We start from the raw sequence: 72089 nt of genomic DNA, 5'->3' as shown, positions 1-72089 counted from the left end.
TTCTGTCTGGATGATCTGTCCATTGATGTGAGTGGTGTATTAAATAAAGCCCCCCACTATTATTGTGTTACTATCATTTCCCCTTTAATATTTGTTAACATTTGCCTTACATTCCTAGGTTCTCCTATGTTGGGTACATATATGTTTATGATAGCTATACCTTCTTCTTGACTGATGTCTGGATTGTTTTGTGTGTTTTTTTTTTCTTTTGTCTCTTATAATGGTGTTTATTTTAAAGTCTATTTTATCTGATGAATATTGATGCTCCAACTTCCTCCACTCCACTCCACTTGCATGAAATAACTTTTGCTAGCCACTTATTTTCAGTCTGTAGTTGTCCCTAAGTTTGAGGTAGGTTGCTTGTAGACAGCATATATATAGAAACTTAGTTTTTGTATTCATTCATCCAGTTTTTGTCTTACAGTTGGAGTGTTTAACCATTTGTATTTAAAGTAATTATTGATATGTATAATCCCGTTACCATTTATTATTTTGGATTATTTTTATAAAACTTTTCCGTATTTCCTATCTAGAGAATATCCTTTAGCATTTGTTGAAGAGCTGCTTTGGTAGTTCTGAATTCCCTTAGGTTTTGCTTGTCTATAAAGCTTTTGGTTTCTGCTTTGAATCTGAATTAGATCCTTGCTGGGTAGAGTAATCTTGGTTGTCGGTTTTTCCCTTTCTTCATTTTTAGTGTATCCTGCCGTTCCCTTTTGGCCTTCAGGGTCTCTGTTGAAAGATCAGCTGTTTTCCCTATGGGGATCCCCATGTATGCTATTTGTTACTATTCCTTTGCTGATTTTAATATATGTTCTTTGTGTTTAATTTTTTGCTATTTTGATTAATATGTGTTTTGGCATGTTTCTCCTTGGATTTATCCTGTATGGGACTCTCTGGGCTTCTTGGAGTTAGGTGGCTGTTTCTGTCCCCATTTTCAGGAAATTTTTGACTATTATCTTCTCAAATATATTCCTATGCTGTTTCCTTTGGCCTTCTTTTTCTGGAATGCCTACGATTCAAATAATGGGGTGCTTAACATTGTCCCAGAGGTCTCTAAGGCTGTCCTCTTTTATTTTTATTCTTTTCTCTGCTCTGCTTCATTTATTTCCACCATTTTATCTTCCAGCTCACTTATCCTTTCTTCTGCCTCAGTTCTTCTACTGTTGATTCCCTTAAGTGTGTTTTTAATCTGTTATTGCATTGTTCATTATTGATTGACTATTCTTTATTTCTTCTGGATCCTTGTTAAGCATTTCTTGCATCTTCTCAGTCCATGTTTCTGGTTCATTTATCTTTATCTCCTTTTGTTTTCAAGATTTTAGATCATGTTTAGTATCATTGTTCTGAATACTGTTTTCAGGTAGACTCCCTATTTCCTCCTCTTTGGTTTGGTGGGTTTTTATCATATTCCTTCACCTGCCGGATATCTCTCTACTTTTTCATTTTGTTTAGTTTGTTGTGCTTAGTGTCCCCTTTCTGCAGGCTAGAAGGTTGTAGTTCCTCTTAGTCATAGAGTCTGCTCCCTGTGGTTAGGGTTGGACCAGTGGCTTCTTAAGGGGAACTTGTTTCTGTGTTCTGGTGGGTGGAGCTGGATCTCCTCTCTTTGCAGGGCAGTGTGGAGTCCAGTAGAGAGTTTTGGAGTGTCTTCAGATTTGCTATGGCTTTGGGCATCCTTTCTTTTAATGTCCAGGGTTGTGTTTCTGTTTTACTGGAGGATTAGCATAGGATGTCTTGCACTGGAGCTTGCTGGCTCTTGGGTGGAGTTTGGTCTTAGTGTAGGCATGGACGATTTTGGATTTTGGATTGTCTCTTGTATATGTTAATATTCCCTGGGTCAGAAGTTCTGTAATGATACAAAGTTCTGGAGTTGAGCCTCCTGTCTCTGGGTTTCAGTCCCAACCACTTACAGTCGCATCAAGACTTGTCCACCCACACAATACAGAATTCCCTAGGTTAATGGTGAAACAACTCTTCATAGCCAGGAACACCTAAAAAGATTCATACAGTTATATAGAGAAGAGAAGAAGGAGGAAGGTGATAGAGGTGACCAGGAGGAGAAAAGGGAGAGTCAAAAGTGAAGACAGTAATCAAGCCAGTAATCAAATCCCTAAGTAAAAAAAAAAAAAAAAGATACTAAAAATTAGACACTTAAAGATACAAAATTAATAACAGAAGATAAAAAACAAAAATTAAGAACGTACAGTGAAAATTAGACTCTCAGAAGTACAATATAAAAGAAATTGGATGCAAAAATAAATAAATAAATATATGGAATTTATTTTAAAATAGCTGATTTTTAAGAAAGATAAAAGTAGGCTATAAAAATAAAAGTTAAAGGAATAATAGAAAACCATATTAGAACAGTATGAGGGTGAAAAAGAAAAAGTGGAGGTGAAAAAAGGGTAAAAAGCAAAGAGAAAGAATGGAATAAAAATTAAGGAAATTAAAAACTATAACATTAAAAAAATAATGATAATGAAATATATATATCTCAGAAAATCTTTGGAGCTGTTGTGGGCAGTGCGGGGTCAGTTCAGTGTCAGATATGTCCTTGTTCTGGCTTGTACTTGCTCTCAGTGTCTGCAGGTGCTCCTCAAATGCACCGTCTCAGCTTAACTGCAGGATTTTAATCCGTTGCACCTGCAGCTTCTGGGGCCATCCCCCCTCCTTCTCTTTGCTTGAGTTGTCTCCAGTTTCTGATCTCTGCCCTGACACCAAGGGAGGAAAATGATCACTTATTTGGGTTCACTTGCTCAGCTGTGCTATGGGGAGGGAGAGAAACTGCAAACAAAAGCCACTGGCATGTGTAGGGAGTGTTTGAAGTGCATGGACCACACACGGATGGCCATAGCACAAGGCAGCATGCACCTCCCGGGTCCAAGCCGCTCAGGCTCCCGGGTATGCTAAAAGGGCACAGTCCCAAGTGGGCTGTGCATCTCCTCAAGGGGTCTGGTCTCAGTCTGTGACACTCCCAGTAGATATGAACTGTCAAAAATCCCAAGAAGATGTGGTTAGCAACTGGCAGCTTGCTCACAGTTTGGTCGGACATGCAGTCTCTAAGGCTGAGTTTGCAGCAGCTCCTTGCCTTCCACCTCTGGCTGTTGCACGCCTGCCTCTCTACCTCCAGGGAGGGCCATGAATGGCAGCTGACTCACTCTCCTTTGGTAATTGCTAAGACATCACCCTTTGTTCTATAAGTGCGCCAGGGTTTGGAAGGCTGTGTGAGAACCTTCCCAGGGGAAAGGTCCTTTGTTTCTGTTTCTCTAGCATTCCCATAGCTTTGGTTTCCCCCATTCTGTCTGTGCTATGTCATATTAGTACCCTCAGAGTGTCCTTATGGCATTTAACCCAGTCCTCTCCATAAGGACCACCAATGCAGCCAGCACCTGGACACTCAACCGCCACTTGCTGTGGGTGACACGAGCGTGTGAGCTGCTACTCACAATGGCCACTTGGCTTGATTTCTGTGGTTTTTTTTTTTTTTTTTTTTTTTTTTGGTCCTTGTCCTATTCCTCCACCATCTTGGGACTGCCCCCCAAGGAAGTATTTTTTGTTTTTTTGCTTGTTTGCTTTTTGCAAGACGCCCCTTGCAAAAGCAACAAATATAAAATACTTTAAGAAAAATTTAAACAGATAGTTGCAAAGTATATGTGAAAAAAATTTTTTTAATAGTGAGTTATATAAAAGAAGTTTTAACTAGAATGAGGTATATATCACTATCACTGATAAGACTAATAAGTGTAAAAACTTTAATTTTCTACACAAATTAATCTATAAACTCAACAGAATACCAAAGAAATCCTAACACAGTATTTTCTTGAAATCAAGAGATTGTTTACACTGTATATTTGGAAGGTAAGGATAAGAATAGAAATGAGGGTCATGAACAAAATTCATGCTTTGAAGGTAAAACCAACGGATTGGTGAGAATTTTAAGAAAGAAAAACAAAAGAATTAAGTGTTCTACTCCGAATAATTGGAGCAGTGAAATTGGCTTGAACAACCGCAAGAGTAAAATGGAAAACACTCTCAGAGGAGGTAGGTGGGGAGTAAGGGTTGAAATGTCAAGATTGAGATATCTACCCTCCTACACTGTTGATGGGGATGTAACTTGGTACAGCTAATATGGAGAACAGTGTGGAGATTCTTGAAAAAACTGAAAAAGGGAGTTACCATTGTTGTTGTTATTGTTTGGTTGCAGTATAGTGTCTGACTCTTTGTGAACCCATGAACTGCATCACGCCAGGCTTCCCTGTCCTGCATCATCTTCTGGAACTTGCTCAAGTTCATACCCATTGACTTAGTGATGCCATCTCTCCATTTTATCCAATGTCATCCCCTTCTCCTGCCTTCAGTCTTTCTGAGCATCAGGGTCTTTTCTGTTGAGAGCTACCATATGACCCTGAAAACCCACTGCTGGGCATATACCCAGAGAAAAACATGATCCAAAGGGATGCATGCACCCCAATTTTCACTGCAGCACTATTTATAGTAGCCAAGACACAGAAGCAACCTAAATGTCCTTCAATACAGTTATGGATAAAGAAGATGTGGTACACATATACAATGGACTATTATTCAGCTATTAAAAAGAATGAAATAATGCTATTTGTATTTACACGGATGGACCCAGAGGTTGTCATCCTGAATGAAGTAAGTAAGACAGAGAAGGAGAAATATCTTATGACATCCCTTACAAGTGGAATCTAAAAAATAATGATGCAAATGAATTTGTCTGCAAAACAAACAGACTCACAGACACAGAGGAAAAAAAAAAATATGGTTGCCATGAGGGAAAAATGGGGAGAAGAGATAGGGAATTTGGGATAAACAAGTACACACTGCCATATTTAAAATAGATAATTAACAGGATCCTACTGAATAGCACAAGGAACTCTGTTCAATGTTATTTGGTAGCCTGGTTGGGAGGGTAGTTTCGGAGAGAATGGATACATATATATGTATGGTGGAGGCCCTTTGTTGTCCACCTGAAACTATTGCAATGTTGTTAATTAGCTATGAGTGAGTGAGTGAAGTTGCTTAGTCGTGTCCGACTCTTTGTGATCCCATGGACTGTAGCCCACCAGACTCTTCCATCCATGGAATTTTCTAGGCAAGAGTACTGGAGTGGGTTGCCATTTCCTTCTCCAGGGAATTTTCCCAATCCAGGGATCGAACCCAGGTCTCCCGCATTGTGGGCAGATGCTTTACTGTCTGAGACACCAGGGAATCCTGTATCCCAATATAAAATAAAAAGTTTAAAAACAAAAGATTTAGATATTCACCCAACATTCAAATAGATAACTGTTGATACTGGCTTTGTGAATATGATACTCAGGGAACAAGCATAGGCTGAACATTAAAATTTCTAGAGCTTTCCTATGTAAAACAGTAATGAAAACCAAGGCACTAGAGGAGGCTGCTAAATTAGTAAGGAAAAACAGAGCAAATACTAAAGATATTAATTAACTTGGCAAGGGTTACTAGGAAAAGTAACCACCCTGTGAAGTAACAGGAGAATCAAGATAGGGTTGCTATTTGAAAGATAAATAAATGAAGAGTTTCAAGAAAAGCTTCAAATGTTACTCTGAAATGCTTCGATAGGTCAAAAAAGCTACTGGGGATTAAACATTTAATTTGACAAGTCACTGGTTAAATTAACAGGAATTGTTTGGTAGGGAGCTAAAGACAAAAGGGTGACTGGAGTTGGTTCAAAATAGAATAAAGTACATTTGGAGATCTCAAGGACAGGCAATGGTTTTAGAGGAGTTATACACAATTAGGATCAAGAGAGGATTCCTTTTAATATAGGGTATTATAATGCATTTTTATAGTTATAGTAATGATGATTGGGCTTCCCAGGCAGTGCTAATGATAAAGAATCTTCCTGCTAAGGCAGAAGTGCAAGACATGAGGGTTCAATCCTTGGGTTAGGAAGATTCCCTGGAGGACGGTATGGAATCCCACTCCATTATTCTTGCCTGGAAAATTCCATAGCCAGAGGAGCCTGGCAGACTTTAGTCCATGGGGCCACAAAGAGTCAGACATGACTGAGAAATTCAGCACACACAAGTAATGATACGATTAAGTGGGGGGAATCAAGGATATAAGAGAGAAATGGCACTATTGTTAAACAATGTTCTTCAGTAGGTAAGAGTGAGAAAATAGAAAGAAAAAAAAGTGATGGCTTGGTAGTAGATAGAATTATAGGAGTAAAGGCCAAGTATAGAATACTAGGTAATTGCAAGTCAGTAGATATTGAGTCAATATTCTTTGGGATGAAATTATTTGGGAGATTGGGCCCAAAGAGAAGGAAAGGTTGTTCCAGCATACCACTTTTCCAGATAGATTGCAATATGTATATAGCCAAAAATAGTGCAAATGTTTTTCATTGGTTCTTTAACATTGTTATTAATATTATATGGACAAAGCTGAGAAGATTTGGTTGTGGATGTTGAATAAAATGAAAATATTAAGAAGTTGATAATATTAAATAAAAATTTGAGTTAAAAATATTGGTATGACTGGAGGTGAGAAAAGATGTAGGAAATTGTATGAGAGCAACTATCTTCAATTTACATAGAAGAGAACTAAGCAGTACAGATGGAAGAGGAAATGAGAGTTCAATATATCATTTAATATAAAAATGAATTAAAAACACGAAATTACGATATCAAATATTCAGTAGAATAGACAATAAATGAGGCAGTGTGAATGAACTGCATCTCAGTTTTCATGAGGTAATCTATGGCATTGTTTGTATTTGATTTATAAAAAAATAGATGATAAAACAGATAAATAGAAGTTCTCATGTTACTGAGAATTCTGAAGATTATCACTGGGAAATAACAACATGCATAATTTAAGAAAGTGACATATAGGATGCAGATATAAGATGGGGAGAGATCCACTGGAGAATATAGTTTTTATTAAACCCTGTACTACTGAGATAGTTGCCTTAGGTATGCATTAAGTTGATAAAACATTTTAAAATGATAATTTATCCATTCTTAAATACTGTATAGCCATAAAAAATGAGATAGTTCTTAATGAGTTGACTTTTTTAAGGTTTTTCATATATCATCAAATTTTGAAAAACCAATTATTAATAATATGGAAAATAAGTCATGGGTAAATATATGTTTGTCAGTTATCTATTGCTGAGTAACAAACTACCCCAAAACTCAGTGGCTTAAAAAAATAAGCACTGATTATCATTCAAAAATTGACCAGTTAACTCGGTGTTTCCTGTCTCTAGGATTATTCACGTGTCTGAAATCATTTGCACATAGGACAAGTATGTCTACTGACACTGGTGGCACAGCTTATATTTTTGGAAAGTATCTGGTTTTGGGAAGTTTAAAGTTGGTCTAACATAAACTTGGCTAGACAAGAGTGTCCTCCATCACATCATGTCTCTTATTCTCTAGCAATCTAGGCCATATTTATTCAAATGGAGGTTCAGGTATCCAAGATGGAGGAGTACACGATGCTTCTGAAGACCTGGGCTCAGAATTGCACCATGTCCTTCTACTACATCGTGCTGGCCAAAGCCAAGTTACAAGGCCAGTCTGTAAGGCAGAGCAAAGGGCATGGATGCAAAGAAACCGATAACTGCAGCTATCAATAAAATCGGTATTGTATTATATGTTTTTTTTTAAAATTACAGAAAAAATTCACAAAGATGCAAACTGAACATATTATTGTGCTGTATGTTTATAGTGTTATATATTTGTAGTATGAAATTAAGAAAGTTGCATCTACTGCATTTCACATTTTCTATTGTTTAATTTTCATACAAACATCTATCAATTATTCTAAGAAATTTTAAAGAGTCCTTTGTGTATTTAATAAATAAAAATATACACATGAATCTCACAGATAAATAATAACCAGAACTGACGAATAGCAGATGAGGAGAGAAGTAAAAAGATTCATCTGAGTTTTTAAAACTGCTTAGCAGTTCTGTCAGTTTCTTGCCCCCCTGCCGCCACCAAGTCTTCCAAGTTCACATTTCACTTCTGGGATTGAGCAGGCATCAGTAAAGTGAGGCATCCCTACCTTTAGTGGCAAAGAGGTGGCATAGTGACGAATAAGGGTTGCTTTGACTTATTGTGTTAAAAGTAGACTGGAAGCAAGAACATAGAAACTTAAGTTTACACGTGTGTGTGTGTGTGTGTGTGTGTGCTTATGTCTGCTTGTAAGTATGCATGCATGTGTTTCATTCTGGTAACTTTGTTACAGTAAGGAGAAAAATAAATGCACTTTCAGTTTTCTAAAGGAGAGACACTACATATCAGAGGAAAAATTGTATTCTCTTCAAGCAAAGAGCAAGAGAATTCGAGCAGTTAAGTTTACTGCTAAGTTAATATCAGCATACTAGTCCACTGAGTCTAAAGAAAGCAAACTGCTTTCATTTTCACTGCCCAGGAAGTTGAAGCAGCAATGGCTGCTGAGTTGTTCCAGATTTTCTGTCGTTTATGACTGAGCTTTGGGAGAGTAACAGCTCAGGAGGAAGGTGTAGCAGAGAGGAGGAGCCATGAAAGAAGCACGCATCAGACACGACTAATTTACGCAGATCGTAAAGGATGGCAGCTTGGAGCACAGTAACGACTATGTCAACAAAGTGGATTCGGAGAAGGAAATGGCAACCCATTCCAGTGTTCTTGCCTGGAGAATCCCAGGGACAGAGGAGCCTGGTGGGATGCCGTCTGTGGGGTTGCAGAGAGTCGGACACGAGTGAAGCGACTTAGCGCCAGCAGCAGCAACAAAATGCTTTGGATGATATATTACAACTTCTTGGAGAATGGGAATAAGTAGAAAATCTGGACATATGTTCTTAAGTTTCTTGGTGATTTTAGATTTTTCTTTGGATTTATAGTGACACAGAAGCAGAAGATATTAAGAAGAGGTGGCAAGAATACACAGAAGAACCACACAAAAAAGATCTTCATGACCCAGATAATCACGATGGTGTCATCACTCACCTAGGGCCAGACATCCTGGAATGCGAAGTCAAGCTGGCCTTAGGAAGCATCAATAAAAACAAAGCTAGTGGACATAAAGGAATTCCAGTTGAGCTATTTCAAATCCTAAAAAATGATACTGTGAAAGTGCTGCACTCAATACGCCAGCAAATTTGGAAAACTCAACAGTGGCCACAGAACTGGCAACGGTCAGTTTTCATTCCAATCCCAAAGAAAGACAATGCCAAAAAATGCTCAAACTACAGCACAATTGCACTCATCTCACATGCTAACAAAGTAATGCTCAAAGTTCTCCAAGTCAGATTTCAAAAAGTAAGTGAACGATGAACTTCCAGATATTCAAGCTGAGTTTAATAAAGGCAATGGAACCAGACATCAAATTGCCAACATCTGTTGGATCATCAGAAAAGCAAGAGAGTTCCAGAAAAACATCTACTATCTACTTCTGTTTTATTGACTTATCCAAAGCCTTTGACTGTGTGGACCACAGCAAACTGTGGAAAATTCTTCAAGAGAGATGGGAATATCAGACCACCTTACCTGCCTCCTGAGAAATCTGTATGCAGGTCAAAAAGCAACAGTTAAAATTGGACATGGAACAACAGACTGGTTCCAAATCAGGAAAGGAGTACATCAAGGCTATATATTGTCACCCTACTTATTTAACTTATATGCACAGTACATTATGTGAAATTCTGAGCTGAATGAAGCACAAGCTGGAATCAAGATCACAGACAGATATATAAATAACCTCTGATATGCAGATGACACCACCCTTATGGCAGAAAGTGAAGAGGAACTGAAGAGCATCTTGATGAAAGTGAAAGAGGAGAGTGAAAAAGCTGGCTTAAAACTCAGCATTCAACAAACTAAGATCATGGCATCCAGTTCCATCACTTCATGGCAAATAGATGGAGAAGCGGCGGAAAAAGTGGCAGACTATTTTTTGAGGGGTGGGGGTGGGGGGTCCAAAATCACTGCAGATGGTGATTGCAGCCATGAAATTAAAAGACTCTTGCTCCTTGGAAGAAAAGTTATGACCAAACTAGACAGCATATTAAAAAGCAGAGACATTACTTTGCCAACAAAGGTCCATCTATTTAAGGCTATGGTTTTTCCAGTAATCATGTATGGACATGAGAGTTGGACTATAAAGAAAGCTGAGTGCCAAAGAATTGACGCTTTTGAACTGTGGTGTTGGAGAAGATTTTTGAGAGGCCCTTGGACTGCAAGGAAATCCAACCAGTCCATCCTAAAGGAAGTCAGTCCTGAATATTGATTGGAAGGACTGATGTTGAAGCTGAAACTCCAAATCTTTGGCCACCTGATGGAAAGAACTGACTCATTTGAAAAGACCCTGCTTCTGGAAAAGATTGAAGTTGGGAGTAGAAGGGGACAACAGAGGATAAGATCGCATCACTGACTCGATGGACATGAGGTTGAACAATCCCCGGGAGTTGGTGATGGACCGGAAGGCCTGGCGTGCTGCAGTCCATTTGGTCGCAAAGAGTCAGACATGACTGAGTGACTGAACTGAACTGAACTGATACATTGTATATTCATATACTAAATGAAAATCTACAAAGTAGATTTATAGCAGTAAGCAAAGTAAATTTTCTGCTTTCATACAGTGTAGTCGGTACAGATATACAATAAACATGCAAAAGTAAACAGTATAATTTTAGGGAATGTACACAAGAAAGAGGATTAGACCATAGAAACAGATACTGTTGTGGGGGGAAATGGTACACATGAGAGTGAACAGTTATGAGAACTACTTGGAGTGATATTTCACCTGAACAACAGAGAGGGAATTGTGCCACGTTTTAAGGTAAAAACATTCCGTGGAAAGAGAAAGCAAGAACAAAGGCTGTGAGTCAATAATGGTCTTGTCACATAGAGGGGGAGTAAGAAAAGCTGGTCTTTCTGGAGAGTAGGAAATAAGGGAGACCTGGGTGGAGGATCTGTTAAAAAGTCAGAGTAAGACTACCATACTATTTAGGGCCTCTTAGAGAATGGGAAAGGATTTGGATTTTATTTGTGAAAGAAAGCCATTAGAATTATTTAAGCAAAGGAATTTATTAATTTAAATAAATAAAATTATTTATGCATCGAATCAGAAAATCTACTTCTAAGCTATTTAAATATTTCAGTTAAGAGATAATAGCTTTTAGGTTGGGGTTGTAGTAATAAAGGTGATAGCAAGTTTGGGAGCGATATTGGAGAGAAGAGTTAACAGAAACTATAGATGGATTGGATGTGGGCTAATGAAGAGATGAATGAATCAAGAACAATTCTAGGTTTTTGATGTAGCAACTGGGTGAAATGTATCAATTACTGAGGCAGAGAAAACTTGTGGTGAGAGAAACCTTAGGAGAAACAGATTTATAGAAGATGATATCAGGAGAAACAGATTTATAGGAGATCATATCAGAAATCCTTTGTATCCTTAATTTAGAAAATGGTACATCCAAGAGAAAATGTTGAATAATCAAATGGTATACAACTAGTTAAATCACAGAGGAATAAGGGATGGGACGAAATCTTGGAATTCATCAGCATGTAGGTAGTATTTAAGATGATGTTACCACCTAAAAGAGGCCACCTAAGGAGAGGTATTGATAAAGAAAAACAGAGGTTCTAATATAAGTAATCTCAGTTTTAGATGTCTGACAGCAGAGGAAAAGCCAGCAATGTAGACAGATTTAGAAAGAATGGTTTGAAAATGCAGCATCACAGAAGTCTAGAGGGCATTTTTCTAGAAAGATGTGTCCCACCACATTAAATGCTAAGAAAGCAAAAAGTAGTCACTAGTAACCTTTGTAGTATTTTTATTTAACTGGTGAGGATAATGGTCATTTTTTTTTTTTTTTGCATAAAATAAAAAAAAGAAAAAAACAGAGTTGAGAAAATGAAAATAGTGACAACGGACAATGCCTTTAAGGACTGTGCTAAGAAGTGGAGCAGAGTAATGGAAAATAATTGGAGGGAAAACATAGTCAAGGGAAAGTGTTTTTAAGGGATAACATTAACACTAAAGCATGTTGATATATCACTGGGAATGACACAGAAGGGAACGAGGGAGAAATTGACACTGTAGAAAGCATGGTGGAACAAATGCTTGAGTAAAATTTCTGTGTGTGAGAGGGAACGGGACTCAGAGCATAAGCAGTGGTATCATCCTCAGATCAGAGGAAGAATATACTTTTCTTTTTAGTAGGTGGGGACAAACAAGTAGGTGGGTAGAGACGTAGACAACTTGATAAACTTGTTGATTAAAAAATGAAATCATTCTTTTTTTATGTGATCATATTATTTATTTATTATATATACATGTATCTATTCATTCAATTTCTTCCCCCATTTTCTTTGCTACACAATGTTGAGTGGAGCTCCCTCTCCCTGTTGGTTACCCACTTACAATGTACCAGCGTGTGCATGCCAGTCACAATCTCCCACCACCCTCCCCCCAACTCCTGTTAATCAAAGTTCATTCTCTAATGTTTACTGTTTATTTGTAACTTTGTGGAGTATAGCTGATTTGCAGTGTTTTGTTGGTTTCATTGTACAGCAAAGTGAGTCAGTTATGCATACACATATATCCACACTTTTTTAGATTCTATTCCCATATAGGTCATTACAGAATATTGAGTAGAGTTCCCTGTGCTATATGCAGTATTATAGTTATTGTATTAGTTATCTCTTCCATACATAGTACTGTGTATATGTCAATCCCAATCTCCCAAGTTATCACTCCCTACCTTTCCCTTCTGGGAATCACAAGCTTTTTATATACATCTGTGATCCAGTGACTGTTTTGTAAATAGGTTCATTTGTACCATGTCTTTAGATTGTACATATAAGTGATATCATATATGTGTCTATCTCTGTCTGACTTACTTCACTCAATATGGCAGTTTCTAGATCCATCCATGTCATTCAAAATGGAATTCATTCTTTTTTATGGCTGAGTAATATTCCATTCTATATATGTATCACATCTTCCTTATCCATACTCTATCCACAGACATTTTGGTTGCTTCCATGTTCTGGCCATCGAAAATAGTGTTGCACTGAACAGTTCTGAATTATTGCTTTCTCTAAATATATCCTCAGAATTGGGATTACTGGATCATATGACAGTTCTATTTTTAGTTTTTGAAGAAATCACAATACTGTTCCCCATAGTGGCTCTGCCAATTTACATTCCCACCAACAGTGTAGGAGGATTCCCTTATCTCCATACCCTCTCCAAAATGTATTGTTTGTAGATTCTTTAATGATAGTCATTTCAACTGGTGTAAGGTTGGCTGGATGGCATCATTGACTCGATGGGCATGAGTTTGAGTAAACTTGGAATTGGTGATGGACAGGGAGGCCTGGCGTGCTGCGATTCATGGGGTCACAAAGAGTCGGGCATGACTGAGTGACTGAACTGAACTGAACTGAAGGTGATATCTCATTGCAGTTTTGATTTGCCTTTCTCTAATACTTAGTGATATTGAGCATCTTTTCATGTGTCTCTTGGCCATCTGTATGTCTTCTTTGCAGAAGTTTCCATTAAGGTGTTCTGCCCACTTTCTGTTTTTTTTTTTTTTTTTTTTTTTTAACTGAGCTTCATCTGCTGTTTTTATAATTTGCAGATTAATCACTCAGTTGCTTCCTTTTCAAATATTTTCTCTCATAATCTCTGGGTTTTCATTTTTTTCCCTTTGTTGATGGTTTTGTTTACTGTACAAAAGTTGAGTTTAGTTGGATCTCACTTGTTTATTTTTGTTATTTTCAATCTCAGAGGGAATAAAAACAAATCTCATGATTCATGTCCAAGAGTGTTCTGCCTATGTTTTCCTCTATGAGTTTTATGGTATCTGGTCTTGCATTTAGGTCTTTAATCCATTTTGAACGTATTTTTGTGAATGGTGTTGAACAATATTCTAATTGTATTCCTTTACATGTAACTATCCATTTTCTCAGCACCACTTATTGAAGAGACTGTCATTTTCCTGTTGTATGTTCTTGCCTCCTTGCCATAGACTAGGTGACCATATGTGCATAGGTTTATTTCTGAAATTTCTATCCTATTCTGTTGATCTATATTTCTATTTTTATGCCAGTATTATACTACTTTGATTATTAGAGATCTGAGTATAGTCTGAAGTCAAGGACTTTATTTGTCCAGCTCTGCTTTTTTTGCTTTTGTTTTTCCTCAAGATTGCCTTGACCATATCTTTTTTGTTTCCATATAAGTTGCAGTTTTTGTTGTTCTAATGCTCTGAAAAATGCTGTTGGTAATTTGATAGGGATTATATTGAATCTAGGGATTACTTTGGGTAATGGAATCATTTTGACAATATTGATTCTTCTGATCCAAGAACATGGTCTGTCTCTCCATCTGTTTGTGTTGTCTTTGATTTATTTCATTAGTGTCTATGTTTTTCTAAGTATAAGTATTTTGCCTCGTTAGATAGGCTTATTCCTAGATATTTTGCTCTTCTTGATTTGTAAGTAAATGAATCATTTTCTTAATTTATCTTTCTTATCTTTTGTAGTTAGTGTATAGAAATACAAGGGTTTTTTGTGTATAAATTTTATATTCTGAACTTTTACCAAATCCATTGATGATATCTAGTACCTTTCTTGGAACATGTTTAGGATTTTCTCTATATAGTACCATGTCATCTGCAAACAATGACAGTTTTGCTTCTTTTCTAATTTGGATTTTTTAAATTTATTTTTATTTTCTGATTGCTATGGCTAGGAACACCAAAACTATGTTAAATACAAGTGGAGACAGTGTATATCCATGCCTTGTTCCTGATCTTAAAGGAAATGCTTTCAGTTTTTCACAACTGAGAATGATATTTTCCATGAGTTTGTCATATATGAATTTTATTTTGTTGAGGTAGGCTCCCTCTATGTCCATTTTCTGGAGAGTTTTTAATCCCTAGTGGGTTTGGAATTTCTCAAAAGATTTTCCTAAATCTATTGAGATGATTGTTTTTTATTCTTCAGCTTATTAATATAGTGCTGCACATTCATTGATTTATGTATGTTGAAGAATCATTCCATCCCAGGGATGCATCTGAATTGGCCCCAGTGTATGATCATTTTAATGTGCTACTGGATTTGGTTTCCTAGTACTTTTTTGGAATTTTTTGGGTCCATGTTCATCAGTGATATTGGCCTGTAATTTTTTTCTGTGTATGTGATATCTTTTTCTGGTTTTGAGTTCAAGGGATGGTAGCCTTGTTGAATAAGTTTGGGAGTGTTCTTTCTTCTGCAATTTTTGAAATAGTTTGAAGAAGATAGGCATTAATTCTTCTCTAAATGTTTGATAGAATTCACCCATGAAGCCATCTGGTCCTGGATGTTAGTTACTGGAAGTTTTTAATCACAGTTTCAGTTTCAGTACTTGTGATTTGTCTGATCCTATTTTCTATTTCTTCCTTGTTGTCTTGAAAGACTGTAACTTTCTAAGAATCTCTCCATTTCTTCAAGGCTGTCCATTAGCATATATTTGCTTATAGTAGACACTTGTGGTCCTTTGTATTTCTGTGGTGATGTAACTTCTCTTTCTGTCATTTCTCATTTTATTGATTTGAGTCATTAGCATTTATTTTTCTTGATGAGTCGGGCTAAAGTTGTAGCTGTTTTTTTTTTTTTTTTAAATCTTCTCAATGAACTTGCGTTTAGTCTCATTGATCTTTGCTATTACTTCCTTCATCTCTATTTCATTTACACCTGCCCTGATTCTTATGGTGTCTTTATTTCTACTAACTTCCCTGGGGTTTCTATTACTAGTGCCCTTGCCCTCACAGTGAGTGAGAGTCAACCTCTGCCTCCCCAGAAGACACTCAGCAAAGCCTAGGTTGGTGTGGCCCCAGGTTTCTATGTACATATTGCTTTGAGTTGTATCCCAGTGTGCATGAAACCATGTGTGCACACTTGAAGAGTGGAGTCTCTGTTTCCCAGCCCTGTGGAGCTCTTGCTCTGAATCCCTGCTAGCCTTCAAGAGTAGATGCTCTGGGGTTTCTTCTGTTCAGGGCCAGACCCTTAGACTGTGATGACGGGCTATTTTATGTGGGTGTATACCTGTGTAGCTTGTGTCAGTTTAGTATTTTTTAATGTGAGTGTTTTTTTTTTTTTTTTAGTATACATGTCTGCCATCACTTTCCTTATTATATGCTGGCCATGTTTCCTTTTCTAGGAGGTGTGGCTGGTATTGTAATGTCCAGAGCCTGCCCTGGATATTGAATGGGGCCTCCTCTTTGTGTTGTGGTTGTCACTGCCCTGTCAGCAGTGGGGTCTGCTCCCTTGTTGTTGGAGTAGAGGACCCCATATCTTTTTTAAACTGTGTTTCTGTTCTGTGGTCCAAGCTAGGTGGGATTGGAGGATAGTCACTGGGAAGGAAACCACTGAGTATTCCTTCTCTGGAGTTGTTCCCCTGTGGGTGTGTCCTGTTGTGTCACCTTTAACCCATTATAAGGGCTCACAAATTATACTGTTGTTGGCACTGCTCTCAACTTCACCTTAACTGTGGGTATGCCAGCAGTTGGCACTGTTATCTCCCAGATCCTATCACTTCATAGCAGATAGATGGGGAAAAATTAAAACAGTGACAGACTTTATTTTCTTTAAGACTTTTTAAAAATTTTCTTTAAGACTTTATTTTCTTTGATTATTTTCCAAAATCACTGTGGATGGTGATTGCAGCCATGAAATTAAAATACACTTGCTCCTCAGAAGAAAAGCTATGTCAAACCTAAACAGTATATTAAAGAGCAGAGACATCACTTTGCTGACAAGATCTACATAGGCAAAACTACATTGTTTTTTTGTTTGTTTGTTTGTTTGTTTTCCAGTAGTCATGTATGGGTGTGAGAGTTGGGACATATAGAAGGCTGAGTGCTGAAGAATTTATGTTCTCCTATTGTGATGCTGAAGAAGACTCTTAAGAGTCCCTTGGACTGCAAGGAGACCAAACCAGACAATCCTAAAGGATTGAATATTCATTGGAAGGACTGACATTGAAGCTGAAACTTAAATAATTTGGCTACCTGATGTGAGCAGCTGACTCATTAAAAAAGACTCTGATGTTGGGAAAGATTAATGGCAGAAAGAGAAGCAGGCCACAGAGGACGAGATGGATAGCATCATTTACTCAATGACCATGAGTCTGAACAAACTCCAGGAGACAGTAAAGGACAGGGAAGACTGGTGTGCTGCAGTCCATGGGGTCCCAAAGAGTCAGACATGACTGAGTGGTTAAACAACATCTCTTGGATGTCTTTTTCACCAAGACACCAGTGTAGATCCACTGAAATCAAGTCCCAGGATTGCAAGTGACATATATGGACCTGTTGTGGGTGCTATGGGGGCAGGTCTGATTTTAGCCTGGCCCAACTCCCACGTATATGTGTAACAAAGTCTAAAGCTGTTAAAGTTAAGCCTGTCTTGGCTGTGAAAGCAATTGTTGTATATTCAAACATCCCATAGGTGCTGAGATTACAAGGCTGGCCATAGGGGTGTCAGTTCATGGTTTGCGCTTAGTTCCGTGTCTCCTGGGACACCATTGTGGTTTTAGCCCCACCTCTGCATGTGGGCCACTCACAAAGGTCTGCTCCTGAGGCCAACACAGGAGTCTGCCTTGTTTGGGATAGTACTTGGAAACAGCATAACAACTCATGTCTTAGGAGCCCTGGTGGTGACAGACACCTGAGGAGCCAGTGGTCATGGACATGCAAGAGTCAGCTCTGGTGTGGGCACTTCTTAATGCCTGAGAAGTCACGGGCCAATGTGTGGAGAGACAGGATGCAATGACAGTTATCTTCCTTATGTGTCACTCAGTAATGGAATTTTGCTTCTATGATTGTCTGGATTTTCTCCAGGAGCATTCCTGGTTGTAGATTTCCTCAGTTCTATCAACTCAGACTGTATTCTTCCAGTCGACAGCAATTCCTTTCCTGGGTTTAATCTCTAAACCACACATTCTAACACCCAATCCTTATGTGCACAGGTAGACACCTATCTTAAAGGCTGGGGTGTGCAGGACTGCAGTGCAGACCATCTGTGTAGGTATAACTCTCTCCTGCCTCCCAGTCTAAGTTTTTGTACTCTCTTCTGGTAACCCTCAAAACTCCCCTTTTGTCCCAACTGATCCAGTTGGGGTTAAGGGCTTCTTCTGATGCAGGAAGCTCTCCTCACCTTCTGCTACCCTCCCTCTGCAGGGGTGCCATTTTGATCCTCTTTTTTCTTCCTCTTCCTTCTTTCATCCTACTTGGTTACACTGGGATTTTTTTTTTTTTTTCATCTTAGGCGTCCAAGGTCCTCTGCTAGTGTTCAGCTGGTCCTCTGTGAGAATTGTTCAATTAGTAGATATATCCTTGTTGTATTTGTGGGCAGAAATGAGCTCCATGCCCATGTCTTTCGACTCTTCCACCAGTCTTGACCTCCAATGATGAAATTCTTATGCAAAAATATTAGGAAGAATAGAAGGTTACTTGCCTAAGGGAAAATGTAAAACCAGAAAATAGTTGGTAGCTATTTTCAAGTATGTGAAATATTAATTAATGAGTAGTTATGTATTTTAAATCTGTGCTAGGTATCACTCTAAATATTGGGAATACAGAGATTAAAAACATCTTCCTGTCTTAGTTATAATTCAATGTGCATGTGTGTGTGCTCAGTAGTGTCCTGTCTCTTTGTGCCCCACTGGACTGTAGCTCACCAGGCTCCTCTATCCATAGGATTTTCTCAGTAAAAATATTGAGGTGGGTTGTCATTTCCTCCTCCAGGGCATCTTCCTGACCCAGGGAGTGAATCCATGTCTTCTATGTCTCCTGCATTGGCAGGAAGATTCTGCACCAGGTGGTAAGCTTTTGAGCAGGAAGATTCTTCATCACTGAGCCACCTGGAAAGCTTGGTGGCTCAGTGCTGAAGAATCTGCATGCAGTGAAGATTCACAAGAATATGAGTTCAATTCATAGGTCAGGAAGATCCCCTGGAGGAGGAAACAGCAACTCATTCCAGTATTCTTGCCTGGAGAAATCCATGGACAGAAGAGCTGGTGGGCTACAAAGAGCCCACAAAGAGATGGGATACTACTGAGCAAGAACTCCAAAATTACAAATCACTGCTGAGCAACTGTCAACAGGAGAATGTTGGATCTCACTAAAAAAGATACCCCATGTCCAAAGGCAAAGGAGAAGCCCCAGCAAGATGGTAGAAATGATGGACTTGCATTTAGAATGAAACCCCATCCATGCCAGAGACGCTTGGAGGGCTCAAACAAACCTTGTGTGCACCAGGATCCAAAGACCCCACAGAGACTGAGCAAGAACTGTGTTTGAGTGTCTCCTGTGTAGAGATGGGTCAGTAGTGGGCTGCTGCCAGGTCAAGGGCTCTGGGTTCAGTAGCCCTGGGTATGGCATAAGCCCTCTTGGAGGAGGTCACCATTAGCCCCACCATGGAGCCACTAACACAGGACTGGGGAAACAGACTCTTGGAGCGCACAAACGAAACCGTGTGTACACCAGGACCAAAGAGAAAGGAACAGTGACCCCCAAAAGAGAGTGACCCAGACTTGCCCGTGAGTGTCCAGGAGTCTCCAGCAGAGGCGTGGGTCAGCGGTGGCTTGCTGCAGGTTTAGGGGCAGTGAGTGCAGCAGTGCATGCATGGGGCATTTTGAGGGAGGTCACCATAAAAAAGAGCAAAATAACACCATATGTCACAGCAGGGAGGGACTTTAGAGATTTTCATACTGAGTGACATTCAGACAAGAAAGACAATTACCATATGATGTCAGTTAGATGTGAAATCTGAAAACAGGCACATATTAATTAATTTATAAAACAGAAGGAGAATTCTGGATGCAGAAAACAAACTTATGGTTACTGGAAGATAAGTATGGCGGAGGGGTAAACTGGGAGGCTGGGACGAACACACGCACGCTACTGTATATAAGTGAAAGTGGAAGTGAAGTCGCTCAGTCGTGTCCAACTCTGCAACCCACGGGACTGTAGCCTTCCAGACTCCTCCGTCCTTGAGATTTTCCAGGCAAGAGTACCAGAGTGGGTTGCTAATTCCTTCTCCAACTGTATATAAAACACATAACTAATAAAAGTCTGCTCTATAGCACTGGGAATTCTATTCAATACTCTGCAGTGGGCTATGTGGGAGAAGAATCTAAAATAAACGAACAAACAAAAACATCATTGTAAAATGAACAGTATTCATTAGAGAAGTCAGGAAATTCTGTTAAGGATTTTGTATTTCAGACTAAGATTACTCAGGTTATTATTTGAATAAAGAAAAGTTAGAAAGAAGGATGGCAGTAAGGAGCATGCAAAAAAGAGACAGGGTATCTAACATGAGCTTAATATAGCAGGTCTTTTTAATTGCATCATTTTTAATCTTATGAATATATTACATATTGCTTAATGAAGAAAAATCAGGAAAATTGTTCTCCTGGTTTCTAATGCTCAGGGGCCATCTCTCTATATAGTTTTTTTTAGATAGGTAAGAAGGTTGTTACTCTACTTTTCCAGTTCTAAAGTTTTTAGAAATCAGAGTGATTCTTCCTGAGACTTATTATGTCAGACCAAAGATACATTCAAATCCAATAGAAGATTGAATGTTTCTGACATGAAAGGGCTATGGAAACATACCAAAACAAGACATAGTGAGAGATGAGAGAGGTGTTCTTCCTCCTCTGTATGTGTATACGTGCACACTAGTTTAGGGAAACTACGTGTGTTCTATGCAAGTATCACATATAATTTCTTTTTATCTTCAAAATTTGGATTTTTTTTTTTTTTCAGTGGGTTTTGTCATACATTGATATGAATCAGCCATAGAGTTACACGTATGGGCTTCTTTAAAAGGTCTTTAGATCTTCTTTAATAAGAACATTTACTCCTACTTGCCGTCCTTAAACTCTCAAAAGATCCCAAATTCCCTTTTCCTTTCTGGATCTTCCAAATTCTGGTGCCTCAGACTGATTTGTTAATGGAGGCTTCTTCAGCCGAAGGTTGGTTACTCTGATAAAAGCCAGGGGCTCCATTCACTTCAAATAGGAAATCTTTTTATTCTCTCCACCAGTAAAACTTGAAGATAAATGCTCAGATTAATCAAGGGTAAACACATGAGTTTTAAGTGTATTAAATTTCCTCTAAAAAATATATGGGCTGTTTGTTTTTCTGGTATTGAGCTACATGAGCTGCTTGTATATTTTGGAGATTAATCATTTGTCAGTTTTTCATTTCTCATTATTTTCTGTCATTCTGAGGATTATCTTTTCACCTTGTTTATCATTTCCTTTGTTGTGCCAAAGCTTTTAAGTGTAATTAGGTCCCACTTGTTTATTTTTGTTTTTATTTCTGTTACTCTAGAAGATGGATCATAGAGGATCTTGCTGTGATTTATGTTAAGGAATGTTCTGCCTGTTTTCCTCTAAGAGTTTTATAGTTTCTGGTCTTACATTTAAAAACACATTTGAGTCAGTTCTAAAGAAGTAGATGAACCTAGAACCTATTTTACAGAGTGAAGTAAGTCAGAAAGAGAAAAAACAAATTTTGTATATTAATGCATATATATGGAATCTAGAAAGATGTTACTAATGAACTTATTTTCAAGACAGCAATGGGGATGCAGACATAGACAACAGACATGTGGACACAGTAGGGGAAGGAAAGGGTGGAATGAATTGAGAGAGTAGCATGGAAATTCATATATTACCATTTGCAAAATAGATAGCTGGGCTCAAACCAGTGCTATGTGACAGCCTAGAGGATGGGTTAGGATGTGGGAGATAGGTTCAAGCAAGAGGGGATGTATGTATACCTATGACTGGTTTATGTTGATGTATGGCAGAAACCAAAACAGTACTGTAAGGCAGTTGTCCTCTAATTAAGAATAAATAAACTTAAAAGGAAGGGGGAAAAAAAAAAAGAATACACGTGTTAGACTAACTAAAGAATGTGAATTTATCCATTTACTTTGATTTTGACCTGACTTGAAAATAATAACCTTGACATTATTCTGCTCAGAAGCAATTTTCTTCTTCTCTTCTTCTTTTGAGACAAAAGCCCACACCATTAGCTGAGAATTATTATTTGGGAAATTATGTTTATGAAGTGATAGTTTTCAATATACTAACTGAGATTCTATCCCAGAAGATGAAATGGAAAGACTTTCAGACTAAATAAAACTGAAAACATGGCTTATCAAGTCAAATAAAACACTAAGCAAGAAGGAAGAACATTGAAATTTGTAAGTTAACACCTTAAACAGGTGTAAGCATGGTTAAGAGTCATTCTTTTTTACCCAGCCATTCTGGGTCTTGCTGTTTATAATATTAATAAATCCAGCTTCTCTCTTGATATATCAACCTTTAAAGCCAAAGTTTTGGTGATGAAGATCAGAATTGAGTTCAGATCAAGGAAGGGTGACAAAGGGAGTTGTCTAGAGCCAATGACACATGCCTGCTTTATCAGAATTGCAGGGGAACTGTATTTGACACAATGATGGTGTTAAGATGCTCAGTCATGTATGACTCTTTGGGACCTCATGGACTGTAGCCCATCAGACTCCTCTGTTCATGGGATTTCCCAGTCAAGAATACTGGAGTGGGTTGCCATTTCCTCCTCCAGGGGTACCTAACACAATTGTAGCTACCAGTTAGCTATTTAACAGCCTTTGAATTGCAAGTATTTCAGTATAGCTATGATTCAAAACAGAAGAGAAAAAATTGAAACAAGTAAGGACATAATAGAGTTTGTGAATTATGAGAATATGTTTGTATTTTGCTTTGAAATGAGTGGGGAACTAATGAATGATGAATGGCATGTGAAAACATGTTGGAAGAGTACCCAGGAGCTGGTAGAAAATTAACAAAGAAAATTTCCCTGAGGAACTGAACCTTCAATAAGAAAATATTTTTAAAATGTTTCCTAGTATAAATAAAATATTTAAAATGAATATGTTCTCATGTTTACTCACATTGCCACTATTTTTGTTGCTACTTCTGTTGTTATTACTGAAAATAATATCATGAGAAAAGATCAGAGATTAATAGATAAAGGTCTAGGTTTGGAGAATGTAGTTGTTCCAGAGAAGCAAGGCATGCAGAGGCACATAGAGTATGGGACGGAGACTTGCAAGTATGTAGTATATATATATATAGTATATATATAGTATATAGCTGGGATTCAAAATAGAAGAGGAAATGAAGGTAAGGACACAATAGAGTTACCAAGTTATGACAATGTTTGTATTTTGCTCTGAAAGGAATGGGAAACTGATGAATTGATGAATGACATTTATTTTAGAGCAATCTCTCTAGTGATAGTCTAATATATTAGAGAAAGACAAATATGAATTTATGTTGGCCAGTATGAGTCCACGTGGTATTTCAAGTGAAAAATAAAAAGAGTTTGACATGAACTAGTGAGAGTGAGTACAGGAAGACAAAGCAAATTTGCAAACTACACAGTAAATTTGACAGATTTGTTGATTTATTTTATGTCAAAAGGGGAAATAGAAAGAACTAACTTACAAAGCTAGGATTCTGGCAAGGGGAAGTGTGCTGATGGAAATGATTTATAGTTCAGTTTAGAACATGGTATGCATTTTAATATTTGGGCTGCTGTAACAGAATACCACAGACTGGATGACCTACAAATAAATGAGCTTAAATTACATAAGTTCTGGAGGTTCCAAGTCTGAGATCAGGGTAACAGCAGGGTCAGGTGTAATCCCTACTCTGGTGACAGATTTCCCCTCATATCATTATATGGGGAAAGGGTCTCTCTGAAATCACTTTTATAAGGGCACTAATCTCATTTATGAGAGTGCCAGCTTATTAAGCTGAGAATCTCCTAAAGCCTCAATTTCTAATATCATAACATTGAGCATTAGGATTTCAACATATGAAATTTGGGGGATACATTCATTTGACAGCAACGTGTTTTAGATCTTTATGCTAAATAAGCATTTACCTTTCACTTCTCTTCTTTTCTCAGCTATTTGTAAAGGCTCCTCAGACAACCATTTTGCCTTTTTGTATTTCTTTTTCTTGGGGATGGTTTTGATCAGAGCCTCCTGTACAATGTTAGGGACCTCCATCCGTAGTTCTTCAGGCACTCTGTCTATCACATCTAATCCCTTGAATCTATTTTTTACTTCCACTGTATAATTGCAAGGGATTTTATTTAGGTCATACCTTAATGATCTAATGGTTTTCCGTATTCTCTTCAGTTTAAGTCTGAATTTTGCAATAAGTAGTTCATGATATGAGCCACAGTTGTCTCCTGGTCTTGTTTTAGATTGTATCCTTCATAACTCAGTTGGTAAAGAATCTGCCTGCAATGCTGGAGACCCCAGTTTGATTCCTAGGTTGGGAAGATCTGCTGGAGAAGTAATAGGCTACCCAGTCCCATATTCTTGGGCTTCTCTTGTGGCTCAGCAGGTAAATAATCCGCCCACAGTGTGGAAGACCTGTGATCGATCCTGGGGTTGAGAAGATCCCATGGAGAAAGGAAAGGCTACCCACTCCAGTATTCCGACTTGGACAATTTCATGGACATAGTCCCTGGGGTCGCAAAGAGTCATACAGGACTGACCTACTTTCACTTTCACTCTTATGTAGCAAACATATCTATCTTTTTCATTGTTGTATCCCCAATGGCCGCTATTGAATTAGGCAGGGAACAAACACAAAAACAATGTTTATATAATGAAAAATGTTTGTAAAAAAAAGCATGAATTTCTAGGATAGTAGTATATATTCTTAAGAGGAATCTATAAAAATTGGAAGAGGTTTGATAAAGTGACTTTCAAAAAATCCTCAACTAAAGTAAAACCTGTTTTTTATTGAGAAAACAAGTTGGTATTGTAAAGCTATTATCAAAATGTACTACATAGTCTAGCTCTTTAGCTCTCTATTATTTTATAGATTTATTCATTCACCTAATTATAAATTGCATATCTTTTCTCTGCCAGAGACTGGCAAATTTGGCTTTGGAGTGAAAAATGAAGCAGGGCAAAAGCTAATAGAGTGTTTCTAAGAGAACACACTGGTCATAGCAACACCCTCTTCCAACAACACAAGAGAAGACTCTGCACATGGACATCACCAGATGGTCAACACCAAAATCAGATTGATTATATTCTTTGCAGCCAAAGATGGAGAAGCTCTACACAGTTAGCAAAAACAAGACTGGGAGATGACTGTGCCTCAGATCATGAACTCCTTTGGCTCATGGGGAGTGAATATTTGGATGATTTTTTTAAATTATACCTTACATAGAAAATTTAAATTTTAATGCTTTGACTCTATCAATTTAGTTCTGAGAACATGTGCCAAAAATATTATCAGAGAGAAATTAGATGTATATTTACAAGGAAATTTTTATTTTTAAATTACTGAAGATATTAAATTTGGAAATCACCTAAACTAGTAAAATACATTCAAACATATCCATTAGATGGAATATTAGGTAGCCATTAAATATGAACACAATGTATGATAGAGATATTGTTCAGACCTGATAGGTTTTCATTTTCCTTTTCTAGTAGCAACTCCTTTTATGTTTGTCTGTTTGTTTTTGATTAGGCATATGGCAACCTGCAATAAACATTCAATTTCTCAGCTTCCACTGGAGCTGAGTTGCTTTTTTAATACATTGTTATTAATGGCTTACCAGAAGAAAAGCCTCTCTGAAACGGATTGGAAATGTACTTTTTCATCTCTTCCTCTTTCATGTCAAAGAAGATTTCGTCTCAGTGATATAATCATTGCTTGATAATGGAACACCTGTTAATATATTGTATCAGTAGTGCAAATAGAAAGATCATATTTTGTGTCTATTTCCTCTAGTTCACATAAGGGCCCAAATAACATTCATCTCTTATGGGAAGACAAATCATATTAAAATCAGTATAAAAATACAATTATAAAAAATTCTTGCTTAAATCAACAAAAAGCTAGACTTAATGATAAAACACTGGAGATGTTTCCACTAAAAAAATTAAGAATGCCCACTACCACTATTGTAATATTTATTTTACATAGAGATATATGATCAACATAAAAGTTTATCGATTTGAAATGAAAGCTGTGAATACTGACAAGGAAAAGACATATCTATGATTTGCAGGTAATAAAATTTTATATGTAAAATTTTGAAATTAAAAACAGAGTTTCTACACCAATGAATGTTCAATATGGCTGCTGAGTTAAATTTATATATATGTATATATATATGCATATATATATATATATATATATATATATTTAAGAATCTATATTGCCTGTCATTTTCTTAACAGTCACAGAAATAATCAATTGAAAGTTATGGAGAAAAATAATTTCATTCAAAACTGTAAGAAAATGCAATTTGTCCAGGAAGAACTTTGTCCAAAAATTTGAGCAGGTTGTACAAAGGAAAATATAAACTTTTGCTTAAAGATAAAATTAGAATATGTAGCTTAATAATTATATAAAGCATGGTCCTAGAAATGTGCATATTTAAATCCTATTAAACCCCCCTTTTAGTTGTCAGAAAACTTATAATATCTCTCCAAAATTCATCTGGAAGTATTACAATACAAGAATAAGAAGATTGTGAATAGGGAAAAACTAATAAAGATTATAAAACAACAGTAATTAGGAATGTGATTTGACACAGCCTGAAAGATAAATCAGTGCATGTAAGAGTGATGATTTCTGCCACAAAAACTGCCCTCTGTGACAGATGGTGTAACAACGAGGTGCTTCACATGCGTAAATTGTACCTGCTCTATATGGGTCAGGTTTTGATGTATCCACTTCATACTTGGAAACTTGAGTCAGAGAAGTTAACTAATTTATTTAAAATGCTAACAATTAACATTTTATAGATGTAAGATTTAAAAGAAAGACTCATTCTGCATCTGAAGGACTAATCAGAGAGAATGATTTCCTGATTTTCAATTTTCTAGACCAGATTTCCAGAGACATAGCTTTTATTTTTCCCCCCATGTGTAGGAATATCAGAATACCTGTTAGATGCTTACATTAAAACTGTTACTTATGTGTTTATTTATTTTTAATTGAAGCATAATTGCTTTACAACATTGGTTTGATTTCTGCTATACATAAACATGAATCAGACATAGGTGTAGATATGTCCCATCCTTCTTGAACCTCCCTCCTACCAGTCACCCTTTCCCACCACTCTAAGCTGTTACAGAGCCCTGATTTGAGTTCTCTGAGTCACATGGCAAATTTCCATTGGCTACCTATTTTACATATGGTAGTGTATATGCTTCCATACTACTCTCTCCATTTGTCACCCTGTCCTTCCTACTCCTGACTAATGCCCATAAGTCTTTTCTCTATGTCTGCATCTCCATTGCTGCCCTGCAAATAGATTCATCAGTATCATCTTTCTAGATTCCATATATATGCATTAATGCACAAGATTTATTTTTTTCTCTTTCTGATGTACTTTACTGGGTATAATAGGCTCTAGGTTCATCCACCTCATTAGAACGGATTCAAAATGTGTTCCTTTCTGTGGCCAAGTAGTATTCCATTGCATATATGTACAACAGCTTCTTTATCCATTCATCTCTCAATGGAAATCTAGATTGTTTCCATGTCCTTTCATAAATAGTGCTGCAATGAATATTGGGGTATAGGTGTGTCTTTTTCAATTTTGGTTCCTCAGCGTATATGCCTAGAAGTGGTGGTATTGCTTGGTCATATAGTAGTTTTATTGTTAGTTTTTTGTTGCTTTTTGTTTTTTTTAAGGAATTGCCTTACTGTCTTCCTTAGCAGCTATATCAGTTTACATTCCTATCAGCAGTGCAAAAGTGTTCACTTTTCTTCATATCTTCTCCAATACTTGTTTGTGGATTTTTTGATGATGGCCATTCTGACCAGTGTGAGGTGATATTTCATTGTAGTTTTGATGTGCATTTCTCTAATAATGATCAATATTGAGCATCTTTTCATGTATTTATTAACCATCTGTATGTCTTATTTGGAGAAATGCTTGTTTAGGTCTTTTTCCACTTGTTGATTGGTTTGTTTGATTTTATGGTATCGAGTTGTGTGAACTGCCTATACATTTTGGAAATTAATCCTTTGTCAGTTGTTTAATTTGCTATTATTTTCTCCCATTCTGAGGGTTATCTTTTAAAGCTTTAAGTTTAATTAATACTGGCACAAAAACAGAAATATAGACCAATAAAACAAGATAGAAAGTCCAGAGATTAACCCTTGCACCTTTTACAATGGGAGGAGTCAAGAATATACAATGGGGGAAAGATAGTCTCTTCAACAAGTGGTGCTAGGAGAACTGCACAATTACAAGTAAAAGAATGAAATTTAGAGCACTTCCTAACACCATACACACAGATAAACTCAAAATGGATTAAAGACCTAAATGTAAGACCAGAAACTTATAAAACTATTAGCAGAAAACATATGCAGAACACTGTATAACCTAAATCATAGCAAGATCCTCTGTGACCCACATCCAGAATAATGGAAATAAAAACAAAAATAAACAAGTGGGGCCTATTTAAACTTAAAAGACTACTTTTTTTTTTAAAGCTAATTTGAGAGGATTCCAATCCCTTGTAGTAAAAGATTCCCTAATCTAAATATCAAAATCTAATATCTTTATTATATAGTCTCCAAAAATGAATAGCTCAGAGCACCTTCTAATTAATATTAAAGAAATTAGTAAGAAAAGGAAGGATGAATCAGCTAGTATTTCCCTTGCAATTTGTAATTCATTGAAATGTATCAATAATATCCTTAGCTATGCTGCTGCTGCTGAGTCACTTTAGTCATGTCCAGCTCTGTGCGACCCCGTAGACGGCACCCCACCAGGCTCCCCTGTCCCTGAGATTCTCCAGGCAATGACACTGGAGTGGGTTGTCATTTCCTTCTCCAATGCATGAAAGTGAAAAGTGAAAGTGAAGTCTCTCAGTCGTCTCTGACTCTTAGCGACCCCATGGGCTGCAGCCTACCAGCTCCTCCATCCATGGAATTTTCCAGGCAAGAGTACTGGAATGGGGTGTCATTGCCCTCTCCAATCCTTAGCTATAGTATGTAACAATTCATAGCAAATAACATATAATTTAATGAAAGAAAAAAATCTTAAAGCAATTCTAAACATTATTAATGAAGCAGTACAACATTTAATTTAAAAATAGACACAAACACAGAAAACATATAAATGGATTTAATTACTGAAAATTCCAATGTCACATAATATAATACACAAAATACGATACCAAACAACTAAGAAATATCTTCTCACATAGGACCATGGTCTAATAAGTTATTATACAGCAATGATTTACACAAGTTGATAAAAAAAAAAAAAAAAAGCAAACAAAATTTGAAACAAAATTGAAAAATAATATGAATTAATAATTCATATAAAGACTGAACTAATTAAGGTGTTAAAATTATAACAAAAACGTGCCAAAGAAATTGACTACCTTTATCTATTAAATTGGTGGCAATATCAAAATGAACATTTATCTTCATTCCTCTGTCAGTCATCAGTATTGCTTCATGTATGCATGTAATAGACTTTGATAATAAAAAATTGCAAAAGTGTTTAGACTTGCAACTAATAATACTAAAATGGTTAACAAGTATTATCTGTTTATTTAAATTGCTGTTTTTCTACACTTCAAATTTATTTTGTAATGAGCACGCCTTATTTTTATGATAAAATGAAAAAACAAACATTATTCAAGAATTTATGAAGCATTAAATCAGTAACAATATGCAAGAGTGATTTCGCCCTGGTGTTCTTGGAGAGTGGGCATTTGGGAAGTTTATTCAAAAATATTCTTGATCAAAAGTTGACCTTTTTAAATAATAAATTCATAGAAACTATAATACCTCTGTTTTTCTGGGAAAAAACAAAAAAGAGAGAAAACATGAGTAATTGGGCTCTTGGAGATAAGACATAAGTAGAACTTATCTCTACTGTGAGGTGTATCTTCACAAAAGGGCTATGGACATACCATTCCCAACCAGGAAGACCTACACTAGGGCCTCTTTGCCTCAGCATAGAACCAGCAGTAACATTTGATACGATGATCCAGGCCACCCTCATCACAAACAGAGAAGGGATGTGACTCAGCAAAACTGACTTCTTACTGAGAAAGCCAAACACCTGCTCTACAGAGCAGGTCCAATTATTTGGTTAGGTGCCTGGATCAGAACTATGTATTTTATTCTCACTGAGTACATCCTTGAGAGAAATGAGAACTGCATTGTTTTCTAGCGGGCTACCATTGGACTTTTCATTTCATGTGCAGTCATTATACTATGGCCAAAGTAACCTAAAACCACAGTTTCACAACCAGAGGCCAGTAAGGAAAGGCAGATAAGGTGAGTCTCAGTGACTACTGGGCCGCACCACTCTGTCGTTGTTCTCCATTCTATCCAGACTTTTTGTATAGACTCTGATCAGGGTGCACCCAAATCCACTTTTTTGATACATTTACCTGAGACAATTTGCATGTTTTTTTTTTAACTCCCAGAGAAAAGGTAGAAATATCATGTCATGGATCCTTTTTCAATCACAGGCATCTGGATCGGTACATTTGGAGTATCAAATGAATGTTGAATCTTAAATAGTAAAGAAATCTTTTGGAAAATTTCTAAAAGGAAAATCCAGACTTTTTTTCAGGAGTGAATGAGTATACAGTTCTTATTAAGGCTGTGGTCAGATAGTATAAATTGAAGAAATTTTTAGCTTCTTTTTGGAGATAGTACAGACATAAATAAAATGATACTTTCAGAAACACTCCTTGAATAAACAAGGTTATTAGAAACAGAGAAGCTCACTCTTGTTCAATGTAGTGTGCTTCAAAAACTTTCTCTTATATAAACTTGGAGTATAGGAAGGAGCACTAAGATGACTTAAGAGTTTCAGGGTTCAGAGAAAAAGGTTTGCAAACAGTTCTGCAAAGTTTTATAAAGCATAAAATTGAAAAAAGACAAGAAGATCCCTACCTTTCAAAAAATTTCTTTCAGATGATGACACCAAGAATATTCTTTGAATTAATAGATAGGTTGGCAAATAAAGAGAGGAACATTCGTGTCACATCTCCAAGAAACATTATCTGAAAACAAAGGTTTTAAAATAATGGGTGATTCAGCTACCATATAAATGTACAAGACTCTTAAGAGTCATAGCTTTTGAACAAAGTTTGATTTTGGTGCATTACAGAAAGGAGGGAGGTCAAATCTGGATAGTGTTGAGATGTTTCAATAACAGGCCCAAAGAAATCATCATTGATCCTCAATTATAATTTTCCTTAACTTTCTTACTAGGCAGGATCAACATTATGGGCTCTAGGATTGCAGGTAGTAGAAAAGAACATAAACCACTTAAGAACTTATGATATAATAGAAAAAAAGAAAACAGATCTTGATAGTCCTTGATTCTGAGCTTCCTCTTCATCCATACTATTTTTACACTATAATTTTTTGCACTTACTGTTTTACTGAGTGAATTATTTTGAATTGCTACCTCTCTTTATGATTGCAATGTGGTCAATTTTCTATCACAAAAAAGCTAATATTGTCATTATTATCACTATATCTACAACTACTTTCCTATTTCTCCTTTTTTTGTAGTTAAATTTCTCCAATTTGCCTCTAGTTAACATTATTTCCTCCTACTCTGCTCACTCCTATCTGCCTTCTCTTTCCCACACCAATTTTACCAAATGACTTTCCCTAAGGTTATCCATGACCTCCAGTTAATGAAGTCTAATGGCCTCAGGCCTCACCTTTTACCTGGTTTCCCATTTACATCAGAAAATAATGATAACTCCAACAAATTATTTCTTTGTAACTCTGACAACATATGCCCATAGTTTTTTTATTCCCTGACCATACTTTCTGAATGTAATTTGCTGACTAATATTTCTGTCTCAGATATTGAACTCTAGAGGCGTTTTTTTTTTTTTTTTTTCAAACTTTAGCTTTAGACTTTATTCTCATTATATTCTCTGTTACTAGATAAGCTTGTCCATTTTTTAAAATATTAAGTATCATATTTAGGCTAGCATTTCCCAAAATTCTAGCGTAGTTCTCTCCTCTGAAATATATAGTTGTGTAACTCTCTACTCTTCATTTCATCTTGAAATATGCCAAAGACATCTCAAAATTTCTTTCAGGATTCTCACTTAAATGAATATACCAGAATTGTCCACTTGCAAACTTGAGTCACTTCAATCATCACTTCATTTGCAGCAGACATACTAAACTAATAGGCCATATTCATTTTATATGCTAATTATTTCCTGGATCCAACCACTTACATCATCCCAAGATTATGTTTATCAACTATGGCTTGTAGTACTGCAATAGTACTTTAATTATCTCCCTACACATACACTTATTGTACCGTAATTCATTCTTCACAAAATTCGCAGAGTGATCATTTTAAAAGAGACATACAGATGCCCAGAAGGCACATGAGAAGATGCTCAGCATAGCTAATTATTAGAGAAATGCAAATCAAAACTGCAATTAGATAGCACCTCAACCAGTCAGAATGGTAAGCACCAAGTCTACAAATAATAAATGCTGGAGATGGTGTGGAAGAAATGACAACTCTCCTACACTATTGGTGGGGATATAAATTGGTTTAGTCACCATGGAAAACAGTATGGAAGTCCTTTAAAATCTAAAAAGAGTTTCCATATGATCCTGCAATATTGCTTCTAGGCATAGATCAAAGAAAACATAATCTAACAAGATACATCTGCCCCAATGTTCATGGCAGAACTATTTACAATAGCCAAGGCATGGAAGCTATGCAAGTATATATTGACAGATAAATGGATAAAGAACATCCACTGTGTGTGTGTATACAGAATGAAATACTATTCAGCCATTAAAAACAATGAGATAATGCCATTTGGAGCAACATAAATGGACCTAGAGATAATCATACTAAGTGAAGTAAGTCAAAGACAAATATGATTTTGATATGTGGACCCTAAAAAAAGAATATAAGTGAACTTATTTACAAAATAGAAATAGACTTATAGACATAGAAAACAAACCTATGGTTAAATGGGGAAGAAGGAATACCCTAAACTTAGGGATTAAAATAAATACTACTATATATGAGTAGATAACCAACAAAGATCTGCTATATAGAAGAGGAAACTATGACCAAATTCTTGAAATAACCTACAATGAAACAAAATATAAAGAAAGAATCACTTTGCTCTTCATTTGAAACTAACATAACATTGTAAATCAACTATATTTTAGCAAAACTTTTAAAAAGAAAAAGAAAAAAAGAAACTCTATTAAAAAGCCACAGTCATCAAGACAGTATGGTACTGGCACAAAGACAGAAATATATATCAGTGGAACAGAATAGAAAGCCCAGAGATAAATCCATGAACCTATGGACACCTTATCTTTGACAAAGGAGACAAGGATATACAATGGAAAAAATACAACCTCTTTAACAAGTGGTGCTGGGAAAACTGGTCAACCACTTGTAAAAGAATGAAACTAGAACACTTTCTAACACCATACACAAAAATAAACTCAAAATGGATTAAAGATCTAAATGTAAGATCAGAAACTCTAAAACTCCTAGAGGAGAACATAGGCAAAACACTCTCCAGAGAAATAAATGACCCAATCAAAAAATGGGCCAAAGAACTAAACAGACATTTCTCCAAAGAAGACATACAGATGGCTAACAAACACATGAAAAGATGCTCAACATCATTCATTATCAGAGAAATGCAATTTAAAACCACAATGAGGTACCTTTACACGCCAGTCAGGATGGCTGCTATCCAAAAGTCTACAAGCAATAAATGCTGGAGAGGGTGTGGAGAAAAGGGAGCCCTCTTACACTGTTGGTGGGAATGCAAACTAATACACCCATTATGGAGACCAGTGTGGAGATTTCTGAAAAAACTGGAAATAGAACTACCATATGACCCAGCAATCCCACTTCTGAGCACACACACTGAGGAAACCAGATCTGAAAGAGACACGTGCACCCCAATGTTCATCACAGCACTGTTTATAATTGCCAGGACATGGAAACAACCTAGATGCCCATCAGCAGATGAATGGATAAGGAAGCTGTGGTACATATACACCATGGAATATTACTCAGCCATTAAAAAGAATTCATTTGAAATCAGTTCTAATGAGATGGATGAAACTGGAGCTCATTATACAGAGTGAAGTAAGACAGAAAGATAAAGAACATTACAGCATACTAACACATATATATGGAATTTAGAAAGATGGTAACGATAATCCTATATACAAAACAGAAAAAGAGACAGAAGTACAGAACAGACTTTTGAACTCTGTGGGAGAAGGTTAGGGTGGGATGTTTCGAAAGAGCAGCATGTATATTATCTGTGGTAAAACAGATCACCAGCCCAGGTTGGATGCATGAGACAAGTGCTCGGGCCTGGGGCACTGGGAAGACAAAGAGGAATCGGGTGGAGAGGGAGGTGGGAGGGGGTATTGGGATGGGGAATACGTGTAACTCTATGGCTGACTCATGTCAATGTATGACAAAACCCACTGAAATGTTGTGAAGTAATTAGCCTCCAACTAATTAAAAAAAAAATTAAAAAAAAAAATAAACTCATTTCTTTCTTAAGTCCTTCTTGTACAATGGTGTTTTTTAATTTTTTTCCCCCTGTCTGGAATATTCCTCTCTTACCCTTGGCAATCTAAAAATGTTAAGAGGAAAAATAAAGCAGAAGCATTTATTTGGGATCAAAGTTGTGCTATTCAGGGTACAAAGATTTGGGTAGAAATCCAAATACTGTCCCTCTGCCCTTTCTAAACTCAGCTTGTAGCTCTAGAAGTTCTTGGTTCACATACTGCTGAAGCCTAAATAGAAGAATTTTTAGCATATCCTTACCAGCATGTGAAATATGCACAATTGTATGCTAGTTTGACCATTCTTTGGCATTGCCCTTCTTTGAAATTGGAATGAAAACTGACATTTTCTAGCCCTGTGGCCACTGCTGAATTTTCCAAATTTGCTGACATATTGAGTGCAGCATTTCAGCAGCAGCATCTTTTAGGATTTTAATCGGGATTACATCATCTACCTAGCTTTCTTTGCAATAATGCTTCCTAAGGTCGAAGTGACTTCATACTCCAGGATGTCTGGCTCTAGGTAAGTGTCCTAACCATAATGGTTATCTCAGTCATTAAGACTTATCGCTATTACAGTTATGATGATGATTATTATTATCATTTGGTATAGTTCTTTAGCATATTCTTGCCACCTCTTCTTAATCTCTTCTGTTTCTGTTAGGTCTTTATGGTTTCTGTCCTTTATCATGCTCATCCTTGAATGAAATGTTCTGGTTACATCTTCAATTTTCTTGAGGAGATCTCTAGTCTTTCACATTCTATTTTTTCCATCTACTTCTTTGAGTTGCTCATTAAAGAAGGGTTTCTTATCTGTCCTTGCTGTTCTCTGGAACTCTGCTTTCAGTTGGTTGCTTCTTTCCCTTTGCCCCTTGCTTTTCATTTCTCTTCTTTCCTCAGCTATTTGTAAAGCCTTCTCAGTCTTTGCCTTTTTGCATTCCCTGCCCCCCCCCCCCCCCCACTCCGGGGCTTTTGGGATGGTTTGGTATTCCTGTACAATGTTACAAACCTCTGTCTCTGTCGTTAGTTCTTCAGGAACTCTGCTTACCAGATCTAATCCCTTGAATCTATTTGTCACCTCCACTCTATAATCATGATTTAAAAAAAAAAAAAAAAAGTAGAAACTGCAAAGATCCATATAGTCAAGGCTACATTTTTTTTTCCCCCAGTAATCAAGTATGGATGTGAGAGTTGGACCATAAAGAAGACTGAGTGCCAAAGAATTGATACTTTCAAACTGTGCTGCTGAAAGACTCTTGAGAGTCCCTTGGACTACAAGGAGATGAATTCAGGAATGAATCCAGGATGAATCCAGATGAATAAAGCAAATCAACCCTGAATATTCATTGGAAGGAATTATACTGAAGCTGAGCCTTCAATACTTTGGCCACGTGATGTGAAGAACCAACTAACTGGAAAAGATCCCAATGCTGGGAAAGATTGAGGGCAGGAGCAGAAAGGGATGACAGAGGATGAGGTGGTTGGATGGCATCACTGCCTCAATGGACATGAATTTGAACAAGCTCTGGGAGGAAGTGAAAGATAAGGAAGCCTGGTATGTTTTGAAGGGGTCCCAGAGTTAGACATGACTTGGCAATTGAACAATAATCAATTAGCTTCCCACTAAGGATAAAAATCAGACGTTTTTAAAGACAAAAAACGGAGTGTCTACATAATTTGCTTACAAATAATTTTGATTGGTGTTGCAGGCAGAAAGCTAGTTTTGGCTGAACATGATTGTTTGCCAATTCTATTATTCAGCAAATGTCCTTTGCTGGAGCAATAACAGTTATTCTCATAGAGTTACTCAAATATTTGGAATATTTGCAGTTTGGTCCAGCTCAAAAGTTCATGTTTCAACTGGTGAGGATGCATAAAAGGTTTACGTTCTTAACAGTCTCTCCCCTCCATTTTAAAATCCTATGACATAAGTGAATCCATTCGATTTTGTTTTCCATGCTCTTATAATTGTTCACTCCTTCAACTTCCAAATGTAAGCACAATGTTCTCCTTTAAAGTGCTCATCTCAGTTGACAATTATTATTTATTTCTGTTAAATATAATGGATATTTTCCCTCAATTAAATCTGTCTTTCTGGCCTAACCATATACTCTCTAATTTTGGTAACCATGTCTGCACCTAATACAATATCAGGACATAGTTACATATAAAACATGTTGATACATAAATTTCACATATTACTCTTTATTTCTTCACATATTACACCTTATTTCTTCAATGAAATACTCTCAGAGTATGTATCAGACTGTACATACTTTTTAAACTTGCTTTTTAGCTAAAAGCACAGAGGTCTTCTTTCATATAAAATATTATTAAAATTCAAATATGTAAAACAAAAAGAAGTAGAACTATTCCAGTGGTGGAGTGGATGTTTCCTGCATAGCCTTCTTCCTATTTCCCCAAGTAGACTCAGAAGTTCCTCTAATTCCTTCCTGTTCACATATCACATGAACCAACAGCTCTGGCATCACCATGAAGCTTAAAATAAATAAATAAAGCTCCTCAGACTCTGATCCAGACATACCAAATCAGGAATCTACATTCTAATGAGATTTTCAATGATTTTCATGCACACTAAAGTTTGAAATTACTACACTTTATCATTTAGAACTTATATAAATTAGCTTTTTAATGACTTTCCTGCCAAAGAAGGGTTTTCAGTCCCTGGTTACATGCTCATGAAGTCAGGCACGTAAATATTAACCTAAGACTAAATTCAAATAACAGACCAAAAGGTTATTAGCATGTGTTGTGTAAGCCTTGCAGTTTTACTGGTTGGCCCATTTAGTTGTTAGTAGATCATCAGGTGGACCAAATCTGAGATGATACAATTCTGTGTCATTGCTATATCTAAAAATAACTTCTTATTTTTCACACAGTCTATTTGAGACTATTTTAAATCTGCATCCTCACCCTAGTCCTGTATATTTTCTAAATTCCCCCCAGTATCAATATTTACAGGTTTCTTATTATGAAAATCCCAATATATAAAAATCTTCTCCACCTAAGTAACTCATTAATTAGGAAATAAATGTTCTAAGTGATAAGATATTTTCATAACCAAGCCCAAGATTCAGAAACTAATAGGTTGCCTATATATTTACATGGAGGCAAAGATTTGAAAGCAATGAAGTCCTTTGACACGCAGCTTTTTTTAAATAGCAGCATCCCAGATGGAATATTGCAAGAACTGGTCACACTTATATGCAGAGTCTTTTCCTGTGTCAGTCACCCAAACACCCAGCACCTTCTGAAAGAGACATCCATATCTTTTAAAATATGTCATATTAATATTAACACACACAAACACACAGAAAATTGCTTTTGTGGTTATACTTTTGCTAAAATATATTTTAACATGGCATTTACTAAAAATGCAAATATCTTGTTGTTGTTGTTTAGTTGCTCAGCCGTGTCCAACTCTTTGCAACTTCATGGACTGTAGACCAACAGGCTTCTCTGTCACGGGATTCTCCAGGTAAGAATACTGGAGTGGGTTGCTATATCCTCCTTTCCTCCTCTAGGTGATCTTCCCAACGGAGGGATCTTCCCAAACCCACTGTCTCCTGTGTCTCCTGTATTGGTAGGTGGATTCTTTACCACTGAGCCACTGGAGACTGGAAAGTCTGCCTCACTAACTAGGAACAATACATAGGTCACAAGTTTAGATTGACCATGTTGATAACCAAGTCTGAAATTATTGGAATATTCCTCATTATTCTAGGTTACTTATCACTTCTTTAAAAAAAAAAAAAAAAAAAAGAAAGAAAGAAAGAAAGAAAAAATGGTATGGGCTTAATAGAGTTTCTTCCTGGACTGGATCCAAGAGTTGTACTGAAATGTTTTTCTCTTCCCATCCTTGGGGAAATGAAGGCTAGACACCAGACTAATAGAAAAACCTACACAACCACTCCCCAAGTTTCCTGAACTCAGACTCATTGCCTCGGCAGACCTGCGTGATGAGGACCTTGGGTTTGTCTTTTAGACTCTGGTAGTGATTGCTGTTGAAAATTTGGAAGATGGTGTTATCATGAAGAATGCTTCTGCTGCCAAGTCACTTCAGTTGTGTCCAACTCTGTGCGACCCCATAGACGGCAGCCCACCAGGCTCCCCCGTCCCTGTGATTCTCCAGGCAAGAACACTAGAGTGAGTTGCCATTTCCTTCTCCAATGCACAAAAGTGAAAATTGAAAGGGAAATCGTCAGTCGTGTCCAACTTTCAGCGACCCCATGGACTACAGACTAACAGGTTCCTCCGTCCACGGGATTTTCCAGGCAAGAGTACTGGAGAGGGTTGCCATTTCCTTCTCCAATCATGAAGAATATCTGGCTCTTTTTCCGTGTGCTTTGTCCCACAAATTTCATTCAGGACTCCATGTGACATAAATACCAGGAATATGCTATCTGAGGATTGGTGTTCTTGCTGAGCAGCAAATTCCCTTAGTGCTGTACTGTTTCCTGAAATAGACTCCAGAATTACTATTGAGGAACTCTTCTTTTATAGTTTACACTAAAATACTAGATGATGTTCATAAAAAGGAACAGGCACTAAAGAATAAGGTGATGTAGACTGAATTGAATTGTAAGTGAAATTATATTCTGACAAATAGGAAATGTGTAAAATACTAAAGTTAGTAGAGATTTTACATAGTATCTAGCTCAATGGTTTCCAATAGAACTTTACAGTTAGGAAGATGTTGGGAGATGGAGTAAATGAGGGGCAAGGGAGATGATGTGTCTCAAATAGAACTTTGCTTTCATCTGTTTTACAAATTGGAGTTCCTGTACATTTTCATTAAAAAAGAAGAAAAGATAGAAAAGAGAGCAAGAAAAAGGAGACAGAGGCAGAGAAAGAGAGAGAATTTTGACAAAAAATTAGAAATACAACAAATTCCTTCATCATATAACAGGAGAATGTTAGCTTTAAAAAGGTTTGTCTAAAGCCATCTGGGATACTTTTGGGAGGACTAGAATCACAATTTTTTCTTTATGTCTATGTGTGTGTGCAGGTTTTTGTTGTTGTTGTTGCTCTGCACACTTGATTTTAATTTTATACACAAGGTATTGAAAATATGAAAGTTTCAAAAAACTCATTCTGTAGGCATCAATAAATTTCAGGGTCCAGAGCACCAAGTAATAGATGACTTGCAGACTGAGAACTTCAGAAGATCCAACATATTCAGTGAAATGCTATATAATGTAGCTCTACGTATTTCCTCTGAGACTGCACAGAAGGAGGCTAAAATTCAGGGGATCAATTCTGGAGCAAATATGAATTATATAACATGTATTTTGTACTTACACCTGTTAAGGAAGATGTTCAAAACTGCTTAGGAGGGAAGGAAGCTTATTCCACTCTCCTGGTCCATTTCTAGAGCTGTGAGATTCTCTTTAACAACTAGAGAGTACCCAAGGTTTTGAAGTAAATCTTGCATTTCCAAAAGGTCAACTTCAGAACCATATTGATTAGCATGTGTGCATGCTAAGTCCCTTCAGTCTTGTCTGACTCTTTGCAACCTTGTGAACTGTAGCTTGCCAGACTCCTCTGTCCATGGGATTCTCCAGGCAAAAATACTGGAGTGGGTTGCCATGCCCTCCTCCAGGGGATCTTCTCTACGCAGGGATCAAACTGGAGCCTCCTACATTGCAAGTGGATTATTTACCCACTGAGCCACTGGGGAAGCCCCATATCATTTAGAAAGATAAACAAATTCTTTTTTTTTTTTTTTTCATTTTCAAAGCATTTTATTACACAGAATTTTCAACTACCCACAGAAGGGATATTGTATAATGAACCCTCATATATCCATTACCCAAGCTCAACAACCATTAAACTATAACTGGTCATGCCTATCCATACTCCACATACCCTCCCCATCATCTCACACTATTTTGAAGGAAATCCCAGAATCTGATTTTATCACAAGTTCTTATTAGATCAAAATTCAGTGTTTGCATTATTATAATTGTGATATTTACAATTGAATTATAGTAGACATTATATTACATTCCTTGTAGAATTTTATATCTTATTTGGAGTTAGTGATTAACTTATTTTTCATTTACTTTGCTTTTTTATGCATCTATTGCTAATGTATCCCCAAATATCTCCATGCACATATCCACATTCCTATACATGTCCCACTCCCCACAGTCCTCTGCCCTGCTCCACCAGGAGCTGGTGGTTGTCTGGGTCTGTTGCTCAGCTGTGAAGTGGGGTCTTCCTTCACCCTCATCCTAAGAATTCTTCACACAGCTCTTTTACCTTGGATGCATTACTTCCTGGTTCATATTCCTTTATCTTTCTTGGCTTATTTCCTTGTTTGGTGTAGTACATGTCCAAGAAGCTTCTTAAAAGGATGTAAAACATGAGATATTTTGAGATCTTGCATGTCTGAAAATTTCCATTCTAATTTAATACTTAATTTTTTCTACTGGTGAGTGTCTCTCAGAGTAAAATTTCTCCCACCGAGACTGGATCACTGCTTCTTCAGTCTCTCATCCCAATATCCTGTATAACTGAGTGAATTGACCCTGCTCCTCTGTAAAACACCCATCCACAGTTTCTGTAGTGGGTATTAGTTGTTTCACTGACCATTTTCCTAACATTCTTATTTGGAAGGAATCCAAAGGCAGGTGGGACACAGCCTGATTTCTTTTTCACAAAAACGGATGGAGGTGCAGATATTTTTCTCTATTCCTCCGGCAGTCAGAGCACGGACATCTGACCTAAAAGTAGCCAATCTGATGCTTCTGCCTAGAACTTTGACTCTTAGAGGACTGACTTGAAGGCACAAGGTCAGTGAGAGAGCTTCAGATGGCCACTGTGGAGTTTACTTATTTATTATTTTCCACTTATTTTTATCAGTTGGAGACTAATCACTTTACAATATTGCAGTGGTTTTTGCCATACGTTGACATGAATCAGTCATGAATTTACATGTATTCCCCATCCTGAACCCCCCTCCCACCTCCCTCTCCATCCCATCCCTCTGGATCATCCCAGTGCACCAGCCCCGAGCACTTGTCTGATGTATCCAACCTGGACTGGTGATCTGGTTCACACTTGATAATATACATATTTTGATGCTGTTCTCTTAGATCATCCCACCCTCGCCTTCTCCTACAGAGTCCAAAATTCTCTTCTGTACATCTGTGTCTCTTTTTCTGTCTTGCATATAGGGTTATCGTTACCATCTTTCTAAATTCCATATATATGCGTTAGTATACTGTATTGGTGTTTATCTTTCTGGCTTACTTCACTCTGTATAATGGGCTCCAGTTTCATCCATCTCTTTAGGACTGATTCAAATGTATTCTTTTTAATGGCTGAGTAATATTCCATTGTGTATATGTACCACAGCTTTCTTATCCATTCGTCTGCTGATGGGCATCTAGGTTGCTTCCATGTCCTGGCTATTATAAACAATGCTGCGATGAACATTGGGGTGCACCTGTCTCTTTCAGATCTGATTTTCTCAGCGTGTATGCCCAGGAGTGGGATTGCTGGGTCATATGGCAGTTCTATTTTCAGTTTTTTAAGAACTCTCCACACTGTTCTCCATAGTGGGTGTACTAGTTTGCATTTCCACCAACAGTGTAAGAGGGTTCTCTTTTTTTCACACCCTCTCCAGCATTTATTTTTTAGCAGCCATTGTATAGCAGCCATCCTGACTGGCGTGTATTGGTACCTCACTGAGGTTTTGATTTGCATTTCTCTGATAATGAGTGATGTTGAGCATCTTTTCATGTGTTTGTTAGCCATCTGTATGTCTTCTTTGGAGAAATGTCTGTTTAGTTCTTTGGCCCATTTTTTGATTGGGTCATTTATTTCTCTGGAATTGAGCTTCAGGAGTTGCTTGTATATTTTTGAGGTTAATCCTTTGTCCGTTTCTTCATTTGCTATTATTTTCTCCCATTCTGAAGGCTGTCTTTTCACCTTGCTTATAGTTTCCTTTGTTGTGCAAAAGCTTTTAAGTTTCATTAGGTCCCATTTGTTAATTTTTGCTTTTATTTCCAATATTCTGTGAGGGGTGTCATAGAGGAATTGCTGTGATTTATGTCAGAGAGTGTTTTGCCTATGTTCTCTTCTAGGAGTTTTATAGTTTTTGGTCTTACATTTAGATCTTTAATCCATTCAGTTTATTTTTATGTATGGTGTTAGAGAGTGTTCTAGTTTCATTCTTTTACAAGTGGTTGACCAGTTTTCCCAGCACCATTTGTTAAATAGGTTGTCTTTTTTCTGTTGTATATTTTTGCCTCCTTTGTCGAAGATAAGGTGTCCATAGTTATGTGGATTTATCTCTGGGCTTTCTATTCTGTTCCATTGATCTATGGTTCTGTCTTTGTGTCAGTATCATACTGTCTTGATGACTGTGGCTTTGTAGTAGAGCCTGAAGTCAGGTAGGTTGATTCCTCCAGTTCCATTCTTCTTTCTCAAGATTGCTTTGGCTATTCTAGGTTTTTTGCATTTCCATACAAATTGTGAAATTATTTGTTCTAGTTCAATGAAGAATACCATTGGTAGTTTGATAGGGATTGCATTGAATCTATAGATTGCTTTGGGTAATATACTCATCTTGACAATATTGATTCTTCCAATCCTTGAACGTGGTATATTTCTCCATCTATTTTTGTCCTCTTTGATTTCTTTCATCAGTCTTTTATAGTTTTCTATATATGGGTCTTCTGTTTCTTTAGGTAGATATACTCCTAAGTATTTTATTCTTTTTGCTGCAATGGTGAATAGTATTGTTTCCTTAATTTCTCTTTCTGTTTTCTCTTTGTCAGTGTATAGGGATGCAAGGGATTTCTGTGTGTTAAATTTATATCCTGAAAATTTACTATATTCATTAATTAGCTCTAGTAATTTTCTGGTAGTGTCTTTATGGTTTTCTATACAGAGGATCATGTCATCTGCAAACAGTGATAGTTTCACTTCTTTTCCTATCTGGATTCCGTTTATTTCTTTTTCTGTTCTGATTGCTGTGGCCAACACTTCCAAAACTATGTTGAATAGTAGTGGTGAGAGTGGGCACCCTTGTCTTGTTCCTGATTTTAAGGGAAATGCTTTCAATTTTTCATCATTGCGGATAATGTTCGCTGTGGGTTTGTCATATATATATTTTATTAAGTTGAGGTATGTTCCTTCTATTCCTGCTTTCTAGAGAGTTTTTATCATATCTATGGCTGTACCACCCTGAAGGCACTTGATCTCATCTAAACAAATTCTTTGTTGCAGATAAGTGTGAGGAGTGCCTGGCCCTCCTTCTCCATCACTGAATATGTCTGTAAAATAGATGAATTAATGAATTATTTTTTATTTTTCATTAATAACATATATAATATATAACAAAATGAGTTATCTCAGGCCTCTTAGTTTTGCTTCCACAGTCCATACAAAATGGACATTTAAAATTATACAGTGGATGGCTGCTAGCTTGAACATGAAAATGTGTCCTATGGAGGAAAAAGATAATACATGAGACTGAAAACATGTACTAGGTCTGAGTATACACTCTAGAATCTGGGCTTCGGTTGTTTGGTGAATAGGAGTTCAGAATGTGATGGAACAGGGGCAAATGGAATGTATGAACCATTTAGTTAGATAACATGACTAAGTGACATTTTAGGCCTTTGTTCTGATCTTAGGGGATTTGTAACAAGAACTTAAATTGAGTGAGTCCCCAGTATCTCATTGGAGTGGAAAGTCTTTCAAAACATATCACCACATTTGCCTTTGCTGTCTTCAGTTTATGTAAATGAACATGAGGACAAACTTTTCATTTCCAAGACTGAGAAGCTTGTTTTTCTTGTGGTGCTAAAAGAAAAAATAATTCATTAAACAGTAACATCCATTACCATGAAGATATTTTGGTTGCATGGGCATTCATTCCTCAGAAATTCTTACTGCCAACCACCACAAAGCTTAATATAGTAAGAAAATCATTTATTTTAAAATGACTAAAAGAAATTGAGTACTCTTTCTTTTAGTTGCTGCTTTTTACTAACACCACCATAAAATTCCATTTTTATTAGTGGTTACAACATTGATTTCTTTCTCAGACCCAACAAAATAGTCTCATGTAAACACTGGGAAAGAAACCTAATGTTCATCTAGTCCAATAAAGTCATTATTCAGATATAAGAACTCCACTTAAAATATAAATATCTCCACTAACAAGGAACTTAAAACATTCGAATTGTTGAAAGTTCTGAGTATCATAAACTGTGAATTTTCCAAGAATTGGTATATAGTTTCCACATTAGGGGCATAGGTCACTTTAGTCAATCAGTCATGTCTGATTCTTTGCGACCACATTGACTGCAGCACGCTGGGCTTCCCTGTCCATCACCAACGCCCAGGGCTTGTTCAACCTCTTGTCCATCGGGTCAGTGATGCCATCCAGCCATCTCAACTTCTGGCATTCCCTTCTCCTCCTGCCTTCAAACTTTCCCAGCATCAGAGTCTTTTCCAATAAGTCATTTCTTCACATCATATGGCCAAAGTATCAGAGTTTCAGTTTCAGCATGAGTCCTTCAAATGAATATTCAAGACTGATTTCCTTTAGGATTGACTGGTTTGATCTTCTTGCACTTTAAGGGACTCTCGAGAATATTCTCCAACACCACAGTTCAAAAGCAATATTTATTTGGCTCTCAGCTATCTTTGTAGTCCAATTCTCCCATCCATGCATGACTTCTGGAAAAAATCAAAGTTTTGACTGGAAGGATTTTTTTTGGCCAAGTAATGCCTCTGTTTTTTTTAATATGCTGCCTAGGTATCATAGTTTTCCTTCCAAGGAGTAAGCGTCTTTTAATATCATGGTTGAAGTCACCATCTGCAGTCATTTTGGAGCCCCCCAAAATAAAGTCTCTCGCTATTTCCAATGTTTCCCCATCTACTTGCCATGAAGTGATAGGACCGGATGCCATGATCTTAGTTGTCTGAATGTTGAGTTTCAAGCCAACTTTTTCACTCTCCTCTTTCACTTTTATCAAGAGGTTCGTTAGTTCTTCACTTTCTGCCATAATGGTGGTGTCATCTTCGTTTCTGAGGTCATTGACATTTCTCCAGGGATTCTTAATTCAAGTTTGTGGTTCATCCAGCCTGGCATTTCATGTGATGTACTCTGCATACAGGCTAAATAAGCAGAGTGATCATACACAGACTTGACATACTCCTGTCCCAATTTGGAACCAGTCTGCCACTATATTTAGATAAATAATGAGAAGATATTGTATAGCACAAGAACTCTACTAAAGCACTGTGGAGATCTGAATGGGAAAGAAGTCCAGAAGGGATGGGGTATATGTATATGCATTGCTGATTCTTTTTGCTGTACAATAGAAACTAAAACAACATTGCAAAAGAAATAAATGAATAAGTAAAACATTGTAAAACAACCATACTCTGATAAAAATTAAGTTAAAAAAGAACATAATTTTCTTTGGGCCTGGATCACTGCCGAACGTTTTTCTTTGTACTGGTACCATCATCTTCATTTTAGGCAGATAGGTATTTAGTTGAAGGATCAAGCTATCATGAAAAACAGAAAAATGTGATTCCATATGTAAGTGATACTATATGATTCTTGTCTCTCTCTATCTGACTTCACTTAGTATTTTAATCTCTGGGTCCATCCCGGCTGCTGAAAAGGGCATTCTTTTATTCTCTGTGATTGCTGAGGAATATTCAACTGTATCCTTCCCAGACAAGAACTAGAGTGGGTTGCCATTTCTTTCTCCAATATATGTAACACATCTTTATCCATTCATTTGTTCACGGATATATTCAGATTGTTTTCATGCCTTGATTACTATAAACAGTGCTGCAATGAGCATGAACTTATTTACAAACAGAAACAGACTCACAGACTTAGAGAATGAGCTTATGGGTACCGGGAAGGAAAAGGTTGGGAGAAGGGATAGGTTGGGACTTTCAGTTGACAAGTATACACTGCTGCATTTAAAATAGATAACCAATAAGGGCCTACCTCATAGCACAAGGAACTCTGCCTAACATTCTGTAATGAACTAAATGGGAAAAAAAATGAAAAAGAATAGATACATGTATTTAAATGTGAATTACTTTGCTACATCCATCCATCCATCAATGTTCAGTCATGTCTTACTCTTTGTGATCCTTCAGACTGTAGATTCCCAGGCTCCTCTGTCCATGAGATTTCCCAGACAAGAATACTGGAGTGGACTGCCATTTCCTCCTCCAGGGGATCTTCCTAACTCAGGGATCACACTGGAGCCTCCTGTATCTCCTGCATTGTAGGTGAATTCTTTACCCTGTTTGAACCATTGGAGAAGCCCACTTTGCTGTATACCTACAACGAATGAAATGTTGCTGCTATGAGTCGTGTATTACTCTGGGATTCATGACCTCTGGAGGAGAGGATTTTGATCCAGGGTCAGAGATGAGATTTGACTACTTGGAGTTTTTTGTGTAGCAAAGTTTTATTAAGGAATAATAGAGATAGGTAAAGTATCTGACATATACTTCAGAAGGGGACAGAAAGAGTGTCCCCTTGCTAGTTTTTAGCAAGGCATAAAATGTCTGTTAGAAAGCTGCTAATTAGATAAAAGATATACCTCAAGGCTGAGGGAGTTTCACCAGGCCCCTCTCCCACAATATGCATTTTGAGATAGAATGGCATGAGGTGTGTCATCCATCCCCCGTTTCCCTCCACCCTGGCCATAAAACAATTGACAGGAATACTAGTTTGTTGAGTCATTTTCAGCCCAAGGTTTGAGAAAAGAAAAAAGTCTTAGTCTTAGGTGGAAACATTTTGAAGAAAGATAAATTCCAAAGCAAATACATGGTTTCATAAGAAAAACACATTGGTTAGCTTGGGCAAAACCAGGTGTCATCAGAACAGAATTTAAAAAAAGCCTCTTTTAATTTTGTGTAGAGAAGGGAAAGTAATGTCTGCCACTTGCAGTTTATTTCTTCCTGCCACTTGGGAACCTCTGGACTTCCTGCCTATCACCCTCTCACTAACACAATATTGTTCATCAAATATTTGTTGTTGTTTTTGTTCAGTCGCTAAGTTGTGTCCGACTCTTTGTGATGCCATAGGCTACAGAAAGCCAGAGTTCTCAGTTCTTCACAAACTCCTGGAGTTCATGTCCATGAAGTCAGTGATCAACTAGGCTCCAATATAAAATAAAAATTAAAACAAAGAAAAAGCCATTGATTGCTTAACAAATTAAAATTAAGACTAAACGATTCAGGTATATAGTTATGGCAAAAGCTTATATAACCACATTTTGGGTGGGAAAGAGGGTGGAAGTAAGAGAGAGGCCAGGATCTAGAGGACACATGAAACCAAATTGCTCAGCTCCTGAAGGTGGTGATTTCCCACTCTTTTCCCAAAAAGAGTCAATTGACTGTCCTTCATTAGTCAAAACTATTCTAATACAACCAAATTGGCGGGGGTAGAGGTAGAAATCATTCTCACTTGTTGATAAAAATATAATATTAAAATTAAGCTGAAGTTTTTTTTTTTTTTCTAGTTCTTGTCCATTTTGCCATGTTTGGTTTAATATTTACCAGCAGAAACTAGGTGTCAAGAACTGTGCAGCAGTTGCAGATACAAAGGAAGATAAAAATATGGTCCTTGACCTTAAGGTACAGACCGTCTGGTAGAGGAGGCATCTCACCGGCAACTCTTTAATATTTAAGGTAAGCATATGGAATAAACAGTTGCACAAAGCACAGAGAGTAGGAACAAATAACTCAGAGATGCACTATAAAGAAAGGGTCTATGATTTGAATCTTAAACAATGGGTAAAAGACAGGTTAGAAAGGACAGAGAAGATAATTTCAGACAAAAAAATCTCAACATAAGTATAAGCATAAATGAAAGGTAATAGGTTTCACTAATGGGATTATATCTCTTTTGAGGTACTCATTCTTAAAATGCAAGCTGTAATAATTTCTGGTTGCCTGGGACTGACTCAGTAACTTCTCTGGGAAGGAGGGATAGTTTTTATGGCTAGAGTCCTATGCCATATACAGACTCTAGCTAAGTTTTGCTCTTTATTTAAAGCATATGCTTGGACCTCTTTCTCTTTGCCTACCTCTTTCACCCCCATACCCACTCTCAGTCTATTGATTGGTGTTTGTACTGCTAAAATTCCTCACTCTCTTGCTTTCTTTTCTGCAGCGCAGTGCCCACTGTTCCTCCATCTTGCTTTACCTAGTCTCAGCGTACCCAAGCCCCCTCCTGAGTTGTCATATTATTTCTATCTGACAATTCTACCTTTATTAATCTCCATGAACTTAAACTCCAACAGGTTTGCATGCCAGTCTTCCAGTCCAGACTCTGCCTTTATTCAACATTTAACTGTTCACATAGTCAATAATCTATGTGACTAAGCATGAAAGTATTAAGCAACTTTAGGGAACAATAGATTGTAACTTAAATGTATCCTATATTCAGAATATTGCTTGAGCAACAGTGAAAGAAAAATTTCACCAGACCAGTAAAATAGGCAAAAAATAATTCATTGCAATAGGGGAGAAAGATTGAAATCAACTCCACTGATACAAATTGAGGGAGAATTTTTAAGCACTGGAGTGAGCTAGTGAAAAAGCACCAAGAGATGTTAGTAGAGAGATGGGTGAATGTATTCGGTTATCTGTGTTTGCTGATTGGTGCTCATGAAATTTCAGCTCCTGCCTTCTCCTCAAGACTAGAGATGGTGCACTGTCTCTCTTTCTTTTTTTAATTAATTTTATTTGCTTATTTTTGGCTGTGCTGAGTCTTTGTTACTGCACAGGCTTGCCTTTAGTTGTGAAGAAAAGGGGGCTACTCTTCACTACAGCACATGGGCTTCTCATTGCAGTGGCTTCTCTTGTTGTGGAGCACTGGCTTCAGTAGTTTCAGCATGTGGTCTCCATAGTTGCAGCTCTGGGGTTCTAGATCACAGGCTCAATAGTTGTGACACACAGGCTTAGCTGCTTTGCAGCATATAGGGTCATTCCAGACCAGGGATAGAACCCATTCTCCTACATTGGCAGGTGGACTCTTTACCACTGAGCCGCCAGGGAGGCCCAGGACACGATCTTTCTTCAAAGAGATAACTTCCAGGTCTTTGAGAAAGACATTGTGGTTAGTAAAACTGGTTAGAGACTGGGGGGAAAAAAAAAAAAAAAGATTTACATCTCAAGGAACAGATGAGAATCTAAAATTTAAATTTTCTAAAGTAAATGCTCTAAGAAGAGGGAGGTCATGGTGCTATAGTGAGGGAAAAAAAATGAAAACTGTTTAAAGTTTAGTCATGCTAAGGAAAATGTTCAGCTGTCTTGGTCAGAAAGTTAATTAAGTGTAGTCCTCAACCCACGATAAGCCTATTTCTTTAAGGACTTTTTTACATCCATAAGTTCAAACTCATAGGATGAGAATAATATTTACTATTGCCTCCACAGTTTGGAAAATAAGACATGTTTCTAAAACAGATCTCCACAATAGACTAATGAATGACTTGAATCTTAAAGTATCAGCATACAATCTGTCTTCAAACAGGTTTACTGATACAATTTCATCTTTTTATATCACAATTACACTTATACAAGAGAGTAAACAGGCTCTTCTAAAAGTTGCCATCTTTCCCAACTCATTTTTGTTTTTGTATTTTTTTCCCAATGTGTTCCTACTTTATGTATGATCTATGTAGATTGGACTTCCCTGGTGGCTCAGATGGTAAAGAATCTGCTTCCAATGAGGGAGACCCAGGTTCTATCCCTGGGTCAGGAAGATACCCTGGAGAAGGAAATGAAAATCCACTCCAGGATTCTTGCCTAGAGAATCCTATGGAGAGAGGAGCCTGGCAGGTTACTACTGTTCATGGAGTCACAAAGAGTCAGAACAACTGAGCAACTAACATTTTCACTTAGGTAGACTTTAGGCTTTGAAGTACAACTTATCTCAAATAAGAACCTTGCTAATAGCTCCTATGGATGGCAGTTTATTGATAACATACTTTCTGTATCATGAAAGTCTTTGAAGTTACAGCATTATCTCACTAAAGAAACATTTAAAGAGTTGCTTCTAATCAAAAGATATGTTTATGTGTTCCAGTTGTTGTTAGTGTCCCATTAGACTACCCTTTGACTGCTCTATCTAGAATCCTACCCAGTCTCTCCGCATTGCAGCCCAGATGATTTCTTTCACACAATGTAATGTGACCTGCAATTACTTTAAAACTTATTTACTTGTTTATTGCCTGTCTTCCTCCTAAAAATGTTTCTAGTACCGCTAAAATACTTTTTATTTTTTTCATTCAGCTGGTCTTTTTCTTTAACATTCTATTTGTTTTCAAATTTGTGGAACAATACTAGCAAAAACTGGACCTTCTTGAACACTTTTTCCAGACAAATGAAGTTTATGTTCACAAAAAAACCCAGCTTATTCATCACAACAGCAAGCTGGAAGTAATGAAATTATTCTTTGATCTGCAAATGAGTAAATAAAAACAGCACATCTACACCATGCAATACTATGCAGTGATATAAAAGAATGGACCATTAATACAGAAACTTTGGTGCATAGCAAAACACATATGCTGAATAAAAAAGTCAATCTCAAAGATTATATACTATTTGATTCCATGTTTATAATACCCTTGGAATAAGAACAAAATACAGAGATGAAGAGAAGACCAGTTTTGTCAGAGAACAGTTCACTTCAGTTCAGTTCAGTTCTGTTCAGTCCCTCAGTCGTGTCCAACTCTTTGCGACCCCATGAAATCGCAGCACGCCAGGCCTCCCTGTCCATCACCAACTCCCCGAGTTTACTCAAACTCACGCCCATCGAGTCGGTGATGCCATCCAGCCATCTCATCCTCTGTTGCCCCATTCTCCTCCTGCCCCAAATCCCTCCCAGTATCAGGGTCTTTTCCAATGAATCAACTCTTCGTATGAGGTGGCCAAAGTACTGGAGTTTCGGCTTCAGCATCAGTCCTTCCAATGAACACCCAGGACTGATCTCATTTAGGATGGACTGGTGGATCTCCTTGCAGCCCAAGGGACCCTTAAGAGTCTTCTCCAACACCACAGTTCAAAATCATCTATTTTTCAGTGCTCAGCTTTCTTCACAGTCCAACTCTCATATCCATACATGACCACTGGAAAAACCATAATCTTGACCAGACGGACCTTTGTTGGCAAAGTAATGTCTGCTTTTTAATATGCTATCTAGTTTGGTCATAACTTTCCTTTCAAGGAGTAAGCGTCTTTTAATTTCATGGCTGCAGTCACCATCCACAGTGATTCTGGAGCCCAAAAAATGAAGTCTGATACTGTTTCCACTGTCTCCCCATCTATTTCCCATAAAGTGATGGGACCAGATGCCGTGATCTTAGTTTTCTGAATGTTGAGCTTTAAGTCAACTTTTTCACTCTCCTCTTTCACTTTCATCAAGAGGCTTTATAGTTCTTCTTCACTCTCTGCCATAAGGGTGGTGCCATCTGCATATCTGAGGTTATTGATATTTCTCCCGGCAATCTTGATTCCAACTTGTGCTTCTTCCAGCCCAGCATTTCTCATGATGTACTGTGCATATAAGTTAAATAAACAGGATGACAATATACAGCCTTGACATACTCCTTTTCCTATTTGGAACCAGTCTGTTGCTCCATGTCCAGTTCTAACTGTTAGTTCCTGACCTGCATACAGGTTTCTCAAGAGGCAGGTCAGGGGGTCTGGCATTCCCACTTCTTTCAGAATTTTCCAAAGTTTATTGTGATCCACACAGTTGAAGGCTTTTGTGTAGTTGATTAAGCAGAAATAGATGTTTTTCTGGAACTCTCTTGCTTTTTCGATGATCCAGCAGATATTGGCAATTTGATCTGTGGTTCTTCTGCCTTTTCTAAAACCAGCTTGAACATCTGGAAGTTCTCAGTTCGCTTATTGCTGAAGCCTGGCTTGGAGAATTTTGAGCATTACTTCACTAGCGTGTGAGAAGAGTGTAATTGTGCGGTAGTTTGAGCATTCTTTGGGATTGCCTTTTTTAAGGATTAGAATGAAAATGGATCTTTTCCAACCCTCTGGCCACAGCTGAGTTTTCCAAATTTGCTGGCATGTTGAGTCCAGCACTTTCACAGCATCATCTTTCAGGATTTGAAATAGCTCAACTGGAATTCCATCACATCCACTAGCTTTGTTCATAGTGATGCTTTCTAAGGCCCACTTGACTTCACATTCTAGGATGTCTGGCTCTAGGTGAGTGATCACACCATTGTGATTATCTGGGTCATGAAAATCTTTTTTGTACAGTTCTTCTGTGTATTCTTGCCACCTCTTCTTAATATCTTCTGCTTTTGTTAGGTCCATACAATTTCTGTCCTTTATCGAACTCATCTTTCCCTGAAATGTTCCCTTGATATCTCTAATTTTCTTGAAGAGATCTCTAGTCTTTCCCATTCTGTTGTTTTCCTCTATTTCTTTGCTTTGATCGCTGAGGAAGGCTTTCTTATCTTTCCTGGCTATTCTTTGGAACTCTGCATTCAAATGGGAATATCTTTTCTTTTCTCCTTTGCTTTTTGCTTCTCTTCTTTTCACAGCTATTAGTAAGGCCTCCTCAGACAACCATTTTGCCTTTTTGCATTTCTTTTCCTTGGGGATGGTCTTGATCCCTGTCTCTTGTACAATGTCATGAACCTCCGTCCACAGTTCATCAGTCTCTCTGTCTATCATATCTAGTCCCTTAAATCTATTTCTCACTTCCACTGTATAATCATAAGGGATTTGATTTAGGTCATACCTGAATGGTCTACTGGTTTTCCCTACTTTCTTCAGTTTAAGTCTGAATTTGGCAATAACAAATTCATGAACTGAGCCATAGTCAGCTCCCGGTCTTGTTTTTGCTAACTGTATAGAGCTTCTCTATCTTTGGCTGCAAAGAATATAATCAATCTGATTTTGGTGTTGACCATCTGGTGATGTCCATGTGTAGCGTCTTCTTTTGTGTTGTTGGAAGAGGGTGTTTGCTAACAGAGTTGAGGAAATGGGAGTTGGATGTAGCTTTACAAAAGTACACCAATTCATTAACATAACAGTGATGGTAGTTACTGAAATCACATATATTGAAATTGTGTAGAGCCATACATGCACAATGACTGTGTGTAAGATTAGTGAACCAGAGTAAGACCTATGCATTCTGTTAATGTCAATTTTCTCATTTTAATATTGTACTACAGTTACACAAAATGTTACCACTGGCCAAAAAAAAAAAAAAAAAAAAAAGGATAAAGGTTACACAGGATCTCTTGGTGCACTTTTCCCCCTCCTGTTTTATATTCCTCTATTCAGTGAGTACTTGTTGACATTTTAATATAAGCACTCAGTGTTAAACAGCTTGGAAGAGACTGTGTATGGTGGATAAAGACAGAAATGAAATAACCACATAAATAAATGCCGTACTGCACACTGTAATAGAAACAAAAAGGACAGGTTATGGGGAAGGGGCTTTGCATATTGGCACAGAATTAAGGGAAGATCTATGGTATCTGAGTGTCCCTAGTGCCCTGAAATACAGCACAGAAGTCACACCTGAACAACCTAAACTTTTACCCATGGCCCAGAAAAACTTTTGTTTGTATGTGTGAACATGCAGATGTGACAAAATTCACAAAACTAAGTCCACTCTTTTAACTATTTTAAATATTAAAACTCAGTCATGTCCAACTATTTGAGATCCTATGGACAGCAGCACACCAGACTTTCCTGTTCTTCACTATCTCCCAGAGTTTGCTCATATTCATTTCCATTGTGTCAATAATGCCATCAAATCATCTCATCCTCTGTTACCCCCTTGTCCTCCTACCTTCAATCTTTCCTATCATCAAGTATTTTCCAGTGAGTTGGCTCTTCACATCAGGTGATCAAAGTACTGGGGCTTCAGCTTCAGCATCAGTCCTTCTAATGAATATTTGGGACTGATTTTCTTTAGGATTGACTGGCTTGATCTCCTTGCTGTCCAAGGGACTTTCAAGAATCTCCTCCAGCACCGCAGTTTAAAAGCACTAATTTGTTGGTGTTCAGCCTTCTTTATGGTCCAAAATCTGTACATGAAAAATCACGTACTATTGGAAAAATCACAGCTTTGACAATATGAAACTTTGTCAGCAAAGTGAAGTCTCTGCTTTTTAATATGCTTTCTAAGGTTGTCATAGCTTTTCTGCCAAGGAGCCACCGTCTTTTAATTTCATGACTGTAATCACCATCTGCAGTGATTTTGGAGCCCACAAAAATAAAATCTGTCACTGTTTTCACTTTTTCCCCAACTATTTGCCATGAAGTAATGGTACCAGATGCCATGATCTTAGTTTTTTAATGTTGAGTTTTAGTATACTCAGTAGCTTTTAATATGTTCAGAGAATTGGGTAACCATCACCCTTACCTAAGTTCAAAATATTTTTGTCATCTTAAAAGGAAATTCCTTAAAAAAAAAAAAAAAAAAAGGAAATTCCTTGCCTAATAAACTCCTCATTTCCCCTTTCCTCAGCCTGTGGCAACTAAACTTTCTGTCTCTAAAGAGCTGCCAATACTACATTTTTTCCTATAAGTGGAATCATACCATATGTAAGATATATCAATAACCTCAGATATGCAGATGACACCACCCTTATGGCAGAAAGTGAAGAGGAACTAAAAAACCTCTTTATAAAAGTGAAAGAGGAGAGTGAAGAGGCTGGTTTAAAGCTCAACATTCATAAAACAAAAATCATGGCATCCAGTCCCATCCCTTCATGGCAAATAGATGGAGAAATAGTGGAAAAAATGACAGACTTTATATTCTTGGGCTCCAAAATCTCTGCAGATGATGACTGCAGTCATGCAATTAAAAGATGCTTGTTCCTTGAAATAAAAGCAATGACAAACCTAGACAGTGGGTTAAAAAGCAGAGACATTACTTTATTGACAAAGGTCCATCTAGTCAAAGCTATGGTTTTTCCAGTAGTAATGTACAGATCTGAGAGTAGGAGTATAAAGAAAGCTGAGCACCCAAGAATTGATGTTTTTAAACTGTGGTGTTGGAGAGGACTGTTGAGAGTCACTTGGGCTGCACAGAGATCAAACTAGTCCATCCTAAAGGAAATCAGTCCTGAATATTCATTGGAAGGACTGATGCTGAAGCTGAAGCTCCAATACTTTGGCCACGTGATGCAAAGAACTGACTCATTGGGAAAGACCCTGATGCTGGAAAACATTGAAACAAAAGAAGGGGATGAGAGAGGATGAGATAGTTGGGTGGCATCACCGACTCAATGGACATGAGTCTGAGAAAGTTTCAGGAATTGCTGATGGACAGGGAAGACTGGCGTGCTGCAGTTCATGGGGTCACAGAGTCATACAGGACTGAGCAACTGAACTGAACTGAACCATATGCAGACTATTATGTCCGGATTCTTTCATCAGTATAAGTTTTTCAAGGTTCATCCATGCTACGACATGTATTATTCTTTTTTTTTATGACCAAATAGTGTTGCATTGTACAGATTTATGACTTTTTAAAATCTATTGATCACATGACTGATGGTTTGTTGCCACTTTTTGGTTATTACTGATAATGCTGCTACAAATATTCATTTACAAGTGTTTGTTTCATTTAACATATATTTTCAAATAATTTGGAAATACCTAGCAGTGGACATGCTAGGTAATTCTATGTGCAACTTTTTATGAATCAATTACCTTTTCCAGTGGTTATCCCTTGTTTATAATATTTGCAGCAACAGTTATTACATTTGCCCTTAAATACTATTGATAAACATTATTGGGTAGCTTTCTCAGCCTTAGAAGAGTTGTGAGCTAGGCAAAATAGAGATAGGCCATTTGGGCTATGCCCTCAGTGAGTCATCAGACATGTCAGAATGAGGAGGCACAATTCTTGGTGAGTAAGTTTCAGTCTACTCCCTCTATTATTAGACACTTACACTGGGAATGCAGACCAGAATCTTCAAAACCACTTCCAAGTTGGGAAGCAGAGGACGGGATCTAAGTAAGATAAAATGTTACCAAACTCTCTGGAAATTCAGTTCTTCTTTATTAACCTTTCCTCAATTTACTGTAACCTTTTGAGGAATATACAAGATTTCAAAAAATTTCAGTATAATAGTTTTTGCCAGTTGGATGATATCTGTTATTTTTATTGGTGAGACAGAAATTTGGAGTTCCTTACAATGCCATTTTCACTGATATCTACATTTTGTTCATATTTTTATTACTTTCTATGAATCTATGATTATTTAAAAATATAAGGTAAATAAATAAAAAATCTATATTTTCATATATATTTGATTAATTATTGAGTGAGACAAGTATTATAAGAAATAAAATATTAATAGTTGAGAAATAAATATTAGTTAAAATGTATTTATTTTTGCATCACTACTACAGACAAAATTTTAAACTACAATTTTTTTTTCATAAAAATATTGGTAGAGAATGTGGTAGCACAGATACTAATACATTGTTACTAGCTACTGTTAAATTAATGTGGGTTTATTCTACTCTTTCCCAATTTGAGAAATGAAGTATATATTGCTATTGTGAAAGTAGGCAAACATGACATCAATCTAAAATGCTGATATGTATATACAGCATCTCTGGAGATGAAAATAAGAAATTAGGTCATATGTTTTTATAACGTAAAAATGGGGAAGATGACTTGAACACAATAATTACTTCACTTGCTGAGCAGTATGGCTTTACTTTGTTTCCTAATGAAACAGTGCTGTTGTCTATATTTTTATGTGAAATATCTAGACTGCAATTTCTTTAAAGAGATTTTTTATTTAAAATGTATAGTAAGTGCTGATTCTGAAATAATTTTTAGTTGGTGAATTTCCAACTTGATTGCTGTATTGAGAGCCTCATTATTTTGTTTTTATTCCCTTTTCCTTTGTACTTCAAATTGTATAACAAAAATATACTAAACTAAAATTACACTTTCAAAAACATAATACTATAAGGGAGCTACTACATAGAGAGCAAATATTGTCCAGGTATAGACTTAGCAGATGAATGACTCCTTTATGCCAGTTAGTCAGAATCATATAAAGGTTATTCATGATACTGGATTTAACATTATTAAAACAGTTTAAAATATTTTTCATTTTAAGTATGAACTTAAAGCATATATTTGAAAACAAAATCAAAATGCATTATTTATTTTTTAATACAAGTTGTATATATTTAAGTATGAAACCTATTTTAATATACATATAGTTAATGAAATAATTACTGCATTCAAGCTAATCAACATATTTATCTTGTCAAATATTTACATTTTCTTGAATGTGTGGTGAGAGCACTTGAAATCTATGCTTTGCTATTTTCTATATGCAGTTTAATGCTGCTAACAGTCATCATGCTGTACATTCGATCTCTAGACTCCCATATGATTGCAATTTTGTATTCTGTAGTGGCTCGGTGGGTTAAGAATCCACATACAGTCCAGGAGACGCAGGAGATGTGGACCTGATCCATGGGTCAGGAAGATTCCCTGAAGAAGGAAAGGTCAACCTACTCCAGTATTCAAGTGCTGAAAAAATCTAAGGGCTAAGGACCCTGTCAGGCTACAGTCCAATGGGTCGCAAAGAGTCAGACACAACTGAATGACTAAGCACAAAGCACCTACTCTGACCAACATCTGATTTCATTTCCATTATGTAGGTACCCAGAAGAGAAAATGCTACATCACATAACAGTTCTATTTAATTTTTTGAGGAAACTCTACACTATGTTCCATAATGACTGTAGTAATTTTCATACTCACAAGCACCATACAATAATTCTTTTTTCTCCACACTCTTAATTTGGAATTTAATGGAATTTATATGTACAGAAAGTATATATGAAACTACATTAATTTTAATACAAAATGAACTAAAGAGCTCTACATCAGCAATATGAGACAGGATTTTGTTTTTGTCATATTATTAATATTTATGATATTTTAAAATTTCAGATTTGTTGAGGTATAATTAACATAGAATTACAAGATATATAAAATACAAAATCATGATAATTTGATATAACTATGCTTAATTCCATTTTTAATTGTTTGAGGAAACTCCATACTCTTTTCCATTGTCAGTTTGCATTTTGACAAACAAGTCACAATAATTCCTTTTTCTCCACACCCTTACCAGCACTTGTTATCTCTTGTCATTTTTTAACAGCCATTCTAACAGATATGAGGTTTGTGTTTATGATTTGCATTTTCCTGTTGTTTAGTGATATTGAGCACCTTTTCATATACCTGTTGGCCATTTAGATTTTTTTCCAGAAAAACGTCTATTAAATTTATCTGTTCATTTTTAATCATTTTTTTCCTTTTGCTATATAATTGAGTGACTTATTTTGTATTTTGGATATTAATCCCTTCAATTTACATGGAGCTACAAAGAATCTTGAAAAGTCAAATAAATCTTGAGAAAGAACTGAAAAGGTAACAGGCAGGAAGGCCAAGGGTCTCCAAACGGAGGAAACAGACTGCAAGTGTCAGATATTTTTACTTCTCTTAAGCAGCAGGAGGAAACACTAGAGATTTTTTTTTTCTTCTCTATACAAATTTAAAAGGAGGTTTCTCTTAAAATACTGTGTTGCCATAATGACATCTGGTTTCACCTGAAGCTAACTATTCTCAAACCTTGTGTTAACCAATGCATTTTTTCTTATGGAAATGTTTGTCTTAAGTTATGTTAATATGCATTTACCCCAGACTCTGTTTTCAAGCCGGGTTCTGCCTAATGGCTCAAAACCTACTTGACAAACCAGTATGTAATACTCAGATATTGTTCCCCTAATCTTTGTAAACAAAATTATTTGTATGGTAATCTGCCCTTCTACAAGATTCAAGTCAATCCTTTTACGGCCCGGGATGAATCATCTGGTGTCAAGATTATCCCAAAATGCATTTTATGGATGAGGGGCCTGGTGTCATTCTGAGTTTTAAGACATTCCTTTCTTTTCATTAACAGACTGCTAGTGACTAAATAACATCCAGCTGAAGACGAGCATGGGGGTACTCTTTCTGCCCCTTTCTGATGCCTATGTCAGAAACTTTCTCTATCTTCTTTATACTTTAATAAAACTTTATTACACAAAAGCTCTGAGCGATCCAGCCTTGTCTCTGGCTCCGGATTGAATTTGTTTCCTCTGGAGGCCAAGAATTCCAGCGTCTTATTGTTCAGCAGCAACCTTTCAAAACAAAGTTGAAAAATGTGCATTTTGCTGCTGTTGGATGAAATATTCTATCAAAGTCTATAAACTTATTTGATCTAAAGTAGTATAGTTTAAATTTAATATTTGCTTATTGATTTTCTGTTTGGATGATCTATCCATTGTTGGAAGTGATATTAATTAAGTCCCCTACTATTATTGTACTGCATCTATTTCTCCATTCAGTTCTGTTAAGGTTTGTTTTAAATATTTAGGTTCTGCTATGTTGGGTATATGCATCTTTACAAATGTAGCCTCTTGTTAGATTGACCCTCTTATCATTATACAATGACCTTCTTTTATTCTCATTATAGCCTTGCTTAAATTATTTTTCATTTGTTTTTAAGTATAGCTCCCCCTGCTTTCTTTTGGTTTTCATTCACATGGAATTATCTTTTTACAATGCTTCATTTTAATCTGTATATCTCCTTAACATGAAGTAAGTTTCTTGTAGGAAGTTCTGTTTTTTGTCCACTCAACCATTTGATCTTTTGATTGAAAAATTTAATCCATGTGCATTTAAAGTAACTATTGATAGATATAACCTTACTATTGTTATGTTTTAAATTGTTTACCAGCTGTTTTGTAACTTCAGTGTTCTTTTCTCCTTCACATGCTTTTTACCTTTAATATTTGATGATTTCCTGTAGTAGTATGCTTGCATTCCTTTCTCTTTCTGATTGTGTATGTACTGTAGATTTTTGAATTGTGGGTAACATAAGACTGCCATAAAATCTTGTGTTTTTACCTCTCTATTTTAGGTTGGTATAAACTTAACTAGGAATAAATACTAAAGGTCTGTATTTTACTTCCTCTCCCATTTTATGTTTTTGATGTCACGTTTTATATTTTTACCTTCTGAGTTGATTAACAAATTATTACAGTTACAACTATTCTTAATATTTTATTTTTGTATCTTTATCAGGTAAATAATTTATGGCCATTTCTTTGAGATCTATTTCTAGAGTTGTATCATGTTCTTTTGTTTGAAACATATTTCTGTTTCTTCATTTTCCTTGATTCTATGTTTGTTTCTACACATTAGATATAAGACCATTTCTTTCAGTCTTGAAAGAATGGTTTCAGATAGAAGATGAATACTATTTTTCAGCCCAGCCCAAGCTCTTGAATCTTTCTCAATCTTTTGTGATAGTCCAAGTTACCATCTTTGTTTAATAGCTCTCAGTAGTTGAAGTTGTGCCGAGTCAAGTCAGTATCCCAAACGAGATTATCTCAGTTAGCACCAAGATTGGAAGACAAGAAGACAGGAAGTCAGCATCTAGTTTGGAAGACACCTCCTGAGCAGGAAGTGATTTTAAAATATGCAAATATAATTCTTTCAGGGAAAGACTATATATACTAAGCCCTGAAGGATAACTGGTTAAGAGCTATTTCTTTCTTTGCTACAGGTCTTCAGGACCAGGGAGTGGAAGTTCCTCAGGCTACTTGAGCCAGTTAATCAAAGAGTACATCCACTGGGTGACTAGTGTTTAAGCTCAAGAGCCAGGTTGTGCAAAAACTCCTTCTAGGGAGGATCTAGGTACCTGGAGTGGGTAAGAGGAAGAACAAGACTATACCCATGGGCCTCCTGGTCTCAGGAGATGATTACAGTCATATTCTAGATTATCTTGTTTAGTCAGTCATGTCTGACTGTGATCCCATGGACTGCAGAACTCCCGGCTATCCTGTCTTTCACCATCTCCCAGAGCTTGCTCAAACTCTTGTCCATTGATTTGGTGATGCCATCCAACCATTTAGTCCTCTGTCATCCCTTTCTCCTGTCTTCAGTCTTTCCCAGCATCAGGGCCTTTTCTAAAAAGTTGGCTCTTCACATCAGGTGGCCAAAGTATTGGAGCTTCAGTTTCAGCATCAGTTGTTCCAATGAATATTAAGGATTGATTTCCTTTGGATTGACTGGTTTGATCTCCTTCTAGTCCAAGGGACTCTCCAATACCACAGTTCAAAAGCAGCAATTCTTCAGCGTGCAGCCTTCTTTATGGTCCAACTCTCACATCCATACATGACTACTGGGAAAACAATAGCTTTGATTATATGGACCTTTGTTGGTGATGCAAGCTTAATTAAAAGCTTGACGCTAAGTCAGCAGTTTTTAAAGTATGCAGAGAGGCCTCTTTCAGAGAAAACTGAGAGATTTCTGTCAGTTTTCTCTATGTTAAACCATTAGAAAATAGCTTGTTAAGAATTACTTCCTTATTCTCAACAGTAAAGGAAAAAACAAAACAAAACAAAACTGAAAGTGTTTCCTCTAAGATCAAGAACTACACAATGATGTCCACCCTTACTAATCTTATTCAATGTAGTTTAAGAGTTCCTACCATAGCAGTAAGAAAAAAAAAAAAAAAAAGATAAAAATCTAAATTGGAAAAGAAGAACTGTCACTCTTTGCAGATGCAATGACGCTATAAATAGAAAATCCTAAAGATGCTACCAGAAAAAATAATACAGTTCATCAATGATTTTGGTAATGGTACAGGATACAAAATTAATGCAATACTTTATTGCATTCCTATACACCAATAATGCTAGACCAGAAACAACTCCATTAAGGAAACAACTCCATTAAGGAAACAACTCCATTTACCACTGGATCAAAAAGAACAGAATAGGGATAAGATTACCTTAGGAGGCAAAATGTCTGTACACAGAAAACTGTAAAATACTGATGAAAGGAGAATGAATCAAAGATAATACAAACAGATGATATTCTTCTTGGGTTGGGAGGATAAGTATTGTCAAAACGACTATATTACTCAAAATAATCTATGGACTCAGTGCAATCCCTATCAAACTCAATGCCATTCTTCCAGAACTAGAACAAAAATGTCTTAAAATTTATAGAAAAACACTAAAGACACTGAATAGCCAAAGTAATCTTGAGAAAGAAAAAGAAACCTGGAGGAAGCAGTCTTCCTGACTTCAGACTACACTAAAAAGCTACACAGTCATCAAAACTGTATGGTTCTGGCATAAAAGCAGAAATATAGATGAATGGAGATAGATAGAAAGCCCAGAGATAAACTTATGTACCTAGGATCACCTAATTTATGATAAAGAATGCAAGAATACACAATAGAGAAAAAACAGTGTCTTCAATAAATGGTACTGGGAAAACTGGACAGCTAAATGTAAAATAATTAAATTAGAACACTCTCTAACACCATACACAAAAATACACTGAAAATGAATTAAAGACGTGAATGTAAGACTGGATACTATAAAACTCTAAGACGAAAATATAGTCAGCTTGATCTCTGTCATAAAACTCTGAAAGATCTTTTTTTGTTCCACCTCCTAGAGTAATGAAAATAAAAATAAGCAAATGGGATGCAATTAAACTTAAAAGCTTTTGCACATAAACAAAATAAAAAGACAACCTACATAAAGGGAGAAAATGTCTGCAAATGAAGTGAATAACAAGGGATTAATCTCTGAAATGTACAAACAGCTCATGCAGTTCAGTATCAAAAAATCAAGCAACCCATACAACAATAGACAGAAGATCTAAGTAACATTTCTCCAATGAAGACATGCAGAAGGCCAAGAAGCATGAGAAAAGTTGTTCAACATCATTACTTATTGGAAAATCCAAATCAAAACAAAAAGTATCACCTCATAATGGTCAGATTGGCCATCATCAAAAAACCAAAGAATATATGCTGGAGAGGGTGTGGAGAAAAGGAACTCTTCTACACTATTAAACAGAATGCAAATTGGTACAGCCACTATGGAGAATAGTGTGGAAGTACCTTAAAAAGTTAGAATTAGAACTGCCATAGGTTTCTCAGGTGACTCTAGTGGTAAAGACATGCCTGCTAAAGCAGGAAATGTAAGGGACATGGGTAAAATCCCTGGGTTAGGAAGATGCCCTGAAGGAGGCCATGGCAATTCAAACTCACTCCAATATTCTTTCCTGGAGAATCCCATGGGCAGAGTATCCTGGGAGGCCCATGGGGTCACAAAGAGTTGGACCAAACCTAGGTGACTTAACATGCACACACAGGGATACCATATGAGAAAACAATACCACTCCTAAGCATATACCTGGAGAAAACCCTTATTTGAAAAGGTACTTGTACCCCAATGTACACTGCAACACTATATACTGTTGCCAGGACTTAGAAGTAACCTAAAGGCTTAACAATGAAGAATGTTAACAATGAAGAATGGATGGGCAGATGTTGTGCAATGAAATATTGTATATTTAATGAATATTTAAAGAATATATTAGGCTTCCCAGGTAGTAAAGAGAAAGGTAGTACTCTTCCTAGTGGTAAAGAGATGGGAATACCAGACCTTATCTGCCTCCTGACAAATCTGTATGCAAGTCAAGAAGCAACAGTTAGAACAAAGGGCTGACTCAAAATTGGGAAAGGAGTAGGCCAAGGTTGCATATTGTCACCCTGCTTATTTAACTTATATGCAGAGTACATCATGTGAAATGTCAGACTGGATGAAGCTCAAACTGGAATCAAGACTGCAGGTAGAAATATAAATAACCACTGTTATGCAGATTATACCACCCTTATTGCAGAAAATGAAGAGGAACTAAAGAACCTCTTGCTGAAAGTGTAAGAAGGGAGTGAAACGCTGGCTTAAAACTCAACATTCAAAACACTACGATCATGGCTTCCTGTCCCATCACTTCATGTCAAATAGATGGGGAAACAATAGAAAATGTGACAGATTGTATTTTCTTGGGCTCCAAAATCACTGCAGATGGTGACTGCAGCCATGAAATTAAAGGACGGATGCTTTTGAAGTGTGGTGTTGGAGAAGACTCTTGAGAGAATCCCTTGGACAGCAAGGAGATCAAACCAGTCAATCCTAAAGGAAATCAACCCTGAATATTCATTAGAAGGACTGATGCTGAAGTTGAAGCCACCTGATGTGAAGAGTTGCTTCATTAGAAAAGGCCTTGGTGCTGGGAAATATTAAAAGCAGGAGGAGAAGGGGACGACAGAGGATGAGATGGTTAGATGGCATCATTGAATTGATGGACATGAGTTTGAGTAAACTCCAGGAGATGGTGAAGGATGGGGAAGTCTGGCATGCTGCAGTCCATGGGGTCACAATGAGTTGGACACTGCTGAGCTACTGAACTACAAAATCTTAACCTACTGTAATAAAAAGTCCATATTTACATCCATTTTAACTTTGTCTGGCTGAACTACTTTCAGGTCTGAAAAAATCAAATGAGTTGACTAACCTGATTTTGTGTGTGTGGTGAGGTGGGAGAGGTGATTTCTAATGCAGATTAATTAAAATTAGTAACTTTGTGGATGTGAAATTGTCCCAAAATAAAATTCTTCTTTGAGAGCATGGTAAGATAAATTTTGAGCTAATTTTTTTTCTCACTTTTTTCTCCCATTCCACCATTCTGGCAGACATCTTGTCTTATGCACCTTTAAGAAGTTTGTGACTTTTTTTTTTTTTGGGGGGGGGGTGTGCTTTTATTTCCAAAAGCTGGAGAAAATATAGGAAGAGAAAGGGATATATAACATTAAAACATTATTCTCTTAAGTGGTAGAAAATAATAGGTCTGGAGAAGAGTGAGCAGCAGAATTAGAGACTTTCTAGATTAAAAAAAAAAAAAAAATGTTCCCAATAGGTACAAAAAAAGTAACTGAACAATTATTGATGTATTTCCACGTCTAATTCAAAGAGATTAAAAATTGTTCATTTATAAATTTCATTTTTGATATTTCAAACTAAATTGTATGGCATTTTAATGATCCACACAATAAAAATCCTTCTCAAAGTGAAAGACATTCCTCTAATTATATCAGTTACAAATGTATTTTGTGACACATTTTTGTAGTCTATACAGCAATTATTTTCTTCAATTAAGCTCTATATTAACAATTTGTGAAGCCCCAATCTACATTCATGAAATCTATTCTCTTACTATTCTCTTACTCTCTCTATTATATTATTTTCCTGAATGAAACTGTCATTCATGATCTTGAATTAACAATACAACTGTGAGTTTCTGCTTAAATTATGAGTAGAATGAATGCATTAAAGGTCCAATAAGTGTAAGAGCAGAAGCCAGGAAACTCCTAAAATAAAACAGGCAGAATACTCTTTGACATAAGTAGTAGCAAGAGTTTTTTGTTGTTGTTGTTGTTGTTTTCTTTTTTGATCAGTGTAAGAAATTAAAGCAAAAATAAACAAATGAAAGCTAACTAAACTTAAAAGCATCTGCACAACCAAATATACCACTGAGAAAATAAAAATACAACTTATGAAATAGAAAAAAAAATTGCAAATGAGATGTCAAATAAGGGATTAATATTCAAAGCATATAAATAGCTCCTACAATTCAATATAAAACAAAAACAAACAAACAAAAAACGTATTAAAAATGGGCAAAAGTCCTGAATAGACATTTCTCTAAAAAAGATATATAGATGGCTATCAGGCTCATGAAACTATACTAAATATTGCTAATTACTGAAAAAATTCAAATCAAAATCACTGTGTGATCTTGCCTCACCCTTGCCTGAATGGCTATTATCAAAAGATCTACAAATAACAAATGTTGATAAGGATATAGAGAAAAGAGACCCCTGTATACTATTGACTGGAATGTTAAGTGGTGCAGCCACTATGGAAAATAGTACTGAGGATCCTCAAAAAATTAAATATAGAACAAGGGTATGGCCCAGAAATTTCATTCCTCGGTGTATATCTTGGAAAAAAACAAAAAGAAACATTAATTCAAAAAGATGCATGCACCCCACCATTCATAGAAGCATTATTTTAATAACCAGGATATGAAACAACCCCAGTGCCCTTCAACAGATGAGTGGATAAGGATTGCAATATCTATATATCTATATCCATATCTCTATCTACATATACAATGGAATATTACTCATTATTAAAAAATTAAATTTTGCCAATTGCAAAAATGTGGATTAACCTAGAGAGTATTTTGCTTAGTGAAACATGTCAACCAGAGAAAGATGAATTATGCACATTATAACTTATATTAAGTGTGTGAGTGAAGTCTCTCAGTCGTGTCCAACTCTTTGCAACCTATGGACTGTAGCCCACCAGGCTCCTCCATCCATGGAATTTTCCAGGCAAGAATAGTGGAGTGGGTTGCCATTTCATTCTCCAGGGAATCTTCCTGACCCAGGGATCAAACCTGGGTCTCCCGCATTGAAGGCAGATGCTTTACCATCTGAGCCACCCTGAAACACGATGAACCACGTTATCTGTGAGACATTCCTATTCAACCTTGCTTGCCATTTCCAATGGCAGCTCCTGTCTCTTCAGAACCTTTAAATTCTGAACTGAATTATGAGGCCAATTTACTCTCTTCACTCTCTGTTCAAACCACATCCCAAAGCTGTAAAGTTCCATTTCACTTAAAATTTTTTTAAAGATAAACCACTACAGGTATTTTACAATTCATGTCAAACACATAGTTTCTAAATTTTCATCAAAAAGGGAAATTCTTCAGCTAAAAAAAAAAAAAAAAAAGACAATGCTTATTTGCAATTACAGATAGTGTTTTATTATCTGGGTTTAAAAGCATAATTTCAACAGAGAAAAAAATTATATATATATATATATATATATTAAAACGTTGAGAAGTCTTATTTGTATATATGTGTGCTTTTAATTTTTTGAATTGGTCTTCACACCAAAAAGGCTGTTCAACCAGTGTGTATGGTTGGTGCTAGTGTAAACAGGTGCAGCCACTGTGTAAACAATATGGAAGCTACTCAAAAAATCAAAAATTGAGCTACCATGTGCAACAGCAGTTCCACTTCTGGGTATTTATTTGAAGGAAATAAAATAGCTATGTAAAGAATAAAATGTTTAATTGTGTATTACAAAAGAGAAACTGACTCACAGATATAGAAAACAAACCAGTGGATACCACAGGGATGAGCGAAAATGAAGAAGCAAGATAGAGATATGGTATTAAGTGATACAAACTGCCATGCAGATGTGTAAAATGGATAAGCAACAAGGACATAGTGTACAGCACAGGGAATTACAGCCTTTGTCTTATAATAAGTTTAAATGAGTATAATATGCAAAAATACTAAATCACTATGCTGTACTCCTGAAACTATTATAATACTGCAAATTAACTACATTTTAATAAGATGAATAAATAATGCTTCTATCATTCAATTTTGTAAGGGCTAATGCCGGCCATCTCTACACAACAATGTTAGCAGAAGTTATTTCCCTGGTGGCTCAGATGGTAAAGCATCTCTCTGCAATGCAGGAGGCCTGAGTTCAGCCCCTGGGTTGGGAAGATAAGGGACTTCAGCTTGTAAAGAATTCACCTGCAGTGCAGGGAACTCAAGTTCAATTCCTGGGTAGGGAAGATCCACTGGAGAAGGGATAGACTGCTACCCACTCCAATATTCTTGGGCTTGCCTGGTGGCTTAGTTGATAAAGAATCAGCCTGCACTGTGGGGAAACTGAAGTTCAATCCCTGGATTGGTAAGATCCCCTGGAGAAGGAAAAGGTTGCTCATTCAGTATTCTGGCCTGGAGAAATCTATGAACTGTATAGTCTATGGGGTGACAAAGGGTCAGACATGACTGAGTAACATTCATTAAGGATGCAGATAATCCAAAAGAATTAAGCAGTATCATTTTGATATGTCCATACCTTTTCACTCCCTTGTAGAATACAGAGAAGCAGACATATATCTCTTAAAAGAACAAGTAAAACTGAATCACACTGCTATAAGTTGCAAATGCAAAATAGTTTGTTTTTTTGCAATGGTAAGGGTAGAAGGAGAAAAGAGTGAAAGAGGATGAGATGGTTGGATGGCATCACCAAATCAACGGACATGAACTTGGGCAAATATCCGGAGATGGTGAGGGACAGAGAAGCCTGACATGCTGCAGTTCACGGGATTACTAAGAGTCAGACATGATTTGGTGACTGAACAGCACCAAAAAGGGCATATACTCTTGAATGAAAACATCTGTAAATATTTACGCTCTCAACATAGAAGCACTTAAATACATAAATAAATAATACTTCATATAAAAGGAAAAATAACAATACAATAATAGCAGGGAATTCAATAGTAGGGACTTTCAACAATGGATAGATTATCCAGACAGAAAAATCAATAAACAAGGGACTTAAACACTGCATTAGGCCTAAAGGACCTAACAAATATATACAGAGTATTCTAATCAACAGCAAAGGGATATAAAGTCCTCTTAAGTGCACATTGAACATTCTCCAAGATAGATCATTTGTTAGGCCATACAATGTGTCTTAATAAATAAGAACATTAAAATCATATCAAGTTTTTTTTTTTTCTCTGACCCCTGTGGTATAAACTAGAAATCAAATAAACTACTATATTATCAATTATTATTATTAAGAATGTTATTCACAAGCATAGATATTAAATAACATGCTGCCAGTGGTCAAAGAACAAATAAAAAGATCTATAAAAAATTTGATACAGATGAAAATGGAAATGCAATATAGTGAAATTTATAGAATGCAAAAGCAGCCCTAGGTAATTTCATAGTTATAAACATCCACATTAAGAAACAAGAAAGATCTCAAATAAACAATCTAACTTTACACTGCAAGGAATTGCACAGAGAAGGAAAACTAAGCTAAAGTTAGTAGAAGGAAAGAAGTATCAAATATCTGAATGAAAATAAATGAAATAGTTAGAAGACAATATAAATTATCAATGTAATAAGACAGATTTTGAAAAAGTTAAACAAAATAGACAAATCTTCAGCTAGATTCATCAAGAAAAAGATAGAAATGTCTCCAATATATAAAGTTATATATGAAAGAGGAGATTTTTATAACCGATACCTTGGTGGCTCAGACGGCAAAGTGTCTGACTGCAATGCAAGAGACCCGGGTTCGATCCCTGGGTTGGGAAGATCCCCTGGAGAAAGAAATGGCGACCCACTCCAGTACTCTTTCCTGGAAGATTCCATGGATGGAGGAGCCTGGTAGGCTACAATCCACGGGATTGCAAAGAGTCAGACATGACTGGGCAACTTCACCACAAAAGTGCAAAGAATCATAAGAGGCTACTTATGCACAACTTTACAGCAACATATTAAACTACCTAGAAGAAATGAATAAACTCTTAAAGACATACAACCTAATAAGAATGAATCAGAAATAAAAAAGCTGAACAGATCAGTTACTAGTAAGGAGACTGAGTTAGTAATTAAAAGTATCGTAATAAAGAAAAATTCATTGAGATAACTTAAAAAAAAAAAAAGATAACTTCACTGATGCTTTCTGCCAAACATTTAAAGAATATCAACCCTTCTTAAATTCTAACAAAGAACACAGGAGAGGACACTTTTGAAATAATTTTATGCAGACCACACCACCCTAATACCAAAGCCAAGCAAGAACACTACATGAAGAGAAAACTGCAGACCAATATCCCTGTTGGACATAGATGCAAACATCTTTAACAAAGTATTAACAAATCAAACACAATAATACGTTTAAAGGATTATATACAGTGATTGAGAGTAATTTATTGTAATTAAAATTAACATAAGAAATGTAAGGATAACCAAATCAATCCTTGAATGGTTCTAAAAAACAAACAAGACTGTTTGTATATAAATTCAGTATGGAATTGATGGAGAAGGAAATGGCACCCCACTCCAGTACTCTTGCCTGGAGAATCCCATGGACAGAGGAGCATGGCAGGCTACAGTTCATAGGGTCACAAGAGTCGGACATGACTGAGTGACTAAACACACAAACACATGGAACTGATATTGTGTAAAATGAGAAAACACCAGAATATAGATAAACAATATTAATAGGAGACTGTAGGGGGAAAAAGTAAATTTCAAAAACAAACTATGCATTCTCCACATATAGTACAATCCTCCAGGAACCATTTAATTCTAAACTTTCTTTGACTTTGAGATATTTTGCAACAGTTTGTAAATTGTACATCACTGATAGACATATAAATTCTGTCTTTTCTGGTGGAGATTCCATTATCTGCCTTTCTACCTTGTGAAAAAAACAGTCTTGTCACCGTTTACATGTTCATTTCCATATTTTTGGTCTATTTTTGTGTCTGTTTTTAGTTTTAGTTTTTATTTTGGTGTTTGTTTTTAAATTCTCTTTTAAACCAGTTATAACATATGTCTAGTTCCATCATAAATATGTAGATCTTTCCCGTATATTCATTTTTATATCTGTATGAGAGTCATTATTTTATCCTTTACTGAAAGTTATCATTTAAAAAAACCAAAGAAGAAAAACAGCTAAAAGAGTGCAACTGAATAATTGCTGAAAGAAACAAAAGAACACAAGGTATAATATGTGTTGCTTAAAACAAATGAGGAAAAGTTTCAGGAGAAAGAGGGAGTCATATAGCTTAGGTATGTCTTATAAATTAAGAGTTTCAAAGGCTATTACATTTGATGACCAAGGAACCACTGATATTTCTGCAAGAATGTTTTCACAGAACGGTGGGGTTATCAAGCACAATGCAGAATTTTGAAGCATGAATTACATGTGTGAAAGGAAAACAGTAAAGCAAAAGAAACGTTTTTCTACATATATATATAGTGTGTGTGTGTGTGTATTAATTTTATTCTTCTGTAGCTGTAAAAATGATAAATTCTCTCTGTCAGAATATAAATAACAGAAGCTTTCTAAAATTAATGTGAACCCCGCTTGAAATCATAGACACTTTTTGAGCATATTTCCATATATTTCTCTGTGCATACTAAGTCGTTTCAGTTGTATTTGACTCTTCAAAACCCTATGGGCCATAGCCCACCAGACTCCTCTATTCATGGGATACCCCAGGCAAGGATATTGGAATGGGTTCTGTGCCTTTCTCTAGAGGATCTTCCCAACCGAGGGATTGAATCCATGTCTCCTAGGTTTCCTGCATTGGCAGGCTTGTTCTTTACCACTAGTGTCACCTGGGAAGCCTTCTTATGTTCACAGTTTAAATAGAATTATAATATGCCACATGTGTTTAGGTCTCTAACTTATTTTCAAAATCATATTTTAGTAGATCTTCTCAAACATTTATTTTTTTTTTTTAATTTTTAATTTCAATACCTTCAGTTCAGTTCAGTCACTCAGTTGTGTCTGACTCTTTGTGA

At 36.5% G+C, this 72089-nt stretch overlaps 1 pseudogene; it reads right to left on the bottom strand.

The window, feature by feature from the left end:
- Window positions 1–30534: 30534 nt before the first annotated feature.
- Window positions 30535–41034, bottom strand: LOC136175978 (inactive caspase-12-like; annotated as a pseudogene).
- Between the last annotated feature and the right edge of the window lie 31055 nt (window positions 41035–72089).

Source organism: Muntiacus reevesi, chromosome 9 (assembly GCF_963930625.1).
Source record: "Muntiacus reevesi chromosome 9, mMunRee1.1, whole genome shotgun sequence".
NCBI classification, from domain to species: Eukaryota; Metazoa; Chordata; class Mammalia; order Artiodactyla; family Cervidae; genus Muntiacus; species Muntiacus reevesi.
The sequence above is the reverse complement of the archived record's forward strand: the minus strand, read 5'-3'. Positions and strand labels throughout refer to the sequence as shown.